The sequence below is a fragment of the Wolffia australiana genome, chromosome 14 (assembly GCF_029677425.1).
Source record: "Wolffia australiana isolate 7733 chromosome 14, ASM2967742v1".
Classification (NCBI taxonomy): Eukaryota; Viridiplantae; Streptophyta; class Magnoliopsida; order Alismatales; family Araceae; genus Wolffia; species Wolffia australiana.
Genome location: NC_135848.1, coordinates 13612376 through 13684464, shown reverse-complemented (window position 1 = coordinate 13684464; position 72089 = coordinate 13612376). Strand labels below are relative to the sequence as shown.

The window sequence follows — 72089 nt, the reverse complement described above, 5'->3', positions numbered from 1 at the left end:
ATTATCTCAAGCATTTCCCAATTTTGTAGAGAGTTCCTATGCAAATATTCCCATGACTCCGTACGAACTTCCAGATGGGCAGTAAGTCCCTTGCTCTTATCTCCTTTTTCCTTTTATGAACAATTTATGGGTCTCATTCATTTTGCGAAATTTGTTTTTTCAAACTCTCTATTACTCTGAAATCAATGCTATCTGTCAGACTACAGTGATGGATCACTGTGTTAGTTTACCATTATTAACCTCCCCGTCTCTAACTCCTATGTAGCCTGTTATATATGGCCCATAGGGGCTTCTTCTTGAATCTGTAACAGAGCCCAACTGTCAGGCCCGCTAGACCTCTGTATAAAGTTGGGATTCCCACTGCCGTATTGATTACCAAAGTTGCGTTCTACATAAACCAGTATCTCCTGCAGGTCAAGACGACTTATGGCAGCCAACGACCTCCTCAACATTGACATTTTCAAGTAGAATCGGTACTAAATGTGAGATAATACTCGTCATAGACCTTGATATTGAAGATGTAGGCCAGTCAACAGCATAAGAAAGCCCCTTGACAATAGTTCTATCATGCTGATGTGTGAAATATGATGGCGATATCAGGCACAGATTTTTGGAATTTGTAGAATGTGTCCAATTCAGTTACAGATTACGATACTTCATTCTAAAGGCTTTTGCAGAATTCGGACATCAGTGAATCAACATCTGTTGAAAGTAATCCAAAAAGGTTTCGGATTGTAATACTAAATCATTGACAAAAAATAATGATTGGGCTTAATATTTATATTATTGAACCACTGTCTGCAAAAACGTGTCAATCTATACTCTCTCTTGCTTCTAACAATCAAATTTTTAATCCCTTCCCCTATCAGGCTCTATCCAATCCGATCCAGCTTACGTTTGTTTGGCTGAAAATATTTTAGTTTTTCAGTGATAAATCGATATAAGCTTCATTTTCTTGCAGGACAATAGAGGTTGGCGCGGACAGATTCAAGATTCCTGATATTCTCTTCAACCCATCCATAGTTCAGGTACTCATTTGGTTCGTGCAATCTTCATTTTTTTTTATCTTTTTATTTGTCCAGTCAAACGGACTTTTCCTTTATCTTTTGATTCTTGGTTGTTTCAATGAATATATTGAAATATATCATATGGGGTGCAACCTACATTGTGTGCACTCAACTTTCATCTCCTGTTCTATCAGCCTCCATCTTCCCAATTACCTTTGAAGAAAATCGCGAAAATACATCTTTGGAGGAAAATCTGTTTGAGGTCCGTTTTAATGTATTTTATTTGTCATAATTCAACAGACGATCCCCGGCATGGAGAAGTATGCAAAAGTGCCTCTTTCTACTCGTGGACTTCCACAAATGGTAAACGAATTTGAACTTTTTTTGTATCTATCTGAAAGATTCCTTGATTGATTAATTCTTGCTACTTATGATTCTTTGATTAATTTTTTTTTGGAAAATGATTCTTTGATTAATAGGTGATCGAGTCCATAAATAAGTGCGACGTGGATATCAGAAGGGAGCTGTTCAGTAGTATTCTTGTACGATAATCTATGCCATCTTATATCTCAAATGTACCACATGATTTCATAATGTGTCAAGTTTTCAGGAATATTTCCTCAGATTGATTTTCTAAGTCGACGTTTTGTTTTCATCAAAATTTTTTTTTTTGAAAAGTGATTTAAGGCATTCCGCCGACGTTTCCGTTTGAAAAGTGTTTTCATCAAATTCTAATTGATTGGAATCGGGATAAACTTTTTTATCTCTGTGAACAAGGACTATCACTTAGTTAAAAAATCGTTGATGAAACTACGATTCATACCTGTAAGTATCCTATTTTTACAGTATTGGTTGATTTTTTTCAACAGTTGGCTGGTGGGACAGCATCAATGCAGCAGCTGAAAGAACGTCTAGAGAAGGACTTGATAGAGGTGCGATTTTCTGGTGAAATATGTGTGGCATTTTTTTTATTACATTCAGTAGTTCTATTTTCTCTTTATGTTTCAACTTGTTATATTTAACCTCTACTCTGGTAGCCTCTACTCTTTGGGGTATCCTAATTTTTATTTTTCTAATTAATCCAACTTTTCTCAGTATTTTCTTCTGTTGAATGTATGTGGAATCCAACAGAACATGTTTCTGGTGTGTTATTCCTGCTTTGGCTAAAATATTTTACTTTTAGGAAGCGCCACAAGCTGCTCGTGTTAAGGTCTTGGCAAGTGGGAATTCAACAGAACGGCGGTTTAGGTACATCATGCTTGACTCAACTTTTTGTCAGTTTTATGATCATCCCACTTGTGGCATCTTATGTGAATGTTTCATCTCGAGACCAAGCCCATGGGGTACACCATACTAACTAAAACTTTTTTTGACAACTGTATTTCGAAGAAGGTTCCCCACAATTGCCAGATTATTCTCACAAGAAATTGATACGATCCTCAACCTATCTAGGGCTAGTCATGTCATGTTAGCCCATGAGGGCATTTTTAGTCATTTGATCATTACATATTTCCTTTAAATAGGGATGCCCTCTGTTACACTCTCTTGTAACAATGGTAAAATACGATTGAATTGTAGATCAAGAATATCCAAAAATAGTAATGTGATTGGAATATAGTAGAATATTGCTCAGATCGGACGGCTCCTCCCTCCAGGCAGAAGCTCCTTCTCGATCACCAGGGCAGTCTTCCCTCCAGGTCGGACTCCCTCCCGCGGCAGGCGAGCTCCCTCCGCAGCTCTCAGAACCCCAGCGTAACTGCCAAGAATCTTGTCAAGAATAGATCTAGTCCCTTTACCTGAGTGGGTCGCTTCTTATTTATAGGGTCCCTGGCGACGCCCTCTTCCCTTTCTTTATTCAGTCGGTTTGGTCAACAACCCGTTGACCAGATCTGGGCCCTTTTCTCTGGTATTTCTTATGATAGCGTCTATCATAAGAGAGCAGCCAAGAAGAATGAAGGAAGTCACTTGTCTCTCCTCTCTATGTCTAAGTCCCCTCTCTCCAAGAAGAATGAATGAAGTCACTTGTCTCTCCTCTCTATGTCTAAGTCCCCTCTCTCCCTCTGTGATCCCCGTCCCCCGTGATCGTCTCTACCTCACCAGGTCTATAGGCAGCTCGTCCCGGGTCGATCCCTGTCTCATCTGTTCGACCTCTCCTCAGATTTTCCCGTTTCTCCTTTCTACCCTAGAAACCTCTCCTCATATAGGCCGCTCCCTCAATATGAGCCTACATCAAGGTTCATATCAAGGCTGTGGATAACGATTGGCAGTGGGTTGCAAGGCTGCCAGGTCAATGCGTTCAAAGCAGGGCTTTTCCTTTTGGTTTTACATTTGTACAGGATTCTGACGATGATGAATCGTTGTCATATTTGTCAAATGTAATAATGATTTCCTCATCTTGTCAAAGTTTTATTTTCGTGTCAGCATCTTGGCATCATGATCTCATCATCTCATCATCGTCTTCATCTAGTTGTGAAAACAAAGTTGGGGATAACGATGATATATTTGTCATCATCGGGCAACTCTAGTTCCTATCCCTAATAAATAGGTTGAGGAGATGATCAAGCAACTATAGTTCTTATCCTCATCATCCATCTGTTTCCAAGCTGAGTGTTTAATCATGTTGTTATCATCATCATTATCCTAGTCATCCAGCCGTTGATGATGAATTCATCATCATCATTCGTCCAAGCCTCTTCTATAAGCCAACCCTTTAATTCAAAATGCTCTCATGCAGTGTATGGATAGGAGGTAGCATTCTGGCATCTCTCGGATCCTTCCAACAAATGTGGTTCTCCAAGATGGAGTAAGTTTATGCTGAACCCTTTTACGTAAAAAAATTGGCTTACAGTGTAGTTTTATCATGCAATTTATCTTTTGCTTTCTTTTTTCGACACAGGTATGAGGAACATGGGGTCTCATATATCCAGAGAAAGTGCCCCTGAATATGCTGGTCTTCGAAAAGAATTAGCAAAATGACAGAGCGCAGGGTACTCCCTTACTCAAGTCCATTGTTTTACTATTTCAATGCTCTACTTGTGCGAATCTACGTATGAATGAAAGATATTTGGATTTTGACCTCAATTCTGTTTTTCTGGCACCTTAGGCTTGAGTTTTTAAGCATTTGATACATGTTCCCTGCTTTACTGCTGCACGGGTTAGATTTTGCTTGGGCTTTTTATTCGAGTATAATCATTAGAACGATTCCAAGTTCAGATAGTCCAGGTTCATGAGTACACTATTAATCCTTCCTTTTCTCCTTTTATACCCCGGCTCTTGATATAAAGCTATTGTGTCAGTCAAATATGAGAACATAATTATAGGGTGGATACAAGCCAGGCTGATCACAGGCAGGAGTTTCTAATATTTCGTAGAAAGTATAAGTGTGACTAAGAAATATCATTTTCCCATCATTTCAGTGTCTCAATCCTTGAGAAACTTAGTTGAGTATATCATGTCTTCATATATGTACATAGTTGAGCAGAAACTCTCTCTTGTCTTATTTCTACGTTTGAAAGAACAATTATTTTGTATAGCCATGCAATATTTATTCTAAGCATATATACTTAGATTGGATAACAACTATCTTGGGTGATTCCAGGTCAATCCATTGGGAATGATTGTTAGATTTGATGAAGTTTATTTAGTCTATTGAAAGAGTAGATGAAATTGGGAACAGGAAGTAGGGATGTAATGAAATGTGCACTTGAAATGTGAAACTCATACAATAAGAGTGAGAGGAGAGATCAACTTTAGGTTGAGTTGTTACTTGTACCATTATAATTTCAATTTGGGTTTATCTTTTATTAGATAATGGTAGTTCAGTATAAATGTCATTAGAATTTCAATTTGACAGAATTATTAAATAAAACCTTTGGCCTTAATATGCCGCCAATAGTACGTGATTCCCAGTTTCACAAATGCATTTACAATAATTAGAAGACTCGAACTCCTATATTAGCATGAGTTATCAGGGAGTAAATGAATAACTTAAATGCATGTTAAGTTTGCAGACAGAAAATTGGGCCTTTCGACATGAGATCAGTCTCTTGTTTAGTCTGATAATGTCTTCTTTATCTCACGGAGCTTTAACCTGGTTGAAGTTATATTAAAAATATAAAAAATATTAAAGATTAAAATTTTAAAGCATCTCATGTAGATAATGATTTTTGAAATGTGATGAGAAATTCAGAAGCTTTTTCAACTCACACTTTGACAAAAAGATTTTGTATGTATTTGATTTACTCACACTTGGATTACGGCTTGCCTGTAAGTGACTGACTACTTTTTATTCAGAATATCTGAATTTGCGTAGATTTTGATAAAGTTTAACATTTCAATAAACATGTTTAACAAAACAGTTAGTTAAAACAAAGCTACAATCTTGGGCATCAAAATCAGATCTGAAAGCAAGCCCTATTTTACCCCCTCTAAAACTTATTGTTCCCCAACTTCCCAAACCATGCCACACCTTTTTTTTCCTTTGTTATCATTTAATTTCTTAACATTAAGACAATTCATCAATAAACATATTTTTCACAATTTCCAAAATTTTCCATTAAAACCAACCTAGTAGACGTACATGAAAGGGCTTAAAGAATATATATGTAATTTTTAGTCCCTTCTTTAGTACGAATATTCAATTCATTTCCAGAATTTTATAACACGTGGTTTAAGAGGGGAAAGACACAAGTAAAGAAGGGGATTATAGCTTATAAGGAAGTGGTTAAACTTAATGGGATCCCCTGCGAAGCCAAGTGGGCCAGCTGCGCCTAGATACGTCTAGGCCACATACTCAGCACTTGGCCTGGCTCAGGAAAGTCTATTTAAACCTCATGCTCATGCTGTCTGCTATGTTTGACTTTTGACGCATGCACGTTGGCCCATTTAGGCTCAGGCAAGCATACATCACACAAGTAGACCAGTCCAACTAGATGTTTAATTTTACCCAACCTTATCTATGCACATTTGTTTAAATTGAAGCTTTACTTTTCAAGGTGGAACAAATGCTCTTCTTTCCCCATTTCAGGTTGGTCTGGACCAAGATGAGGATAGTAGGCTGGTTCATTGGACGAAGTCAGGTTGATCAAAGTGGATTGAATGAACATCAACCCATTCTTTGGGGATCATGGAACATCAGACCATCACTTACACCACGCAAGTGGCCATGCATCGGGCCCGAAAAGACAATAAGTTATTTATGGTTCAGTGATAAGTAAACATATTAATAGGTGGGGATAGAATTTCATATTGTTCAAATAAAAAGCTACAGAACAAGAAAACTTTCTGAAGCAAGAATCATAAACTTATTCAAGAAAAGAGGGAAAAATCAATGCTTGAACTTGGGTGTTCTCCATGATTTTTTAAATCAAAAAATCTATGATTTGGGAATATTGAGTGTTTTCTTGATCCTTCAAAATAGATGTCCAGTAGTCATATCAAATAAATAACATATAGTCATAGATATAGTTCTTAAATCACTTTCTGGTGTTCTGGTTTCATACATTTAAGAAAGTGAATCCCTTTGATATCCTATTCGTATCCTATTCGTCAGATAGAAAACCATTGAAACCAATAAAAGACCATTATAATATCAATCCTCATTTGGTTATTCCAAACTCTCAGAGTTTTATAGTTAATTAGGTATAAAAATTCTAGCGAATGATTTGTTTTTAAATTCAATACAATCCTACAATCACATAATGAAAATGAGAGGTAATGAAAATTGAACGTATAAATTTATATTGCCTCATGAAATATCCCAATAAATCCTTAAGGAGACTGATCCCTTCCTGAGTTGTTACAATGCAAATAAAAGTACAAGTGAGTAATATTTTACATATCAAATCCCTTCCCTTAGTTGCAACCCACCGTATCCCTTGTTTTTTTTTAAATCTAACGCAACATTTAATGAAATGTGCATGTAATATTAACTATCTTTTTATGATTCTCGAATTATGATCAAGTGCTAATAGTATTATGATTGAAATGTATGTCTTAGACAATCCTATCTCACATTCAACATCTAGTTTTAGTATATTCATATAATGGATGTGTGATGCTTATAATGAAATTGATGAATATAAAATAAGTGAATTATGACAAGACCATTATACGGAGATCACTTGTCTTTAAGCCTCTACTATAAGTAATATTTAAAGGATATTTGAGAAGGACATTGAAGTATCTAGATGAAACAACATTATCAAGTCCTACTCATATGATGACTATGACTGATCTCATAGCCATTAGTGTGGAGATGTTAAGGACATATATTGGATGATCTTTAGTCAGAGATTTCTCTAAATTGATCAATATGAATCCCTGAATGAAATTATACCCAAGTATCAACCATGTTGATTTATATCACAAATGTGTAAGTGATACTTTGACCCTGAGATACCAAAGACATTATGGGTTAATGTTTGTGTGTTGTCTATAATCTGCAAGTTACTAATTACTAGATTATAAACTGTCTTAGCTTGGATCTGTCAAGAAGTTCAGGAAAGTAATTGGACTTGGATGATATATTAGGGTTTGACAGTTGACCATACCCTACGGTATCTTAAAAGCATCATGTAATAGCTTGACATTCAACAGGCTGAAACCCAAGCTATCAACTGGGTTAAACATATGCTTAATCAGTTAATTAATATGTTGATCTAGTTAATTAATACGGTTGGTATAGAAAGGTTATTGGCCACTAAAGTAATTAACTAGACAGATTCATGGGCTTAGAGTTTCACACACAAATGGTCTATTAGATTCCAAAGTTATACTTAAGTTTAATTATTTTTATAAATGATTCCATTAAGCATAAATAGGGAAAAGCACTGAAAGGAATTTTCCCATATAATAATTCTTCATGTGCCCATCTTTCTTGTCCGTTCTCTCCATGCATGACATCCCCTCTTGATGTGATCCAAACGATAAGACAATGATGATGGATGAATAACTAGACTCATGGAGATGAAGATGAAAAAAATGCTGTGATGAGAATCATGTGGATACTATTGAGTTTCATGGCTTAGATCAAGAATGTGAAATTGATTGTGTAATGAGATATTAAAGAAAAACATTGGTCTTAAAACCAAAAACATAAACGATCACATGAACTGATGAAGAAAACTTATGTAATCACTTATTTCTTTTGATGATTTTATTTGAGCTATTATAATGCCCCGAGAATGGATATATCCACATGATCTATAGAGTGCTCAATCTACTCTTCATTCTTTCAAACTGTGTTGCTAAAAAATTGGGAGGATTTGCACTCCATCAAATTTTACTAGCTTGGAAAGAAGAAAAATAGAAGAAAGAGGGGCACTCTACAAAACCCATGTGGGCATCAAATGAGGGTGCCCCTCTGTTTATATTCTATTTCATTTTTTTGAAAATACCTGATCAGTCAGTTCCCTCAGGGACATTTCATAAATACCTCAAACTCAGACTATATCCACCAATGTTCACGAATCTTATGCTAGTGACCCTCGAGGTCTATGTATCAGCCTATTTAATAATTTTAATGGTAAAAAATTATCTATGAAACCTTATTAATCAAATATATCAACATATATTTTAATTAGCCTTATTCATTTAACCCAGTTGATTGGTTAAAAGTTGCCAACTAGGGTTACGAGCTACACCTCATGTCCTAGAATATACAAAGCAGTATGATAACTCTTTCATAGAACCTTAATTTCATCATTTATCTCACATATAGTATCTATGCTTGATGCATATAAGATAACTTAGGGTATGGTTGATTTCAAACCCTAATCAATCATCTCAATTAGTACTAATACATTTTGGAATTCATCATAGAACTACTTTTCTGATATTTAATCACTCAAGGACTTCATTGTGTTGTCTTCCTTGAATTGTTTAATATTATACCAAGGATGAATGATTGGTCTTGACTGCACAATCACTTTCATGAACTTGTGGCTTCATATAGTATAAGACAGTTAGAAAATCCATGATTAGGAATATATGCACAAGATTTCTTTGGTGTATCAGGTCTATGGACCGCTTAAACTACCATGACATGAACCAAACCAGTTTGCAGTTCGATAAAATACCAACCAAAGATTCATACATGTCCAATCTGTCAACTATTTTCACTACAGAACACCCATTATCTATCCTAAGTTTATGCACACCAATGGCTACTTGATCATCAATAATCATCATATGAGTGAAATTATACAATGATATTCTATCAGCATATTTTGATTTTCATCTTGAGTATCCTTTGAATAATAATATTACAAACACATTTAAAAATGAGTGATCTCCACATTACGATCATTTCACCAATTCCCTCGGTTATTGCATGTATTGATGACTTCATTATAAACTTCACACGAGAATAATAATTAATTATAATAAATAATAATAAATGAACACAAATGAGACATGGTAGTATGATTGGCTTTCAGGTCACATAATATTGATTAGATATACCTAGAGGCTGGACACTTTAATGACTTAACACAACTCACTTGAGGAACCCAAAATTATTTTGAATGTGACTTGATAATTGGGTTTCCAATTATTTTTAAGGCTTTGATAAATTTTGGTTTTATCTTCCAATGTACTAATTGTCTGTGGATCATTAATTATGGCCTCTGAACCCAACCTATTTGAGACTTATACAGCCATTGATGGAGTTGATCTTGGCCACCTTGGCAATCATTAAATAGATTTGAGTGAAGGTCTCTCATGTGTTGTGGTATAGGTTTGGATTCCATTTTCTTGTGAATATATTGTGGCATAGTAGCATATCATTATATCTTATCTTCATCAATCTCTAAGGATTCCATTTTCTTGGGGTTGGTTTTAGTCCACTTAATTTAGGCATAACCATTAGATGTGAGCATCCTTTAGAAGAAATTGATAACTATGCATAAGGAACGTTTAAGAACACGGATAAAATGCTAAGAAAGAGAGAAAAAATCCCTAAAGATCTCACTCAACGAAACTGAGATTATCTCATATGAACATATAACTTTTGGGAGATGACATTTTTAATTACCCAAAACAAATAAGTAAAGAATTTTCAAGAGGCTGCTATGAGATTAAGTTTGACTTGTTGAAGTTTTGGGAAAATACATTTTTATATAACTTCTACAAGTATTAGAGATGTAATCTATAACTTTACTAAATATTCATTTAATAATTATGGAGGTTTACACTCCCTATTTTTTACTTAATTCTTAAAGCTAACCTGATTTTACTATCTGATTCAAACATCAGTATAGGAGTCATGATATCTATTTTTACACTGTCATATCGTCAAGATATAAGTTTGGTTAAAAGTTTTCCACTTCTATCAAGTATTATAGTACTTCATAAAATAGCTGATTTCCTTATCTTATGCAAGAAATAAGCATTGAATATTGAGTTTTGATGCGCTGAAGTAAAAGTTTTCAAACCCAAATAGAATATATTCAGACTATATCCTCCTCTTCACTTAAGGTTTTATTTTGTTTTAATATTTATTTAATTCTCATAAATTCGTCTATTGTGTACCCTTCTTGTTGATTTTGAATATGTGTAATTATTTTATTTATTATTTGATGGCATATATCAAAAACATGAATTAGGAGCAACAACTATCATTCATATCTTCAAGGGATGAATACCTTCCAACAATATATACAAAAGATATAACACTTTTACAGATAAATATATTGTGTACCCTATTCTTCGTTTGAATTTGTGTTACTACTTTAATTCTTATTTTTTTAGGAGAGACAACCCTATCATTCCTATCCATAAAAGATAATTACCTTAAAATAATGTATAAAAAGATACAAGGCTTTTCCAGTTTCCCATGGATGGTATTTCCAATATTTTAGCTACTAAAATTCTAAAAAAATCCCCTAAATGATTGAATATTTCCCAATTTCAAAGACTAGTACTGAATTTTAAAATTGCTTGCCTCTGATGCAGATGATAAATAAAAATACAATCATAATAATATAAAATAATCTTGAACATCATGAAGATTTATATATTTTTTTTCTATAAATTCAGTAACTTAATTCTATTTTTTCCAGCTATTGGTTTTACATTTTATGGATTATGAAGTGAATGAAAAAATTGTCATTATACAAACTCAAATTTGAACTAGATCTTATGTCTTAATGTTCTCTCTCAAATTCAGTACATTTCAGCATTGGCGTTGTGAAAATTAAAGACTTTACCCTTTCACTTTGGAAACCCCTATAGTCAGATTTAGCCTTAATTTCAAATCATCTCATCCCTATCTTGGCAAAAATTGACACTACAAAAGAGCAAGCACTAGAGCTGGTCTTCTGTAGCAATTTACGGTATGCTTTCGAGATAATTTTCAACCCCAATTTTGTTTCTAACATTATCACATATACATATGACTTATAATTGTGTTTTTTAGTTCATATTTACAAAATATATAAGGAGAAAAAGACTGTGCCCTAACATTCAAGCCATTAGCGACCTTGGTCTTAAGATCATCCTTTGGAGATTTCTGCTAATATTTTTTGGATTTATATTGAAAATAAGTATTATATATAACATCTATAAAACTCCATAGGCTCTATAATGGTACCATTTTATACAGGATTGAATAATTTAAATGATAATAAAACTGTGCCCTAGAATTTGTGACTTGATGAACCTTGGTCTAAATATTATCATTTGAAGATTTCTGCTAATAGTTTTCAAGATTATATTGAATGTTAAGGTTCTTGTTCAAATATATTAATATTCCATTGGATCTAAAATAGTACCATTTGATGCAAGATTGAAAAATTTACAAGGAGGACAATAATATGATTCCATATTCACATCATTAATAACCTAATCCTGAAGATCATCCTTTGGATATTTTTGCTATTTTTTGATTTTTTTTAAATACCAGCTATGTATAATATTCATAAAAGCATATATCATCTGTAATCTTCCCATGTGATCTAGGATTTAAGAAGTTACTGTTGGGTTTTGTGGTTTGGTTCATCCATGAAGAATACGTTCCATGGATGCGGAAGCGTGGTCGATCGATTCTCAATCGATCTATCAAACAAAACATTTGTAGTACCTTTTGGGGAACTCATTCCAACCTTGACTTTGTCGCTCCGAGATCATTCTGAAGCTGTTCACGCGTCCGGCCTCTAGAAGTGTCCACGTGATCACTCGGCGCTTGGATCTCCACGTCTTCTTCTTCACTTCTTCTTGAGAATCTTGAAGATCTCCTCACCATAAAGACACTCTTCCTTGGATGAGTGTAGAAGAGAGTGGAGAGGGGAGGGGCTCTCAAATGAGGCTTGCATGGGTGCTTAAAATGAGACCCCTTTCCCTATTTATATTTCACTTAAGGTTTTTCTCAAAAACCCTACGAAGAAAAATATATCAACCAATGCCCTTATGACCTTGTGCGTGTGACCCTCTAGGCCCATGCATCGTTCTAGTTAATAACTTTAATGGCCCAATAATATTTATTGACCAACCTTATTAATTAACTATATCAATATATAGATTAATTAAATAAGGATCGATTTAACCCAATCGACAGGTTAAGTTTCCAGCCCGTGGGATGCCAAGCTACACCTCGTGCTCTAGTAGATACCGAGTAGTCTCAAACTCTCTCATGGAACCTTTACCGTCATCGGTTACCGTATATGTATAATCCAGCATCTGCGCGAGACTCTCGAATGACTTAGATCATGGTTTATCGTCAAACCCTAATCCATCATTCGATCAGTATTGATGCGTAACGGGGATCATTGGAGAACGCCTTTTTCCAATATCCTCAGCACCCTGGCCAGGGATTTTCCTGCATTGTCTTCCTCGAGTCAATCTCCTCTTATACCGAGGCCGGATGATCCCATCTTGACCACTCAATCATCTCCGTAAGCTTCTTACTACATCCAATCTATAACTTATTTGAATCCCATGATTAGAGGCTCGTAAGTCATAGTCAAAATGTAGTCGTCCACTCACGAGATGTCCTTGGTGTCTCAGGTCAGTGGATGACTTATACAACCGTGACTTGAATCAACCTGATTGACGTTTAGGTATAATACCATTCAAGGATTCATACGGATCAATTCAGTGAACTCTTTCTCCAAATAGCACCCACTATCTGTCCTTATTGTCGTCACACTAATAGCCACAATATCAGCTATACTTATCGAATAAGTAGGATCAGCTTGTGCTATTCTATACGGATAATTCGATGTCCGTCTCGACTATCCTCGAATAGGAATATTTAGAATACATGTTTAAAAACTAGTGATCACTGTATTATGATCTCATCATAATTCACCAAGTCATTGCACGTATTCATGGACTTCATTATAAACATCACACGGAATAATAATGAACATAAATATTTTATTCAATGGACTTAAATAAACATGGTAATATGATTGGCTTGATGGCCACATATATCCATCAGTTACAAGGGACCAAAGGAGAGAAATGTCAAATCACAAAGAAAAGGAAATAGTCAAATTTCAGGATTATTTACAAGAGATTCTTTGAAAGAATCATTATGAAATTAACCAATGCTTATTTTTCCCATTATCTTGATTCTGTGTATAGTTTATGCATAGTTGAAAAGATAAGGAAAAAACATAAGAAAGCTCTCTGACAAGTTTTGAAACGACTCATATTGATTTCCACATTTCTTCAATTGTTGTGAATTTTATTATGAGAAAGATTACATATACATCAACATACATGAGGGGATATATATAACAAGAAGCGAAGAAGATAATCAAGAGACATTAAAATCAAGGTATGCTAAACTCTTTGCAATCATTGATTGAATATTCAAAATATTTTTTATTAAAATATGTTTAGTGATTATTTCTTATTGACTATCCTCAAAAATATTTGGTTGAATTTATCTAAAAATATATGAGTATTTTTATTACCTAAAAATATTCAAACTTTAAGTAGATTCTAGTAGATTTTAGGGGACAACTAGGAGAAGGCTTTGGGAACTGAAGAAACTGAGTCTTTGGGGGCAAGTTAAAGAGTGTCAAGAATCGACCCTCTATGGAAGACATTGGACTTGATGAAGGCATAGCTTCACCATGAAATATTTTCTTTATTCTTTTTACACCCTTATTTCTAAGTTTTTTCCTTTGGGGGGGGATTTTCACAGACTTGGTTATGCTCATCATCACCTCAGGCCGGAACCCAAATAACATCGAGTACTAGCCTAAAATATATTAGAAACTGAGACTACCCTATCCTCTATCTCATCTTCTAGATGGGTTGACCATATTTCATATAATTAACTATATTAGAGTGAAAAAGTTGGTCCTCATGCATCCCTCTTAGGTCATACCTTAGCCACTTAAACTAAGATTAGGCATTGAGTCAATATGTCTCTTAGTGAGTCTACTAGTGTGCTCACTAGAGCACCCTACCCCTCACGCCTATGAACCTCCACTTTTACCATTATAGGATATCACTTTTATCTTCTCAAAGGAAAAGGAACTACCACTCTTACACTATCCTAATCCCTCCATGAGATCATTTACATCATTGACTTTCCAGTCAACCTCCTATCAAATAGAAAAATTACTCGCACCTTTAATGGTTTGGTTACCTTTTTTCCTGTTAACTTTGTCTTTAAAGATCTATGAAACCGAAAGCAGATTGGTTGGAAAAATACAATATTAATAAGATTTAGTTAGAATTCCCCTCAGGTATTATTTCCCTTTTTTCCACCTCAAACACTTCCTTTCTTTTTAGGACATAAAAAACTTGGTCCCTAGTAGCTTTATAAAAAAAACTCATCAAACTTTATCTTTAAATCTGATTTTGAGTTTTAGTGCAAGTCATGACAACTGGGAAAGCATTACCTTCACCCCATCCATGCATTGGCGATAGCCCTTTTGGGTTCTAGGGCCTTGAGCTGGACAAAAAAATGGATTCCTTCACTAGAAGTCTTGGAATGGGATCAAAACAACAACTAGAAAACAAGTTATCAAATCACTTGGGCACAAATCCTATCCATAATTTTTTGGATCTTGGAGTAAGACATGTTGAGCTACTCAAGTGTGCGACCTCTTGATGTATCCACGCGATCCCTGGAATGTTGATCTCCTCCTTCAGCTTTACAAGGCCCCTTCACACACCATTGTTGTCATTACACCACCCTGATCACATTGGGAATGGAAATAAGGCAAGGGAGTGAGAAGAATAAGGGCCCTGAAAAATTTTGGCCTGGGTGAATTTCATTCAAGGCCTTTTGTTATTTATACTAAATCTAAAGTTTTCATAAAACCCCAACCTTTAATTATATCTTTTGACATCCAAAAGACCATTTTCTTGTCACCCTCTAGTCCCGTGTATCAGTCTAGTTAACAATTCTAATGGCTAAGTAACTTTCATTGGCCTTAAAAATTAATAAACTACATCATCATATAGAGACATTAATGCTGGATCTATTTAACCCAATCGAATAGCCGAGTCTCCAGTCCATGGGGGGCCAAGCTACATCGCGTGCTTTAGAAGATACAATGAGTGTATTGACTCTCTTATGGAAACTTTCTGTCATCGATTACCATGTATGTATTGTCCTTCATCCGCTTAATAGTCTAAGGATTACTTAGGGTACGGTCAACTATCAAACCCTATTCAGTCATTTGAGTTAATTCTAATGCATTAAAAAAATATCAGATAACTCTTCGCGTATATTCTAGTACATTACCAATGACTTGATCACATTGTCTTCCTCGAGTTGTATCCTCTTGTACCGAGAGGGTGGACAATCCCATCTTGATCGTCAGATCATCTTGGTGAATTTCTTATTGGACTCTAAGTAAGATTGTTTAGAATTCCATGATTAGGAACTTATAGGTCATCATCAAAGTATAATTAGCCATCCGTAAGACATTTTTGGTGTCTCAAGTCTAAGGAACACTTGCACAATTGGATTAATTAAGTGACCTCTTTCCACTCAGTAGTGATGCTCTCTTGTATGTAACAAATAACTGAGATGAATGCCTCGAGGGTTGAGGCCCTTATACTTGACTTCATGGTCTTCCTAGGTGGCTATTAAAAAGTATAGGGGGATGTTTGTAATCCTGAATTAGGCAGACTAAATATCTGAGAAAAAACTTGGATTTAATTCAAGTGCAAGGGTATATTTCTAAGCACATGAAATTTCATTTCCATTATCATTTTGCTCATTTCCATCCTCTATAATAAAGCCATTATTTATCCTTAGTGTCTCCACACTATTGGCTACAAGACTGTCCATACTTATCATATTCATGAAACTAGATAGTGATATTCTATCTGAATACTTAGATGTCCTTCTCATGTATCCATTGAATAGAAATATTTAGAAGCCATGGTTGAACACTATAGATCTCACCATTATTCACCAAGTTAGATCATGTATTCATGGACTTCATCATAAGCATCATACGTGCATCATAATTAATATATTGTATTAATGAAAATGAAAAAGATGTGGAATGTGTGATTGACTTACTGTCCATATATATTTTCATCATGGAGCACACTTTGGGTGGGGAGGGGCCATTATAAGTCTGGTTTGGATTTTGACAAAGCTCAAAATGTCAATATCAATTGTTTATTCATTAAATTCATCAACAATCATCAATATGCCTTCTACAACTTAATTTTATATTTATATTTTTCATAATATAAGATCATTTTATTTAAATTATATATGGCAGATATCAAATAACCCAATATCCATCACCATATCCAATATTATCATCCAAACCCTGAGACGAAGACAATTGCCAATATTGAGACGGATAATGATACCATATATCGATATTGCAACAACCAATCTGATGTTGTCATTTAGTATCCGAATATCATTAAGAGGGATATAAGATTTCCCATTTCCATTATACCATACAGCATTCATTCCGATATCATCACCTGATATTGGGCTCAAAATGGCTGAGCAATATTAGGGAGAGATGGCTTTATCTCAAAGGAACTCTAATTGTTTTAACAATATTTGACCAAGTAATTATCAACTCAATTAGTTTGCCCAACACTGACTGATGTATGTTAGCATTCTCCAATATCAGTGACATGTCCTATCATATTCAATAATACCATCATATTCAATAGCAGGGCCCTTACAAATACTGACATATATCAATTAAGCTCTTAACACAAGATTCGACCACATGAATCCTGGTCATCTTCCCATGTAAGTGTAGTCTAACTTCAAACATAATGGGGAAGAGAGAGTGAGAGAGAGACAGAGACTGATAGACATGGTTGTTCTGCTCTGTCTATTTGAAACGAACAAAAAATTTGCACAAAAGAACCACACAGGGCCTTGTTCTTTGTTTTGTTCTTTTTTTTTTAATGAACAAAATTCGCACGTTCGCACAAAACTAGAACAAAATTCGCACAAAGCGAACAAAAAAAACGGCACATGAGCATGTGTGATGTTCTGTTTGAATTTGTTTTTGTTCTGTTCGGAAAACCGAACAGAACAAACAATTCACACAAATTTGCAGAAAAAGAACAGAATGACCACGTCTAGAGACTCTGAGAGAGAGAGTGTGTGAGAGAGAGAGAGAGAGAGAGAGAGAGAGAGAGAGAGAGAGAGAGAGAGAGAGAGAGAGAGAGAGAGAGAGAGAGAGAGAGAGAGAGAGAGAGAGAGAGAGAGAGAGAGAGAGAGAGAGAGAGAGAGAGAGAGAGAGAGAGAGAGAGAGAGAGAGAGAGAGAGAGAGAGAGAGAGAGAGAGAGAGAGAGAGAGAGAGAGAGAGAGAGAGAGAGAGAGAGAGAGAGAGAGAGAGAGAGAGAGAGAGAGAGAGAGAGAGAGAGAGAGAGAGAGAGAGAGAGAGAGAGAGAGAGAGAGAGAGAGAGAGAGAGAGAGAGAGAGAGAGGGACTTTATAAAAACCCTTGTACGAGTTCTAAACAAGTTAAGAGCGATTGAGCCAATTCGAGCCCCGCTAAACCCGGAACAACCGGGAAGATCGAAGAGCCCCGCGCATCATCCCGCCTCTGCCGCCATCGCAGATCCTTGCCATCTCATTTTCGCCATCTCATCTCTGCAAATCGGTGATATTTTTCTGATCTTCCATTCCTTGTCTTCGTTGTATAAATTTGAATCCATGGTCGTCGGCGAAGCGGCGGGAAGACTGCTGTAAACTGCTGCAAGAGAGGGGAAGTCGCGAAGTACTGTTGCAGAGATCTTCATGGCAGAAAGCCCGATGAATGCGCCCTCTATCTCGCCTGATGACCGATGCAATAAGAACGATGGAAAGGTCTGGCGCTGTAAGGAACGGAAGCTACCTGGTACCACACTCTGTCGTCGGCACTATGAACAGAGAAGGCCGCGGGCGGCGGCTGGGGCTTGGAATTCGAAGAAGAAGGCAATGGCGGGGAATGCGAGGGGACGACTCTCTTTAGCCATGAAGATGAAGAACAACGAGTTGGAGGAGCAAATGGATTCGAATGAACCACTTTTCCATGATTATCATTCCCACAAGGTTAGATTCCCTGATGAAATTTATACTCTTATGTCCTTTAATTCAGTCTGATTTATGAGCCACTTATCCGTGATCATGATCCCAAATTCCCAACAAGGTAATATTCCCGGATGAAATGTGTACTCCTGTGCTCTTAAATTCAATCCAATTTTTGGGTCGCCTTTCCATGATCATGATCTCAACAAGGAAAGATTCCCTGATGAAATGTGTACTCGTGTGTACTTTAATTCAATCTGACTTATGAGCCGTTTCTCCATGATCTTGGTCCCTACAAGGTACGATTCCTCGGATGAAATGAATATATTCCTGTTATTTTCTTGGCAGGCCATTATAGAATCTGCTTCAGGACCTGATGAACAAATTTCATTAATGGGGATGAAGAGGGAGAGGAATGGCTACAACGGGGAAGTGCGACAAGTGAAGAGGGAAAAGTTAGAAAGCTCAGAGATGGAGAAGACAAATTCCTGGGAGGAGATGAACTCTGGAGCTGAGATGAACGGGTCAGTAAAAAAGGTTCGTTTTTATGGACTGATCTTCTAATTTCTCTTCAGTTGAAATATTTGAATAATAAATGGCTGCTTTTGTTTGCCGGGATTGAAGAAGTTACCTGCAAGCTGTTTCAATTGCCATCAGTGCCGGAGAAATGACAAGGGCAGGGTTGTTTGCTGCTCAAAATGTAGGAAAAAGCGATACTGTATTCCTTGCATTCAACGATGGTTAGGAGCTCTGATATTTTCTTTTAAATAATTAGTCTTCGATTATCGGCTCACTTCTTATTTCCTAGGATAACTGCTCGTGGATAATGGATGACTAAGTTCAACTTTTTTGCTGAGTTATTGCATTCTCTCTGTAGAAGTGTTGAATTAGGAAAATTTTACTGGGATTTTTAGTTGAAATTTGAATAAATATGTCTCGAATATTTGATTTGTTGCGCATTTTATTAAAGGTATCCTAAGTTGACTGAAGGAGAAATTGCAAAAGAATGCCCGTTTTGCCAAAATAAATGCAACTGTAAGCACTGCCTTCGAACCAATGGAAAAATACAGGTGATTTCATTGCAAAGGATCATTTTTTAGCATCAACAACTAACGTTCACCGATCTCATCATAATCATGACTTCTATTGACAGCCATCAAAGAAGAAGCTGAACAGGGATGAAAAAGTACGGCTTGAATCTTACTTGTTAAGTCTGGTGCTTCCTGCTCTCAAGAAAATGGTGGACGAACAGAGGAGAGAGATAGAAGTCGAAGCAAGCATTCGAGGTAAGCATTGAAGAATCTTTCCACCGGTGGAACTTTACTAGATGGCATGATTCATTACCATGCTTGAACAGGATTAGATCCATCGAGTGTCATATTGCAGAAGGTTGAATGTGATCCAGATGAGCGTATGTTTTGGTAAGTTTCCTTGCTTGAAACATCATTTCATTTTCGCCTGTTAAATTTATAAATTAAGAAATACCGTGAAGATTAGACCGAAGATATTTGTTATTGTGATTTTGCCAATAGTGATGGTGTTGATCATGATTCAACCCTTTTAGACATTCATAATCTTCGTGATGATGATATGATGGATAAGGAGTAAGAAGGAAGTTGTTTTATAAATACTTTTTTAGGACCTAAGATTACTTTTCGTGTAATCATAAAGTCCTCATTTTTCTTTAGAGCAAGCAAATGTTATAATTAGTGTCTTACGGTTGTATCGAATTTTTTGCAGCGACAATTGCAGAACATCGATAGTTGACTTACATAGAAACTGCCCCAGCTGTTCCTACGATCTATGTCTGAAATGTTGTGAAGAGTTCCGCACAGGTAAAAACTCTCTTAATGGCCCCAGACATCAACACCTTGCTGATGAGTCCATTGGGCCCAAGTCGGATATCACCGGGAGTATTAGCTGCCCCCCAAAGGAATTTGGCGGGTGTGGGAACTCCATCCTCGAACTCAAGAGATTATTAAATTCTGATTGGCTCTCTGACATACTGGAGAAGGCTGAAGCAATGTCCAGCGAATTCAAATGCATCAATATGTCTGCAACATGTTCTTGCTCGAGCATTAATGAAAAAAACTCTTCATTGAGGAAATGTGCGAGAAGAACTGACTCAGATGACAACTATTTGTACTGCCCGTTGGCAAGCGAGATTAACGAAGAAGGCGTGGAGCACTTTCAGAAACATTGGGCAAGAGGCGAGCCGGTGATTGTTCGAGATGTTCTTGAGTCTACCTCTGGATTGAGCTGGGAGCCGATGGTTATGTGGCGGGCTTTACGCGAGAAGAACAGGTGCAAGGCCACGAGCGAACACTTTGACGTCAAAGCCATTGATTGCTTGGATTGGTGTGAGGTCAGAGCTCTGCTCCCCCCTCTCTTGCTACATCTTGAGCATGAAATATAATTTTTTTATTATTATATAAAACATGTTTTTTTTCATAAATTACCCTCCCTGTCGAACATTCACCAACTTTCTTAGTGGATGGTATCAGTGTGAAAGATAAATATTTTGTCATTACATTAAACGTATTTTTTGTTTAGTAATTATAATTGCAAGTGGAGATTAGCATCTACCAAAATGAAATTTAGTTTGTATAAAAGTAGGTATCTTATTGTGGTATATTTTGGGCAAACATAAAATACAATTTTTAGAATTACACAAATTCTCTCGTTCTGTAACGTGTAGACTATAAAATCCATTTTATCTTATTCTTGAAAAAATTTGGCGGAAAAGCTGGTGGAGATTTACCTTCACCAATTTTTCTTAGTTGAGGATTATTGGTTTGAAAGAGAAATATTTTATCTTTATTGTAAACGTGTGTTTTTGAAACTAATGGTCCTCGCAAGTGGATATTAACTTTTACCAAAATGAAATCTAGTCTATATAAAATTAGGCTTCTTATTCTGGAAAACTTTTAATATAAATTATATACTGTTTTCCATCTCACTTTCTCTCGTTCTGTAGCGTGTGGACCAAAAATTCTAGTTCATCTATAAAATATGTTTAATTTTGTTCTTCTTGAAGCATTTTGACTGAAAATATTTTGAAGGATCCGAGCGAATAAAATATTTCTGGAATCTGCATCATTATATATTTACAAGCTGGATGAGTATTGATTTGAAAAATACATGTTTTATCATTATAATAAACCAGCTTTTTCCTCATTAGTGTTCATCGCAGGTAGAGATCCTGATTCACTTATTTTTCATCTTTGATGGTTATCGATTTGAACGATAAAAATTTAAATATGACATTAAACATGTATTTTTCAAATCAATACTAATAAACCTGCTTTTTCTCATTAGTGATCATCGCAGATAGAGATTATGATTCACTTTTCGATTATTAATGATCCTCGGAGGTGAAGATCTATAAAAACCACCACTTTTTTCGTTGTTGATTATTACTGATTTAAAGGACAAAATCCTTTGTCATTACATTAAACACGTTTTTTGTTTATTAATGATCTTCGCAGGTGGAGATTAACATTCACCAATTTTTCAGAGGGTACACTGAGGGCCGTGCCCACTTCAATCACTGGCCTGAGATGCTCAAACTCAAAGATTGGCCGCCGGCCAACGCTTTCGAGGAGCGGCTGCCGCGCCACGGGGCCGAGTTCATCACTGCTCTTCCTTTCCAAGAGTACACAGACCCCCGGCACGGCATCCTCAACCTTGCTGCCAGATTGCCAGAGAACATTATAAAGCCTGACGTGGGCCCAAAAACATACATTGCTTATGGGCTGGCCCAAGAACTCGAAAGGGGCGATTCCGTCACAAAACTCCACTGTGATATGTCTGATGCGGTATATTACACCCCCTTCCCCCACCCTGTTCTTGAGATTTTCCAAAAAAAAAATGTATTTTTGACCTTTATCTTGGGATTTTTTTCAGGTGAATGTGTTGACCCACATATCGGAAGTGGTGCTGTCGAATTTTCAGCTTTCCAAGGTCAAAAAACTGAAGGAGAAACATCGAGCAGAGGATGAAACCTGTCTGGGAAATTTGGCTTCTGCCCATCAATCTTTCTTCTCTCGCTGTAGCAACCGTCCACGCCCTTCAGTCTCAAACCTGCCAGAAGAAACCGCTGATTCTGAGAGAGAAGAGGATTCCCCTTGTGTGACTGATTCCCCTCCACCCTTGAAGACTTTCCAGAGAAGAAAGAAGATGAGCTCTCAGCTTGCATCAGATCTTCAAGGAAAGGAGGGTTCTTTGGGACCTTCTGTTTCTGGGTTTGGAGCTGAATCGTTTGCAGTGGAGGATGGCGCCTTGTGGGATATCTTCCGAAGAGAAGACATTGAGAAGCTCAAAGCTTATCTTACTGGGCATAGCCGAGAATTTAGACACCTCCATTGCCGTCCAATTGAGAAGGTGGTGCACCCAATCCATGACCAGATCTTCTACTTGACGCTGGATCATAAAAGAAAACTAAAGGAAGAATTCGGTAAGTCCTTGGATTTCAATTTCCGCTAGAATTCTTGAGTTTGGGTAAAATTAATCAAGTGTTTTTCCGGCGCAGGGATTGAACCGTGGACCTTTGTTCAGAAGCTGGGAGAGGCCGTGTTCATTCCCGTCGGCTGCGCGCATCAAGTTCGGAATCTTAAGGTGAAAAAAAAATAATAATTTAACTTTGCGGGCTTTTTGGGGAGACTAGATTTGAACTGACCCTCGTTTGCAGTCTTGTATAAAAGTCGCCTTGGACTTCGTCTCCCCAGAAAACGTCAACGAATGCATCAACCTGACCGAGGAGTTCAGGCGGCTTCCCCAGGATCACCGCGCCAATGAAGACAAACTTGAGGTGCGGATTTCGCATGGGTTTCTTTTGGGGCAGCTCTAAATTCAACTGGGTCGACATAATTTCTTCATAATTTCAGCCAGGTCAACATAATTTCTTCCCACCCTAAATCCAATTTCTTTCCAAACTTATTTCCTCATGGGCCTCCTCCACTTCTCACTAAACTTCTTATTTCCTCATGGGTCAAGGCAATGTCCTCTCGAAACAACTTATTTCCTCGGGGTTCACCGAAATTCCCTCTCCAAACTTCTTCTTTCCTCATGGGTCAAGGCAATGTCCTCTCAAAACAACTTCTTTCCTCGTGGGTCACCGTAATTTCCTCTGCAAACAACACCTTTCCTCATGGGTCTACGCTTAATTCAGCTTGGCAATCTCCAATCTTCTTCTCTGCGACTGAATTCAAATGGGTTCTATGTTCAGGTGAAGAAGATGATGATTCATGCCACCTGCAAAGCCGTGGAGGAGTTGCAGAAGCTCAAACCTCGGTAATTCCATGGCGACAGCCTTCATCTTCCTCCTGCGACGAACTTCCCCCTCTCTTGCCGAGAAGAACGAGGTGGAGGAGCTTCCTTCTAGCCTCATACGTCGGATTAGGGTTTACCAATCGCCCACGGCTGTACCCTTCTCTGAGAAAAACTGTGTGCCGTCTCCCCTTTGCAGAGATGTAGAAGATCCCCGGATGATCCAGAAAGAGATCTCTGATGTTCAAATCAATGCAAAACCACTTTCGAAATTGGCTAATCTTCTCCACCTCCACCATCTTCTCCACTGTCAGATTCAAAAACTCATGCGCAATTCCCACCGCCCGCTTCTCCATCTGCTTTACCCCCAATTTCTTCCCCCAATTCTCGTACGGGCCGGGGTAGGGCAGCCGCTGCCATTCCTTCACTTTGATTCTGAAGTTCTTCTTCAGCTTCATCCCCGGAGGATACTCCTGCTTGAACGCGGACCTGATCTCGGATTCGGATTCAGATTCAGATCCATTCGATCGATTCTTCTCCTTCCGCCATAGATCGACGGCAGGGACGAGTGATGGAGTCTCCCCGACGAGCCGGATCAGATGCGTGTTCGCCTCCCGCGGATTGTTCTCCACGGAGAAGAAATTAGGGTTCTTGGAGATGACGCAGTCCTCGAAATCGTCCGGAAGCCCTAATTCCCGCCAGATCTTGAACACGGCCCGCAGAGGGACTGTTCTTGAAGGAGACATGCAGAGAAGCTTGATCAGCCTGTCCCTGGCCAGATCGCCGGTGTTAGAGAGCGATTCCTGGCGGGAGATCTCGGCGGCGGCCTCCGTGAGGCGAACTCCGCCGCCGGAGAGGGAGAAGATGCCTGGGAACCGTCGGATGAAGTGCGGAGCGCCGCGATTGAGGCGGAGCTTCTGAGACGCGGAGGCGAGGAAGGAGGCGGCTAGGGTTTGGTCGGGGGAGGCGAGGATGAGGTCCTGGACGGCGGTGACCTTGAGGAGGTTCTTGTAGCCGTCCATGAGTTTCTCGAAGGCGGCGTCTCTCGGCCGCGCTGCCATGTACTGGGCAGAGGTCGTCTTCCATCTCCGCCGGATTTGGAGGTGGCCGCCATGGCCGCGAGCTCCGCCTCTGATCATGGCTGACGACGATGACTGACCAAACAGCTCTAAATTTGAATTTAGGGACTGGCACTTAAAGTTCCGGATCGTCCTACGTCCCAATTTTTAGAGTTTCGTCTAAATCGTCCCGTCCTGGGTTCGTCCCGTCCCTTTTTTTTTTCGTCCATATCTTGTCCCGTCCAAGAAATTCTCATCCCGTCCCACGTCCCTGGCCAAAACAGGGCGTGTGTCAGCATTAGACCACTCAGAAATTGACACGTGGTGCAGCACGTGCGTTGGGCATGTCGACCTGTCAAGCCCCAGACATGACGGTTATTCGTCCATGGACGAAGCAATCATCCTGTCTAGGGATGGGCTGACGATTCATCATCCCGTCAGTCGTCCGAAGTCCTGAATGGGATGATTTTTTCGTCCAAGGATGAAATTACCATCCCGTCCGCGTCCGTACTTGAAGATTGTGTTGGACATTTAGGACCGAGGACCAATCAGAAGGGATAGAACCAGGGCCGTTAAGGGTCCTTCATTTGAGGGTGGACCGGTTGTTCGAACATGTTTAGGTCCAATGGTAAAACAGCTTCAGAACCGTAAGTAGATGATTACATATTTATTTAATACATTGACTAGTCAACATGACCAAAGCGGGATTGGACCCAACAGGACTAGTCCGGGCCAAAGTTTTAGGTATTTGCTAAAAATCCAGGCTGAACTGGGGACCGTCAAACCCTACTTGAAGAAGGGTTTTGGTCTGATGTCGTGAATGGTTGGACGGACTGATGATGGTTGAAAGACTAGGGTACATCATTGGCACTTGGAATGTAATGGGTTGGAACAGAAGGCTGATGATGGATGACTGATGAGTGAGGGGGGATGGAATTTGGAATGTAATGGGCTGATGGAAAACAGTTTGGGATTGATAGAACAGGACTGAATGGGCCTCTTGTCTAGTCATCTGTCACAAGGCTTGGGATTTTGATGGAGCAGGAGAGTCCCCTCCATCAAGGATGATGTCGAAGCCATGCCGTTGCCGGCGACAACTGCCGGCTCAAGCCCCACCAGACCGGCCCGCCAAGGTGAAGACGATGGTACTTTTGGGATTTCAATTTTTGGGTCATATCCATCGCACAACTCCTTTTCTATTCTAACCTCTGTTTTCATCTTGTTTTATTTGTTTTTCTTTAAGGGGAGCCCCTATGTCTAATGGGTCTCTCTTGTGGACCTCTATTAAGGGGCCTATTACCATCCCCACATAAGGGATGGAGTGGGCCCCCTAGCAACTGGGTCAAAAGTCAAGTTTAGTTTTAAAAGGGACCCACCACTTCACATTCGTGTGAGAAGAAGAAGGGGATAATAAAAAGGAGGACGAGAAGAGAGCCGCCGGTCCGCCGTTGTTTGCTGCTGCCACGCTACCCACGCCGCTCACGTTGTCACCGAGCACTGCCCGTGTCACCCGCGCCATCGACACCATGACCATCGTGATCATCGTTGGCCGCGCTGCCATGCCGCTCGCGGCAGTGGTGACTGTTGGGTTCTAGAGGCCTTGATAGGGACAAACAAATCAAAACGATTCGCAGCGGAAGAATTGAACGACATCATTAAAACCATTAAAACGAAGTATCTTTGCACGGATCGCATCCGTGATTTCTTAGATCTCAGAGTGAGATGAGTCGAGCTGCTCACGTGTGCAGCCTCTAGACGTATCCACACAATCCTCGACACGTCGAACATCCTCCTTCTCCTTGACGAGCCCCGTTTTACCTCCAGCGTCGTCGTTACGCCGTTCTGGTCGCATCAGGCATGGAGAGGGATGTGGGAGAGTGGAGAAGAAGGCGAAGGCCCCTTGAATTATTCTGGATTGGGTGAATTTCGTTTGGGGCCTTCTCCTATTTATACTAAGTGGGTATTTTTAAAAAAAAACCCCCAAAACTTAATTATATCTTCTGATGTCCAAAAGACCATTTGTGTATGACCCTCTAGGCCCATGTATCAGTCTAGCTAATGATTCCAGCGGCTCAATAAACTTTATTGGCCTTCCAAATTATTAACTATATCAACATATACATTATTTATTGTCGTATCGATTTAACCCAATCGATAGATTGAGTCTCCAACACGTGGGGTGCCAAGCTACACCTTGTGCTCTAGAAGATACAAAGGAGTGTATATCGACTCACTCATGGAATCTGTTCGGTTACCGTGTATGTATACCTAATCGGTCATCCGAGTTAGTACTGATGTATTTGGAAATCATCGTGAGAACTGTTCTCCGATATTTCACTACCTTGGCCAAGGACTTCATCGCATCGTCTTCCTTGAGCTGTCACGTCTTATACTGAAGGCAGACGATCCCATCTTGACCACTCAATCGTCTTTGTGAGCTTCTTGATGTACCCAAACTAAGACCATTTAGAATCCCATGATCTGAGACTCGTTGGCCGTATTCAAAGTGCAACCGTCCATCCATAAGACGTCTTTAGTGTCTCAGGTCTAAGGACCACTTACACAACCGCGACGTGAATTGACTTGATTGAAAGTTCCGTATAATACTATTCAGTGATTTGTACGGATCAATTTAGTGAAATATTTCCACTAAAGAGCAGCCACTATCTATCCGTAGTATCTCCACACTAATGGCTATGGAACGACCATACTCATCATATGCGTGAGGCTAGATAGCGCTATTTTATCCATATACTGCGATGTCCTTCTCGTGTATCCTTCAAAAGGAATGTTTAGAACACATGCTTAAAGACTAGTGATCTCCATATTACGATCTCATCATAATTCACTAAGTTCGATCATATATTCATGGACTTCATTATAAGCATCACACATGCACTATAATGAATATATTCTATTAATGAACATGGAACGAGATTTGGCATGTGTGATTGGCTTGCCGGCCACATATATTTCCATTAGTGACCACCGCCGGCCTCGCTCTCGCATTGCACGCAGTTGATGTGGCCACCACCAGCCGTGCTTCTGTGCCGCCTGCATCCACCGTTCTGCCGCCGGCCACGATCCCGTGCTGCCCGCGGGCGCCGTGATCGCTGTCGCGGTTGCGCACCCACACTGCTCGCGGTTGCTGTTTCTGCCACCGACCGCGCTCCTACACCGCCCGCGATAGCCGTCACTCTCGACACCATTGCTGCCACCGTGTGTCGCCCGCACCACCACCTGCGGTACCGCCGCCACCTGTGGCCTCGTCGCCACCACGGATGCTGCTGTCACGCTGCTTCTCGCGTCGCCATTGCGCTGACTCGCCGCCCTCACCGTCGTCGTGCCACCACTGTGCATCGCCTGCGTTGTCGCCACCACTGGACGCCGCCGCTATGCCGCAGCCCGCACCGCTTCTTGTGCCACTGCCGCACCAACTCATCGCCTGCGTCACCGCCGTGCCCCGTCCGTGCCGCCGCCTGTGGCGCGATGGCCACAGTCGGACATCGCCGCCACGCCAGCGCCATTTTTGCCGTTGCCACCGCTGCACCGGCCGCAACGTCACTGCATCGCCTCTGCGAGCCGCCTGCACCTCTGCCCGCGCTGCCATCGCCGCTAGCGTCGCCGCTGCCGCTGCGTTCGCACCACACTGCCTCCTGCACCGCCCTCTGCGTCACCGTTGTCATAGACTATCGGGCCGCCTGTGCTGTCGGACGTGACACCGTTGCCGTTGGCCGCGTCGCCAGTTGCATTTTGTGCTGCCACTCGTGACGCCGTCACTGCTGCCTGCGCTGTGTATTGAAGCTCGCTCTACCTCCCGCGCCGCCACACTAGAAGTCGTCGACGGCGCTCGCACCATCACTACCAGTCGCACTGCCACCCACGCCCCCCTTTGTAGTTATATGCGTTGCCACCAAGTCACCGTTGTTGCCTGCCGCAACTACAGCCACGCCTTTGCCTCACCTCCCTGCTCCAACGTCACGACTCCTGAGCCACTTCACTCCACCAGTCGAGCAACGCTGTGCCTGTTTGTGGCACAACTCCATCAACTCCGCCCACTGGTTCCTGCATCGACAAGTACCACGACTCCAGGACGACGTCACCCCAGAGGTACCTCGCTTCCCTTGCCCTCTAGTTAATTTATCTTTTGTCTCCACCGTGCTCGGATTAGAGTAGGTGAGAGGATAAACATACACGAGAGAATCTACCCAGTGTCTTCCTTAGGTATGGGCTGATCTCGTATATTATGTGAGAGCACCCACGAACTCACTTCGTTCGGCACCGTAGACACCGTCGTCGCTTCAACGAGGGTCAGGATGTCACCATTACCGTCCTTCGCCTGCCCTGGAGCCCGGAGCTTGGTGAACCACACAAGTCGGGGCATGCACATACATCTGCTTAAGAGTCTTCACATCACATAGTCGCATCTCTGTAGATCCATACCGGACGATGTCTTCAACGACGTTTGCTATCACCCCGGTATCCAAGCATGAACTCTGTACCCTTGGGATGACGTCAGCGACTTTGTCCTGCATCATCTTGGTATGAGAGCAGGCTGTGGTCACTCACAACACGTCTCTGTACCCACATCATCATCATATGCACTCCATCCAATCGAAAACCCATCTACGTACCCCGAGGAACTAGCCATGGCCGTTGAGACGCGATCTAGCAGACATATGCAACCTGGAGGTTTGACCTCCTCGCGGCGAGTCGACTCGCCGCCAACTGAGAGAGGCAGTCCAATGCACCTCTCGAAACACCGTCCTCCAACGTTCGAAGGTGGTGCGTCTCCACCTCCTTCGAAACCGGGATGGACCGCACCCATCGATAGAGGTGCCCTCGAATTGTTTGGTCCCTGCGGACACACCCATGCCCGTTAGGGATGAGCAAAATCCTAGCATAGCTCCTCATAGTCACTAGGGACCTCATCTCCCAGTGACGTCGAGGAAAGGGCGATAACAAGTCATTGCCCGCACAAAAACGATCCCGTGAATGAACCTGCACATCTGGCTCCTGTCACACAAGGCCGAGGAACATGACGCAGACAAGGAAGACTGCAGCAGCATCTTTGACCCCGCGAGGACCCGACCAATGACCGGGACATCTACCTCCACACCATGAACGCCTTCGCCGAGCAAGTGGAGCAATTGTTGGCCCGACCGGTGGTATCGTTGGCACCCACCGCTGCACCTGCGTTCATAGCGCCTGATTGAGCTCGTGACACCCCACGGATCGCGCTGCCTTGGGAGAGCCCTCGGAGCCTGTACGTAAACAATGAAGTGGGCAAAGATAAGTGGTGGGACGAGGCTCGGAGAGACCCCTTCCTGATCGTTATCCCGCATACGTCCCCCAAGACGTCTGTGCCCGAGATCGCCTGGATCCACGAGTCGACTACGACCATGGATTCGAGGCCGATCCTTCGGCCCGCTGAGACGACTACGTCCGGCCCCAAGGTTACCGGTACAACAAACCCGTCGAGGTTCCTCGATACCCAATGCCCCACATGATGGTCAACCCCAATGATGGGTTGATCACGAGTGCTACCCGACCCCGCCTCGACGACCCGTCGGTCGCCGTCTCGAAGAACACCCAGTGCATGGTCAGCACCCAGACGACTACAAGCACCCGGAAGATATGGAAGAAGAAGAGTATGAGTTGTATCCTAACTTCGTTACTCGTGATGAAGTAGAAGACCTCCATTTATTGCATCCGCTATACCATCAAGTGCATATTGTTGACCTGGTATGTACCTCTATATTAAGCACTTATGTCTACATAGGAGATCAACATTACATGGTTATTATCGACAACAGAAGCAGTGTTCACGCCATCTCCCAGGAAGCTGTCCAGAAAATGCAATTTCCTCTATAGAGGCATCCGTCTCCGTACCAAGTGGCATGGGTAAATTCTCAATCCATACTCGTGACTCACTGATGTTTATTCAACTTACAAATTCAATCATACAAACATGATGTGTGGATGGATGTCCTACCCACGAAACTCAGCAACATGCTCCACAGCTGTTCCTGGCTATATGACATAGCCGCTACCTTGCATGGAAGAAGTAACAAATGCACATTCATACATGGAAGCAAAAGAGTGGTAATTAAGTCTTTCTGACCTTGACCCAAGGCTTATGCTACGACCCCCGTCGTAGGCATACAACTGCAAGCTATGCCTCTACAAATTATACTCCGAGAAGTTCATACCAAGGCGGTTCCTTTGTTTTTAGTATATCCATCACTGACTACGATTGAAGAAAATCCAACCCTTTACGGACTACAGTAACAACAACTTCGGGGTGAGTTCCCTGACATTTTTACAGAATCAAACTCTTCAACTCTCTTGCCTGTGAGGGATGTGAAACATGTCATTGATTTTCACCCAAGAGTTACGTAATATGCCCCATTACCGCTTAGCACCGGCTGAACATCAAGAGTTACGTAAGCAAGTACAAGACCTTTTTGATCGGGGTTTCATTTGAGAATGGCTCAATCCATGTGCAGTACCAGCCTTATTGGTCCTAAAGAAGGATGGGTCCTGGCGGATGTGTATGACTGTCGAAAAGTTAATAAAATTACAATAAAATATCGGTTCCCCATCCCTCGTTTAGATGACATGATTGATATGATGACAAGGGCTCAAGTTTTTTCAAAAATTGACTTGCGTAGTGGATATCATCAAGTATGCATTCACCCTAGAGATGAGTGAAAGACTGCATTCAAGACCAAAGATGGGCTCTATGAATGGCTAGTGATGCCCTTTGGACTCTCAAATGCACCCATCACTTTCATGAGGATTATGACACATTATTTCCAGGAGGAGTTGGGAAATTTTTTGGTTGTTTATTTTGACGATATCCTCGTCTATAGTCCAACCATCAACAAGCATCTTGAGCATCCTCGGATTGTCTGCAATATCCTATGTTCAACGATAGTATCCTCTGACAGTATCCTACAATATCCTCTGATAATGAGGACTTGAAATAACTCAACACTCAACAACATCCCACCCGAAGCATGCTAAATGGGTGGAATACCTTCAGTCCTTTCAGTTGTGCCTAAAACATAAGTCGACGCTAGACAACCAAGTTGCAAATGCCGTTGGCATTTATTATTTCCTGTCTCCACTCAGCTTACGGGATTCGATGGTACCCCTATTCTCTATCGCGAATGTCCAGATTTTTCAAACATTTATGCAGGCCTCACCTCGACACCGATACAAACTGTTGACCCGTTCTGCGTTACTAATAATTTCCTATTCAAGAATCACCATTTATGCATCGTGCGTATGTCAATTTGGAAATTTATCATTTGTGAGGTACACCAAAGGGGCCTCTCGGGACATGCTGGGAGGAAAAAAATATACAAGGCCATTTGGGAGAGGTTCTATTGGCCTGGAATGGATTGCCACGTCTACAAAACCCTCGAGAGGTGTTGTACTTTTGTTGAAGGCAAATCCATCAGAACTAATCAAGGTTTATACCAACCCTTTCCAGTTCCCGCGTGTCCGTGGGAGGGCTTAAGCTTGGACTGTGTCCTGGGGCTTCCTCCAACAACCAACAAAGTGAATTCTATTTGCGTGATAGTAGGCCGATTTTCAAAAATGGCTTATTTTCTGGCTTATCGTAAAACTTTCGATGCTTCTCATATAGCTAGGCTATTCTTTGTTGAAATTGTCAGGCTCCATGGGGTCCCTAAGACAATCATCTCTGATCGGGACCCAAAATTCATGAGTTACTGTTGGAAAACTTTATGGCATCATATGGGCGCTAAATAACTGTTTTCATCAGCCTTCCTTCCCCAGACTAATGGACAAATCAAGGTTGTTAATCAATGTCTCAAAAATTTATCATGTTGACTCGTGATTGATGCTTTTGTTCCTTGGGATTAATTGTTACCTCATGCAAGATTTACACCAAAGCCCATTCATGATCGTATATGGTCATCAGCCTCATAAGTCTATTGGCTTACCTCCTCTTGAAAGACTTGGTAGGTCGCCATTTATTGCTGAAGCATTAGGTGCAAGCATCCGCTCCCTACATAACGAGGTTGCCCACAAAATTTGCTCTAGCCAATCAAATGTACAAGAACCTTGCTGACACTCATCGTCGTCTCATGGAATTCCAAGAAGGGGATCAAGTTATGATCCATACAAATCTAGTCAGACTTACCTCAGCTCACAACAAATTACAGAAAAGGAGCATGAGACCATTCAGAGTTATCAAAAAACTGGGTCCTAACGCTTATATTCTAGATAAACCCTCATATTGGAATGCTTATTTTCTCAGACATTACTCGTTATCATGGTGATCCAACGATTCCTCTAGGCCCTATGGATTGGGGCCCTTTCTTACACCCCGCACGGGTGATTGTTGATCCATTGAAGACTCTAGTAGCAACAACTCATCAAGCAAAGAAGATTTTGGCTATAGACCACAATCGGAGGAATGATCGTCCAATTGACATGCTGGTTCAATGGCACGGTCTAATCGGCACGAAAGCCACCTTGATTTCCCATATAGATGGTTTAACGATCGCTCCACACTTGTGGGATGAGTATTTTGCAGGTACCCTAGGACAATCAACCTCAACCATGGACATGACTCCTCAATAACTGGCACCACATAGTCACCTCAATTAAGGAGATGAGCAACCTCGATGTAACCAATGCCTTCTGCTTTGTAGTGTCCATTTGCTCATTCAACGACTAGCATACCATCACCTGACTGATGATGTTCTTCTCATCAGTTCCGATTCGGACTCTCACAGCACGACTTATCAACAAACTCATCAACCAGCCATGCCTCTTCCCCAATCGGCCATACGCCTCCTATGTAGATGACTAGTCAACTAGCACTTATTGATGAAAGCGTAAGCCGCATACTCACTCACCTACAACCATTCCTACCCGGGGTTTCCGACACTTCTCACAAGGTACCAAAGGAATGTTTCTAGGATCTGCTCTTTTGGGCCATCAATGAGTTTTCGCAGGAGATGATCCTCGAGGTATGCGCTATCATTGCTCAACCGTTCCATGATGAACATGTCATCTACACGGCTCTAGGGATGCCCCCACTCTCCGCCGCGAGTGGCGGTAACAGTTGGTTCATGGAGTAATTTTGCTATAGGGGTAGGTGGACCAACTGCGTTGAAGGTCCCACTCCCTTCAATGGAGTCAATCTTCTGAACCCCATGGGAGTTGACATATCACACGTTCGTCCGCCAGCAGGAGTTAAGTCTCCACATCGGCCTTCTCGGTAGATAAGAGCCCATCCATATTATCCCAGACCATAGTTTTTCTTTAAATAAGGTAAAAACTTATGGAGGAGGTAGCTAGAATATATTTGGAATGTTATGTTCTTCCTCCTCTTCGTCTCTCTTGCGATTTTTGTTCTCCTCTGTGACCCAACAACTCCGCCTCTTTCTGTCCTCTCTAACAGCTACATCCGCCTGTCTGCTGGACTCTCTCTCTCTCTTCTCTCTTTTAACGTCCCTCCCTCTCCCTCTCGGACTCCCTCCATCTTCCCTCTGTCTCTCTCTGTCTTCCTCTCCCTCTCAGACTCCCTCCATCTTCCCTCTGTCTCTCTCTGTCTCCCTCTCCCTCTCGGACTCCCTCCATCTTCCCTCTATCTCTCTCTGTCTCCCTCTCCCTCTCGGACTTCCTATCTCTCTCTCTCTCTCTCTCACTCTCCCTCTCCCTCTCAGATCCCCTCGTTCTCCCTCCTGGTCTTCCTCTCTCTCTCTCTCTCCATCTCCCTCTCAGATCCCCTCGTTCTTCCTCCTGGTCTTCCTCTCTCTCTCTCCATCTCCCTCTCACATCCCCTCGCTCTCCCTCCTGGTCTCCCTCTCTCTCTCTCCCTCTCCCTCTCAGATCCCCTCGTTCTCCCTCTTGGTCTTCCTCTCTCTCTCTCTCTCTCCATCTCCCTCTCAGATCCCCTCGTTCTCCCTCTTGGTCTTCCTCTCTCTCTCTCTCTCCCTCTCCCTCTCAGATCCCCTCGTTCTCCCTCTTGGTCTTCCTCTCTCTCTCTCCATCTCTCTCTCTGTTTCCCTCTTTCTCCCTCTCTCTCTCCCTCTCTCTCTCTCCCTCTCCCTCTCAGATCCCCTCGTTCTCCCTCTTGGTCTTCCTCTCTCTCTCTCTCTCTCTCTCTCTCGACTCCCCCTCTCTGAGTCAGGAAATATATGCATATTATATTATAATGTATTTATAAATATTTGAATAATTTTTAAAATTTTAATTTCAACCACCATATCTCTTCTTTTATTCTGAACATATAACAATTTTATCTACCATTTTTTCCTCATTTTAAATTTCATCACCATTGTCATCCGTGATGGCCTCCTAGTCACGTCACCCATCTGAGACGATGCGTCAGCGTCATATTACTTGTCACCGATATTTTATCATGTCTTATGTTGCTGTCATGGGGCTAAAAGTATCATCCATCTCTGACACATCATCTATCCAAGATCCGTCACCATGACAGATGATGTTTGTCATTGCCTGCCTCTAGGGAAGTAGGCAATCTCAATCCATAGAAATGAAGTAACAATCAAAGGGACTTGATTTTATTGGCTTGAGCACGTATATGGCCCAACATAGCTATATATTCCTCATCATGGCAGCTAACAACAATATTATCTCTATGTAAGTAGGGCAGCCCCTTTTAGATTGACATTTGTCTTTACAAACTAGTTATGTTCCCCATTTCTTGGTCTATATCCCATACATTTCCTGGCCTGAGAAAACTTCCCAAACCATCCATTGGTGGTTATTTCAATCCATACAGTACCTTCTTCAACTTGGAAACTTGAACTCGGTGTCTTGATTGATAATATCCAAGAGGAAGCTTCATATAGATTTCCTCATATAGATCACCACACATGAATTCATTTTTTTATGTCATACTGATAACTCCCAATGAAAGTTAGCTGCCCCTGCAATCGGGATATGTTAAATATGACCACCAGCACCAAGGTCTCACCATAAGTTCTGCGCTTAGTTCTGCGCTTATGATTGAGTATACCCCTTCACTACCAATCAAACCTTGTTCCTTTCTGAAGTATCGTCTGACTTACACTTGATGGTATATAACCACCTGCATCCCTCTACAATTTTTGCAGGTGGTAATGTATAAACCTCTTAGGTGTCATTCTTGATAATTACATCTATCTCCAAATCCATAACCTCCGTCTCATATGGATTGCTCACAGCTTCTTCGTTTATCCTTTGTGTTGATATTGCATCAATTCTAGAAATAAATGCTTGATAAGAGGAGAGATGTGAATATCATAAAATATGTGACATTGTGTACAATGGAAACCAGGTACATGCTCTCTTCCCTTTCCTCAAGATGATTGGCCAGCCCCCATCATCTTCAGGTATCATCACTTTCCTCTATGTTGCACATTTATCTGTCTCCTATTGTGTGCATGGCAATACAGTGGCATTATCTTGTCTCCAAATGAAAACATCACTCACATACTTTTGTGTTAACTTTTGGTTTCCTTCCACAATTATCAGTGCTTGACTGCCAGGTGTTTCAATATCGGCTTCCCCTTCATTAGGAATTTACATCATGAGTGTTAAAGGCACAAAGGGAGATTCATCTCACACCTCAACTTGGACTTTATTCTTGGTGGTACTGCTAGATATTGCAAAGTATTTTTATGACTCATGGAATATAATATTGCGGGAGATAATTATTTTATTAGGTGGAGGATAGTGGGACTTATAACCCTTTTAAGTTGATGTGTATCCTACAAACACTCAGTAAAGAGCCTTTCGGATGAGTTTGCTAGTAGGTTGTGAACGTAAAATTACTGTGCATTAAAAATGATAGGTTTCAGCCCTATTCTCATTTTGACAGAAGGAAAGAAATCAGTCATAAGATATAGTGGGCTCTTATTACCTATAAGTTTCGTTGGCAGACGATTCGTAAGATGCAGACGATTAATAATAAGTGCTTCTCCTCAAAGAAATTTGTCACTTCACAAGAAATAAGCTTGATTTTAGCCATCTAAACAATGTTTCCCATTATTATTTTTTCTAAAAAGTTCTACTGTAGCATATGTAACACTTGACTACTCATGGATAATTCCATGACATAACAAAAACACTAGTATGCATTTAATACTATGTCAAAATAATATCTGGCATTATATGTCCAGGTGTTGACATAGCAAAAACACTTGTACAGCTTGTTGTGTTTGCACCTGAATAATGAATTGTTTAAGAATATCACTTATTTCAGAAATTTGTTTAAATGAAATATACCCGTGTTATTCAAGTAAATTCATCAATAATAATTGGAAATCACACAGAGCCCCATGAAAGGATGGTATCATACATAGTCCCCATACATCACTATGCATCATATTAAAAGGCTTATCACTCCTCTCATTATTCCCTTTAAACGAGGATTTATTATGCTTAGCAAACTGAAATGTATAATTTATGTGCTTAGATAAGTCCACATTATGAGGAAAATAGGGGGCATTATCCCCAAAAATTCAAATGAAAGATTTCCAAAACTAGAATGAAACAATTCAATTTTTTCTGTTTGGGAGGATTGTCCTCTTAAATAAGGTGTCCGCCAGCATCAGCATCGTAGCTGCACCATCTTACAAACTCATAAATACATTCTTATCTTCAATATGTCCACTCCTTCAGTTCAGCTTCTTGTCATATACAAAAAAACCATCAGAGTCTATATTTAAGAGCAAGAAAGGAGTCTTAAACCAATTTTTGAATGGAAATTGTCTGAGCTTTGAGCCTAGGAACATTTAAAACAAGTTTTGAAAGTACTAGGTTTTTTATTCTGAAAGTTACAATACCTAAAATACACGACCACCAAAAGTACAGGTTGAATACTCCAAAAATTGTGGAAGGAAGGTTATCATATGATCAATGTCCCAGGAATGTGATCATATGATCAATTTCCCCATAATCCAAATTTCATTCTGCAATGAGATATGTACAACAAGGAAAGTAGAATACTCACCAGTTAGAATGAATGAAGTGGTTGTTAGGCATACAATACTTTTAAATTCCTCCAGTTCCTCCTTAAAGACATAGATCACATGACGTTTGGATGAGGAACATCATCCCCACTATTAGATGACTCCACACCTGGAGGTGTTTCCTGAACATTTGCTGCCTGAACTTGAGCCTTCTATGGTCTTTTACCATGGAAATCCCAACAGTTATCCTTCTTATGTTCTTTCCCTTGCAATATGAACATACAATTGGCTCCCATGCTTACCATGTAGGCCTTCACTTTTGTTATTTTTGACTCTTCATATCACATGAGTAATACTTGGTGGACTGGCTCACAGTAGTGTCCGCAAGCCCAGAACCAATCTCACTTGCATAGATATTGAGTGGATGCTGTAAACAATATTCTTCTTCAAGAGTGCGAAGTATGGTTTTCTTCAAGATTGAAACCTTCTCTGTATCAAGAATCTGAGACATGAACAAGTCATAGTGTGTATTAAGACCCATTAGGAACCTATACATCCAATTTCTCACAGTGTAGTGTTGACATAAACAACCCTGTTTAGTAAACAGGCCTACAAAGGTCCATCTCATCCCATAGAGTCTAAGTACACAAATATACTCCTGAACTTTTCTATCACCTTGTTGAATTATTTTTGCTTTAGTGACCAGCTCATGGATAAGCCAATCATTATTTTATGCAACCAAATTTCATGTATCTTATCAGTTTTTTTGTAGTGGGAGGCATAAGATAATTACTATAGTGTAGGACCATTTCAAAAACTTACTCCAGTGTAGAAGATTATGCCTTGTACACAACATAGACAAGGGTATACAAGGTTAATTACAATACTTGGCCCTTTTTCTGTTGAAAAATTTCAGGATCATTAGCACATGTTTCTTCGCACCATTTGTAATTGAAGATTAAGGCTTATGCATTTTAGCATAATTTGATGAATGTTCAAAGTAGATGATGCAAAGTCAACCCTTAGTCAATGGGCTTACAGTTGTTCGGTCTTGTTTAATCAAATCAAGAATTATGCACATGAAGATTATCCCCTTTATATGGTTCAAATTATGTAACTTGCTCATGAATTCGATAACTATCGTTGTTGTATATTTAGATAAGTGATGTTTGGAGTTAGGCCTTAAGATGTTTATGGCATATTGATAACCAGGTATTATGTCACAGGTCAAATATTCAAATAAGACGCTATTTGGATAGTGAAAGATGGTGGCCAACACGAGCATCTCTACATACCTTAGATATTTAGACATAAATTAATAGATTATTTTAAAAGAGCTTAAATATAAATGAACAAAATTATATATATATATCGTATTTTTATATCATCATTTCAGATACAAAAATAATTTTTTAGGATTTTTTTATGTTAAGTTTGTTGTGGAAATGGAGTTATTGGATTTACATTTTACGGCTCATGGGCTAAATGGAAAAGTTGTAATTCCGCCCATTTAAAATTGTCATACTAATTGTGCCTTATTTTCGCTTTCATATAAAATGCAGTTGAATGATGGATTTATGAAAAATAAAAAATTTATCCTTTAACTTTTGATAACCGCATTGAGTCTAAATTTATGATGTGTTATCTCTGTGTGATTAGGAATTCCTTGATTAGAATCCTATAACTATATAATAGGAAATGAAAGGCATGATAAAACTCGTGGAAAAAATTCTAGTAAATTTATTTCCATTTAAAGGATCTATTCTTCTACAACTTGTGATGACTATGATTATCTTATGTTATATAAAACCAACATATAGTGATTTTCTCCCAAAGTTTAGCTTACTTAGGGAGTGAATAGGTCCAATTTTTAGCTAGAGAGATAATAGGAGATAAGATATATCCTTCAAACCCATATATGTTAGTATTTTTTACAAATAAAACCTCAACTATTTTCCAAACGGGAATTATTCAACATACAGGGATTGATAGTCTTGAAAAGACTTGATCTTTTGTAAAATTTTATCTTAGCTTTAAAATGCATAATATTCTTTTTTCCATTCCATTTTAAACATTGTGATAAATAGTAAATAACCTTGATTTCTTCTCAAGTTGGAATCCAAAAAATTCAAGAATGAACTAGACATGATGGTGATTACTCTCCAACCATTGAAGTTATTTTATTAAATAACTTTGATTCTGAAAAATATTTAAGTAATTCATTTAATGTGGAATAAAAACACATATAAGCAATGTGTATATCAAATCAAGAAAATAATACAAATTCTAATAAATGATTGACGTCTTTTAAATTTCTGTAACTTGAAATTTTCAAGGTCCTATCTTGAAGGTACAATTTTTCACCCTATGCTGAAAGTTATCTCTCTTATTAGGAATTGAGAATATATTTGAATTTATTTATTTAGTGGTTAACCATTTACTCAACAAATTCAACCATTCACTCAACAAATTCAACCATTTACTCAACACTAACTCCACAAAACTTAATCCAACTTTATTTTTTATTTTTGGACTTTCCAAGATATCTTCGAATTCTTCCAATGATTTATTAAGAGTTGGCCATTTCAGCATATATTTACTAAGAATTAATTTACCATTTAGGACTTTAGATATTTTGAAAAATCATCAAACTACTATCCTATATCTTTAATTAAAATCCATGGCCTTCAATGTCATATAGGGTTAAATGCCATTATAACATTTAAATGAAAACATATACCTGAGAAGGAAAAAAATTTGGAAATGATATCATAATTATAATTTATTGCTATTTCACCTTCCAAATGACTACATAATGTATAAAAACAAAAACCTTGTTTTGTGAGATGAAGTTTTGTGATGAGATTTTATGGTCGTAAAGTGGATTCCACATCCATATATCATTTGAATTGATGCAAAGTATATACTCATTATTATAAATGTGTAACATTTATAATGAATTTCAAAGATATGTGCAATAATCAATGAACTATGATGATATCATACTACACTGATTAATTAGGTTCCAACCTATATCCTAAAATTCATATCCCTAAGATGTTTGAGAAAGACATCAAAACACCTAATAAGATTAACAGTAGCCACCCTTCCTCATTTCATTAAAATGCATGATCTCATAGCCACTTTGTGTGGGAACACTAAGCACATATTGAATGAATGCCTGGATGACTTTATACCTAACTATAATCTAGGTAGATTCATATCACAATTGTGTTAGTGGTCCTTACACAAGAGACATTAATGGCACCCGGTGGATGGACACTTGTGTTTTGAATATGACCTACCAGTCCCAAAAAGATTTCGAAGAGTATAACATCATATGTAGTAACAAGTCAATGAAGGTTATTGTGTTGTCCAGATATGATCATCCAACCTTGGTATTATAGGGGACAACTCAAAGGAAATAGTTAAATGAAGTTCTTGGCGAAGGTGCTGGAAATATTGTAAAAAGCATTGTTTGATGATTTAGAAATGTATAAGTTCTAACTAGGATTACCAATTAGGGTTGGACACGTGAGCATGCCCTTAGTCCATGAGAGAGGAGATGAAATCCTTTGTACCTTCTGAAACATTTGGTGTAGCTTAGATCCACTTGTGTTGGTGGCTCAACACAACTGTAATTAATTGGGTTGGTATAAAGATTAATTATGCATAGTACATGGGCCTAGATGTAGGAACATATACTGAGTGAAAGGATTTTTATGGAAAACTATGTGAACCATAAAATGACCACAATTTTGATGTGAGAAATTCCCATGAAAGTTTCCCTTTTTTTACCTTCTTCTATATCCGCCTCTCTTGTTGTGATGATAATGGTTAGAAAAAAAATCCTTCCCTCATCTGTGGTGATACTAATATACATCTATGGAGAAAAAATCAGAATGTTGATACATCGATAGTCTCGTGGATACATGTAGAGGCTGCACGCTGGTGCAGCTTTATTAGAGGAACCAAATGGTATCTATTTATACTTCCCCCAAGGTGAGCCATTCACCAACATATTTAAATTTCCATTTCAAAATATTCAACCAATTAATAAATTTTTTATGCAAATTTCATTTAAGATCATTGATTGAGATATAATGCAACAATTTCTTGTTTTTTTCATTCATTATAGAAACTAGTGCCTTGAGGTAGTGACATAAATTGGCATCATCATCCAAAATACAACACCATATTTATCATCCTCCCTAACTTGAATCTCAATGATTATAATCATGACATGTCTTCGTTTGAGTGATATCAATATAGAGTGGTATGAGAGATGCCAAAATGTAATTATTATCATCATTTTATGGAACAACAATTTAATCAGATGAATCAAAAGATCGATCAGATTGATGAGTTTGAATTCAGTCCATGTCTTAATGACAAGGTGCTGTTAGAATGCCCCTATGGTATGTCCACATAGGCCTATTCATGTATGGATCTACCTCATTAACACTAATCCGTATGTTGAACAACCACATGGCCTTGGGCGCCTATGTGGGTGTATAATTTTCTGTACATTCCTACAATGCGGCATAGCTCCATAATTTTAGCACTACTGTATGGCCCTAGAATCTGCCTATTAGAACTTGAACAGACCATCTGACCCCATTTTGTCATAGGTGGTGTTTGACAAACTTGAACATGCCTCACCATATGTGGATCAAGTCAAACCCAATCCATGCCAAGTGGCACTGATTACATTATTGGTCAACCCAACAGTTGGGTAGATAAATGAAACTAGATCTGAAAAATGTGGGCCCCCCTAAGGTGAGGGCACTATGTCTTTATTATAAGGCACCACTATTAAGACCATTGATCCTGTTATGAGATATAAATGGTCAATATTTTCAATAACATATGTGATACACAAGCCAATCATACAATCCACATCTCAATCGTTGTTCATTAATATAGTTTGTTCATTCCACATCTTCAAAGGAAGTCTATGAATGCATTATCTGTCCTTGTGATGTATGATCAGATCATAATAGAGAGATAAATAGTCTTTAAGTATGTGTTAACTAAATATGAAGGATAATCGAGAAGGACATCCAAATGTCCAGATATAATACTACTATCTAGTCTCATTCACATGGCGAGTATGGTCGTTCCCATATCCCTTAATTTGGAGACACTAAGGACATATAAAGGGTGCTCTTTAGCAAAAAGGGTTCACCCAATTGATCTATATGATTGCCTGAATGGTATTATATAAGGCTGTCAATCGTATTAATTCACTTCATGGTTGTGCAAGTGTTCCTTAATTGTGAGACAGCAAAGATGTCTGTAGATGGACGGTCGTACTTTGACTATGAACTACTAGTTCATAACCATAGAATTCTCAATAGTCTAAGTATAGGTAAAGCAAGACGTTCACAAAGGCAATAGAGTAGTTAAGATGGGACTGCATACCCTTGGTATAAGAGAGAAACACTTTATGAAGATGATGCAATGAAAGCGTTGGCCAAGGTAGTGTAATACTAGAGAAGAGTGCTTAAATGATTTATGAACACATTAGTAATAAGTGGATGGCCAATTACGAATTTAATGTTGACCTTACTCTAAGTCATCTGAAGAGTGTGAAGCAGATCAGGGACTATATGTACATAGTAATCGACGACACAAAGGTTCCATGAGTGAGGCAATACACTCTTTTTTTGTCTTCTAGAGTATAAGGTGTGGCTTGCCATCTAGAGACTCGACCTATGGATTCTTTTAAATCAATCTGTCACTAATTAATCAATATGCTGATATAGTTAAGTATTATAGAAGGCCTATAAAGCATTTTAGCCCACTAGAGTCTTTAACTAGTCTAATACATGAGCCTAGAGGGTCGAAGGTAAAGGGCCTTTTGGACATCAAAAGATAATACTTAAAAGTTTAGGGCATACTGACTCAATATAAATAGGGGATGACCTTGAACAAAATTCATCTATGCCAAAAAATTTCAATGCTCTTCCCATATTTTACCTTCTCCCCTTGGCTCCTCTCGATTCCCCATGCGATCAGGATGACATAATGATGACAATGGAACATGCACGGGGCTCGTGTTGGTGAAAGAGGAGATTTGACATGCCATGTTTCATGTGGATATGTTCAATAGGCTACACACTTGAGCAGTTCAACATGTATCATTTGAGGATCTGTGCCTAGTGATTAGATTAATATCATTTTGAATCCCATTTTGATTCAGTTCAAAGTCTTTTGATGCAGGAATCCATTTAATTTCATCCAAACCAAGGTAATAAAACCCCAAAAAATAGAATCTTAGAGTGGCATTTCACCTAATGGTAATGGGATTCCAAAATAGTAGCAAATACTTTTTTGCACCTTGCTGGAAAATCCTGAAGTTTTTTTTATGTCAGTCATGGTAAAACCTAGCTTTTGGTCTCACTTTTGCGTTTTGAGTACATGATCCACTTGATCAATTTTTCATTATGCAATAGAAGATAAAAAATTATCGTAACAAACTTTTAAAAATTAAGTAAAAACTGATAATTGAATCACCTTTGAATAAAAAAAATGTAATTTATTTATTCCTCAAGTGAGTCACACTGAGCTGTTCAAGTGTCTAGCTTGTCGAATTATCCACTCAATATTTAACACATGATCTCCTCTTCGTCTCAATGAGCTCCATTATAAAGCCACCATGATTTTCTTGATATTTTGATCGTGTCAAGAGGGGAGAGCACCAAAGGAGAGAAGGGAGAAGAAGGATGGACACCCGAAAACTCTTGCTATGGTGAATTTTGTTGATGGATTTATCTTATTTATAATAAATAGCATTTATTTATAACACCCCATAAACTTTAAGCATATCTTCTTAATTTAATAAATCAATTTCATATAACCCCCTTGGTGAATCTATCAGTTTATTTAATAACTCTAAGGGCCTAATAACATTGATTGGTAAATCCTATTAATCAACAATATAAAAATGTGGATAATTAATCAATAATCAGTTTAAAGTAATTGATACGCTGAGTTATGAGCCTCAAGGGGGGCACACTACACCCAATGCTGTAGAAGATATAAAGGTATATCAACTCTCTCGTAGAACCTTATTGTCATCAATTGTTAAGTATGTAGAACCCCTAATCTACTTGACCCTACTATACTTAGGGTATGGTCAACTATCGAAATCTACTCATACATCCCAGCTACTATAGCTATGCCTCCATATCATCATAGAAATCTTCTCTAACATCCCAAAAACTTTGTTAAAGACATCCTCACATTATCTTCCTTGAGTTGTCTCCAACTATCTAGAGGACAAATAATCCCATCTTGACCACTAAATCACCTTCAAATCTCGTGCTACAGTTGATGCGGATTCCTCCCCCCATCACATCATATTTTCATTGTATACCTATTTTTAAACTTTTTGGTAAATTGGACGCGAACAATCAATGACAGGCCGTACAGTCTACTATCTATTGGCATCCGAGCGAAAGACGACGATCACTCATCATCGCCATCGGCGATGGGGGAGGACTAGCAGCACCATTTTATACTTATCTTTAAACCTTTAGACAAATTCAACGCAAAGATTCGATGACAGGCCATACTATCTATTGGCATCCGAGCGAAAGACGATGATTACTCGTCATCGTTGTCGGCGACGGGGGAGGACTAGCAGCTCCATTTTATACTTAATTTTAAACCTTTAGCAAAACTCGTCGTAAACAATCAATGACAGGCCATACTATCTATTGGCATCCGAGCGAAAGGCGACGATCATTCATTATCATCATCGACGAGGGGGGAGGACTAGCAGCATCATTTTTAAACCTTTAGGTAAATTCGACGTGAACAATCAATGACAGGCCATACTATCTATTGGCATCCGAGCGAAAGACGACGATCACTCGTCATCGTCATCGTCGACGGGGGAGGAGTAGCATCACCATGAGGTGGGCTTGGGCTGGAAAGAGCTATGGCCATGGAGGGCATCTTGGCATCTGCATGGCTGACTGACTGGCAGGGCTGGATCCACGATGGGGTTGAAGAGGGTCAACAGGGGACCCATCATCAGAAATGCGGCTATGGCCTCCCGCGCATCCTCCACCGTCGGATCAACTCCCGATGGGGGGAAGAACGAGAGGAAGCGCCAAGCCGTGGAAGAGTAGTAGTTGTAGTAGTTGGCCTGAAGATAAGGGAAGAGCGATTACGGGCTGAGCTGAAGCAGGAGAAGCGGAAATGGCGAGTCTTTGGATGATGGATTCGACCACAGTTCTTCTCCGGCCTTCTCACGCGTCGCCTTCTCTCCACCCAAGATCGAGGCGGGCTACCCGTTGCGCCCCATCTCGCGTCTTGCCAAGATCGTCGCTTGATGAGAAATCAAAGAGCCGTCGACAGTTTCTTGGGGAGGCCGCCGCTGCCGCCATTCCCCTCTCTCTTGGGGCGCTGGTCGCTCTTCCTGAGGCGGCTAGAGCGGATGAACCGCCGCTGTCCGACTGGGAGCGGATCTATCTTCCGGTTGATCCGGGTGTTGTTCTTCTTGACATTTCATTCGTGCCCGGCGATACCAGCCACGGTTTGTCTTCCAATCTCTCTCTTTTTATCTGTTTAGCCATCAATCGAATCACATTGTTCATGGGTTTGTAACTTGCTCTCTTTCCGGGGATGTTTGATTTGCTCACCGAATTAGAATTGTATGACAATGAGCTTTAATGGGTTTATCAAGGCTCATCTCTATCTTGCGGTCCGCTTTCATTTCGGTAATGGGTGTTTGAATTGCTTCCAATTGTGTTTGTGGGTGGACGGAATTGAAAGAAAGACAATGCCGGTTGATCCTATGATCAATTGACTGGGTTCTTGTTTGTATTATCCGTGTTCTTGATCTTGCATTTGGTGGCCAGAATCGAAGGTTTTACATTGAGGTTTATGTTTTCGTTTGTTGAATTAGGGTTCCTCCTGGGGACGAGACAGACTCTTTTGGAGACGAAAGATGGTGGAAACACTTGGTTCCCAAGATCTATTGCTGCGGCAGAAGATGAAGACTTCAACTACAGATTCAATTCAATTAGCTTCAAAGATAAGGAGGGTTGGATCATCGGAAAGCCTGCTATCCTATTGTACACTGCAGATGCCGGCGAGAACTGGCAGAGAATTCCATTGAGTTCCCAGCTTCCAGGGGATATGGTATATCTTAAACTCGAGCTCTGTTTTTTCCCCATTTCAAAACGAAAAACTCGCTATTGATCTTGATCGAAATATCTGAAAATACTTTTTTACCATTCTTATTATTTTTAAGCTTCTGGGGATATGGTTAAACATTATTTCAAGCTCTGGAATGTTTTTTTTTGTTTGAGAACGAATAAATGTCTCTTGTCTGATGAAATTATTCGAAAAAGTTTGTCTGTTTTTAATTTTTCATCTTCCTGGGGATTTGGTTAAGAATTTCTCTGGGATGTTTTTGTTTTCATTTAAAACGAAAAACTCGTCCTTGATCTTGACGGAAATAGTGAAAATAATGTTGAAACATTCGAATAATTTTCAGCTTCCTGGGGGTATGGTAAAGCACGAATTCAAGTTCTGTTTTGTTTTTTCTAATTATCTGGAAATGAACAACTCGGTTTTGAACTTGATGAAAATGTTCAAAAAGAGTTTTCGGTATTCTCATAAATTTTGAGCTTTGAATTTTTGGTTGCTTGTGGCCTGCTCAGGTTTATATCAAAGCAACTGGGGAACAAAGTGCTGAAATGGTCACTGATGAAGGAGCTATTTATGTCACATCAAACAAGGGCTACAACTGGAAGGCTGCTATTCAGGAAACTGTCTCTGCTACTCTTAATAGGTATCCTGCATGAACCGAACGATTTTATTTAATAAGCTTTACTAGAGTTCGACACAATCCTGAACGATCAAAGGATTGATTGTCCGTTGGTACCACCATAACAATCTGCCAGATCGATTCATCATCCTTTTGATCAATCCGGTTAAGCAAGATCATGATCAACCATGTCGATCAATTGATTTGAGCAATAACCACCCAAAAGATAATAAAAAGAACAGTATACATAAAATGGTTCCCACTCTTTCTGGCAATCTCTCTTTTTCGTCTCTCTCTCACTCTCAATCTAGATCTGTTATAATCGGATCTATTAAATCAATCCGATCAATCAGAATCAAGCTGAACAGAAGTCTCTTTCTCCCTCTGTCTCTGTCTCCTCCCTCTCTTTCGCAGTCTAGAGCTATCAAAGTCAGCTCGACCAATATATCTGATCAATCCATTCGGTTGATTAGGATCATACCATCCATCCAATTCATCCAATTGCACTGAACTATACTTTAGATAAGTCAATCAACCATTCGATAAATCTGGATCCAGTTGGACATTCAATCAATTTGGATTACACTGAATATTTAATGAATTTATTTGAGGTTACCTAAGGTCTGATCATACTGAATCAGTTAACTTAAATCAATCATTGATTGACCCTCTTGATCCTGTTACCAATCAATCAGGTTCCACTCGTTCCATTCGATCAATCAGATCAAGTTGATCAATTAAGATTTATTTTAAGTCACTTTGTGGACGGATCAGATTGAGTCAACCTAATGATTGATCATTGATTATCCCTATCGATCAGACTGAATGAATGGGTTTGATCTCAATGCGGCCAAATTGACTGGTTGACTCAGTCAATCTGGTTATTGATCTAGGGTGTTTTATTGATCAATTCTGTTGATTCGATCTCAAAGTGATTTATTCGATGGGATGACAAACACCTTAGCGTTATGCAGTCACTATTTCTGAAGCTCCTATCAAAGCTTGCAAGAACTTGGTACCTCTTGTGGAAGATTTTCTCTGGGCCCCCGATGGCACATCCTTGTCAGTTTTAACTAACTTGGAGTCTTTTTCTTTTGCAGAACAGTTTCAAGTGGCATAAGTGGAGCAAGTTATTATACGGGTACATTCAATACAGTGAATCGCTCTCCTGATGGTAACTACGTGGCAGTTTCTAGCCGGGGTAATTTCTACCTTACCTGGCAACCCGGACAGGTAGTTCCTGGAATCTGTTTGCTGATTATTTATTTTTTAATTATTGACAGGTGTCTGGATTAGGGATTATACCTGAAAACTTGTTTTATCGATCAAATCGACAGATGATCAGATAGTGATCGATGATCAGATAGTGATCTAGGGGCATATGATTGACTGAAAATTTGGATAGGGGCATATGATTGACTGAAAATTTGGATCCGATCACAAGCTAGCATTCTTGATTGATCGAATATTTTCAATTGATCGATGAACAATCCAAACAACGACCAATCATGATTGGTTGTGCTTGGACGAATAAAATGTAATGAGAAAGGCAAACTCTCTCTCTCTCTCTCTCTTTATCTTTCTATTTCTATTCAGCTCTCTCTCTCTCTCTCTGTGCTATACATTGTAGTATGATATGGCTGTCTTTTGGAGGGAGCAGGGTGGCACTGCTCTGGAGCAGTTATGCAGCCACTACATGAAGCAGCGGGCATGAGAGAGATTACTTATGCTTCTCTGATTGCAGCACTCAGTTTGACCCATCGGCCCATTGCACTCACTGATCAATCAGATAGGGCCAAACAGATAATTATCTGTGCTCCCCTATCATCCACTTTTTTTTTCAGTCCCGACCTGATTCGATCCATCCCCCTAACCCTAGTCCCAATCGTCAAAGTACTCTGGATAGAAGTCTCCTTGTAGATTCAAAGTAAACCAATAATTCAACAGTGCTAAGTTTCAAGACTTATTATATTTTTTGGTCTTAATAAAAGGATACTTGAATTCAATGTTTGTTCTCAATGAGATTGACTTTTTTGTGATGCAATCATATTTAACCTAAGGTTTGGTCTCCGTCCTTTTATTACAGCCATACTGGCAGCCACATAATAGGGGAATTGCACGCCGAATTCAGAACATGGGCTGGAGAGCTGATGGCGGCCTTTGGCTTCTGGCCCGTGGGGGTGGACTCTACCTCAGCAAAGGCACAGGGGTAAGTGAAGTTACAACAAAGAGAGCTGAATATCCTTTATTTTTCAACAAATACATCCTTGTAAAAGTGAAGTTTATTCCAGTAAATAGGATGTCCCATTCATTGATTTTCTTATATTGCCTATCTAGTATCTATTTCAGCTGTAATAACCTCTATTTTCTCCTTACTGAATTGGAAGTCAATGCCTGTCGTAAGAGTCTTATGGCTTTAGCATCCTGTCATATTTTTATTTATCGAACCTTCTATCTGTCCCTTTCTCTCTCTCTCTCTCTCTCTCTCTCTCTCTCTCTCTCTTTTTCTTACATTCAGCCTTTGTGACAGATCAATGAGGATTTTGAGGAAGTTCAGGTCCAAAGCCGTGGCTTCGGTATTCTCGATGTTGGGTACCGTTCAAAGGTGAATGTTGATCAGTGGACATATAAGTACTATCCTGTTTCCAAACCAATATGCTGAATTGTGTACTCATTCAATTTACTTTCCAGAACGAAGCATGGGCTGCTGGAGGTAGTGGCGTTTTGTTAAGAACCAATGACGGAGGGAGGACATGGAGCCGTGACAAAGCTGCAGACAGTATCGCTGCAAATCTTTACTCTGTAAAGTATGTGACCATTCTTACTGCAGAATATTTACCTTCATCATTTATACAAGTGATTACCAAGCTGAGGTTTTTCATTTGCATGGCATCCGAAATTCTACAATGTCCTTCAGACTAACACACTCTCTTGCCTTTCTATCCGCCTACCGTTCTAGGATGACAAGGACGACAACAGTGACGACTTAGTCATTGTCATTGTCCACTTGTCATTGTCTTCAATTATGTGCAAGTGCTACTCTGAAAATATATGAGTGGATCATGAATTTGTAACCGTCATCATCAGTCAAAATTTTTATCATCGTCATCATCGTCCATGTTTGCCTTGAGCAAATGAAGAGGATGAATTCATCATCAAAAGATGCATGACAATTTATCATCATCATTTTCCTCTTGCCGTCATTATTATTTTCCACTCATCATCTCCATTGATGCTGTTCAAATTTTCCTCGTTATGGTGGGCGTTGTCCACTCCGCACATATGGGAGGAGCCTTGTCGAAATTGCAAATAAGCATCACAGATGGATACTTCTGCTCTTTTATCACTTGTCTCGGTTAGTGTTGGCTGAAAACGACTTATTCAGCATCATCATCCCCAAATTTCGTCATCCATTTTTGGTAGAAGATGAGTGTCATTGTGCATGATGATGATGACGAGATTATTCATACATATGACAATGAAGACGGTTCATGATGAATCATCCTCATTATCCTGAACAAATCCAAACTCTAATCTCTGTCCTAGATATGGTTTTTTTCTTCTTTCTGCTAGTAGTGGATACCATCACCATGGACTTGATTTCTTTCTCGGCCCTGTTGGCATGGTTTGGATTTTCGTCCTGTCTTCAGAAAGATGTGATGATGAATTATTTATGAATTGGAGGATTTTTTTCCCAATGCGCATTATTTTTGGAATTAATGGGAGATTAAAAACTTTCTTTGGCTGCAGGTTTGTCAATGACAACCAAGGATTTGTTCTTGGAAATGATGGTGTCTTACTTCGATATCTTGGATGACTTTGTAGATTGGTCTGGTCATCTGTGCAGAGTTTTTTTGTCTATTAAAGGTGTACGTATATCATTTCATTCACATTTGAGATTACCAAAATATTTCTATCCTAAGTGGGGGAATGCTGAATGACCCAACACATGAGCCCAGACCATTTTACAAGTTAATGTTATTTGGTGGGGGGAATCTTTTCTTGGGGATCGGAAGCATATCCCTCTCCCTCTCTGAGTATTGCCTTGGCTTCTTACATCATCTCTCTCTTGCTACCACAATGATGTAAGACATTTCTCATATAAAATTTATCTTGTGAAATTGTTATATATTTGTTTCTTGGCCAATAGAATGACCGGAGGTTGGAATTAAGTTCCATTGTTTTTCTCACTGAGATTGTTTCTCCTTTTTATATCTAAACATAAATCTTACCTAATTGTTTCCACTCTATCTATGATGATTCCTATTTCTCCTCAATATCTAGATGCATTCCTCAACAAAGTAGCTATTTAATTACGAACAAAGTACTAAGATACTAAGAACATAAATTCTTACAATGTAAATTTAATTTAGACGCTAAAGGTAAGTTAGAATTTATTAGAGGCCTTTTAACCTTGCTGCTAAATGAACTGAAATGTTATTCCTTTCTCTCTTCAATGTCCCATCAATATCTTCAGTATTTTCTAGGGAAAACTCTTCTATCTTTTTCTTTTTCTCATTTAGTCTTCTATCATTCCTCAAAATATCTTTTTAGATCCTTTAGAAAGTCAGTAAAAATAAGGATAATATAACTGATATATCTCTCGCTACATGATGAACATAAATTTACGGCATTAATTTGTTGTTGATAAACCTTTACTCATTAGATAATTTGACTAGTTAATGATGTGCAAGAGACGTCTCCACAATAAATGGATATTAGGGTTTAAATAGTCTTTAAATAATGATTCAAGAGGGATTGGAGGAGATATATAAAATAGGAGATTGTGATGTGATGGATACGAGGTGGTGGGAGGATGATAATAATTATTTAATAAGGCTGATATGAATAATAATGGGAGGAATAGGTAGGAGGACGTGGATAGATCAAACGAGAGTCCTGAAGTGATGATGTATGCAGAAGAATAAGAAGATAGGATGATGAAATGGGTGAATGGATGTAGATGGATGATGGTGAAATAGAATGATGGAAGACAAAATGATAGTGATATAACTAATGGATGTGATGGAAGAACGAATAGATGGTTGTGAGATAGAGAAGAGGATGATGCACTAGACGATTTTTGATTTTATATGAGACGAAGGTGATGAGATCGAGATCGATATCAGAGATGGTTGTGATATGGTGGGATGATGGCAGACAGTGATGAGAATCGGATGATGAAAATAAAGATGTAGAAATAATGAAAGGGATTTACAAGAGAGAAACCAATTTAAGGCAAGAGACTTACAGTAGATCCCTATGTTCCGTCGGGATCAAGGCATTATCCTGATGAAGGTCAGCCTCTCCACTTCTCTATCGATCTTTCCCAATCACTCAAGACACCAAGAATACCCTTGATGGACCTTCAAAACCTCACTCTCTTTCAATCTGTCCTCTAGGAGGAAGTAAGTTTAAAGATAGTTCTTAAAAAAATTCAAGGTTCTATTTACAGATACATCCATATTGATGGAAACAGGTGGGAAAAAGAAATCTATGCCCAAAATTTCAGCCTTGGATCCTGACTTTAGATATCGCAATTTGAATTCGGACCATTCTCATCCCTCTGATATTTGCTCTCTTCTGACTTTGAAGGATCAGAAAAAGTAAAAGAGCCATTAAATAATTTCAAAGATTAGATATTAATTCAAAAAAATGTTGGAAATATATATATTTAATTAAAAAATGATATCTCTTCCAATATAATGCCATGCAATTCAGATAAAGAATTCCTACTCCAAAAATTATGTTCTTGCCAAATATGAGGTAAAAAAACCATCAAAATACTGAAAAAAATCATAAATTCAAAATATTTTTAATTAATTATTTTAAGCTAAAAAACAGGCATATATAATCAAATTAATTTAAATAAACATATAAACATGGTCTTATTAACCTACGAAAAAATGTGTGTTATCACTACGTACTGTAGGTGGCATTTTCTCATGTAAATTTTATTTGACATCAGTTTTACTTTTAAAATTCTTTGCCTTTTGGCTCAGATTTTACTCATGAGTTACTTTGTATTTAAACTTTCTTACTGCAATTTCTTCAAGTTAGTCTATTGATAAGTTTATTAAAATAAAGTTTATTGGTTGTTGCCTTAAAGCTCTTCTTTAACATCCCGCATTTTTCTTTGGCAAATTTTCAGGAAATCACTCTGAAAAAGGTACTGGACATTGATTTACTGCTCCACATTTAAGGGATTTAGATTTATGATAAAAAATATAAAAGTATCTACAACCACCGTTGTTTTTTGAACACCTAGAGGATTTAAAAGAATTGGATGATGTCCCTAATCAACTATATAGATTATAGTTAAAGTGAATATTAGGATGTTATCTAAAAATTTTTCAGCAAGATGATACTTGAATCAATCAAAGTATCAGATCATTGAGAAACATCAAAGGTTACCTATAAACAAAAATTTAGATGATGATGATGCATAAGATTTGAAAAGTCCCAAGGGGTATGTTTTTAGTATTCTCCAATCTCGACATTACATGTAGTAAATTACTAATGATCATAGTGAGTTTTGATTATTTAAAATAATATGAAGACCTAAAATCATTTAAAACAACAAATTATCTGTTTCATTTTGATGTAAGCCATAAAATAATGAATGGCGATCTTAATTTTCAATGTCATGAGTTGAGGTGTAGGATACGTTTAACTTATTTACATTCTATCAATTATTTTTGAAAAAAATTGTTGAGAAATTATATTTCTTGATGAAACCTATTCATAAATTTATGGTGAATTTTTATTTTTAATAAACATCAAATACAGATGCATTTCATAACTTGAAGCTTATATGTTTTGAAACGTTCAAAAATTCTATGAATTATTTATTAAAAGGTGACATTGTGAGTTTTTCATGATGAATATATGATGGCTAAATTCATTAAGCCATTGATCAATTTGTCAGACCTACCCCACTGATATAAATATAGAAACTCACAAGCTCTTCTGATTTTTTATCTTGGATTATTTCATGAAATATAATTCTAAATATGATGCTTGTATTTATCAAGCATTCATCAAGCTAAAATGAATCATATATTTCAGCTAGATATTTAATATATTCGCAGTAGTAAATCCCATAATGATCAAGGTGTTTACTCATTACACAGTTGATATAATATCCAAAAGACATTGTGTTCACAGGGTAAATAAAAAATAGAATTGCAAAATAGATGTTTTTACTGGAAAAATGCATAAGTATTAGCTCCAATTTCAATGTAAAGCTTCTGTTAATAAAAAAAAGTGCTATAAAAAAAATTAATAGACCATATAATCTTAGTTTTATACAGATTCATAAACATTACTGGAATTTTATTTTCCAAAAATTCAACCCAATAAGCTCAATATATTGGCTTCATTACTAAGTGGATATATTAACTATACTCCATGTTAAAATTTTCCTAATTTCAGAAGATTTTTAAGATACTGATGTAGATTAAAATTAATTTTTTCAAGATATTAAATTTTAATCTCATTATTTTTATTAATACTAGAATTTATGAGACATATTTACAAAGTTATTTGGATATTAATTTTTTTTGTAAATAAACTAATCATAAATAAATGAAATTGATACTTTTATTATCTTCATTATATTAAAATAAAATATATATTTCAAATATTAAAAATTTTGAGTTTTATAGGTATATGGGTAGTCATGCTTTCCATAACTTGATTTAAAATATCCCCAACCAACAGAAAAACGTGAATTTATAATCTCTGCACAGTAAAATATCCAAAAAAATACTAAATGTATAATTAATATCCTTAAAAATGGCATAGTGAATTTATACCTCTTATGTGGTCAATCATAAGAGGTTTATTTTGCTATATTTTAATTAAAATTAAATATTTATATTTAGAAATATAATTTAATAATCTAAAGATAAATATAAAACTATTTTTAATACCAGGAAAATTATTGTGATTAGTAGAAATCAAATTTTAATCAATTATTTACATTCATCTAAAGGGATAACATAAAATATCTCTTGATTAGTAGAAATTGATTACATGACAAATTATATCTTGAAGTTAATGATACTATGGAAGGTTTGAAATTCGAATGACAAAAAATATGTAAGTGGGATGAATTAGGTATTTAAACTAAATACTTTCAGAAAAATATAGCAAGTAGAAATAGGCTAATGATATGTGTGGTAGTATCCAAAGAAGGAAGTAGGAGGTATGGAAATGCATATGTTCCGTAAGCCCTTTTATTCTTTTAAGTTATTTTATTTTCTGAGCCTCGTTCTCACTAGTATGTGGAAAACATCTTTGGAGGTAATGCCTTAGTCATAAGAATACATGAAAGATATATATCTTCAAGCTTTAAAAGCTTTTTCCTTTCAAAATTTTAACGTCTCTTCTTATACTCTTTCACCAGAGATAATTAAAAATGAAATAGAAGAACATTAATGAGGATCAGTTCATTGAGATATAATCGTATATTTTTCATTTATTCCACTATTTATAATATTTTTCGTGGCTATAAGTATACCTTTAATTATTTTTAGTGATATTAAAAATGCAACTGCTTCTTCAATCCCGTCCTAAAGTCATGGAATCTGTAATAAATAATTATTTAAATAAGATAACCATTAATTATGACTCAATGCAAGTATCCTAAATATGTTCTTTCAATTCACTTTAACTTATTATTAACACTAGATAATGTAACAAAAGTGAGGTAATCAATAAAATATAATTTATAACATAATGATTATATCCTTAATATCAATGATCTTACATGATTATTGGCTAAAAAATAATTGCATTTGTCATATATCATGCTTAAAATGTTTATTTATGGTTTTTTGTGCATAAATAGGGACATTTATGCACAAATATTTCATGTGTTTTACGAATAGTGTATTTCGTGTGTTTTCTGGAATTTATTTTGGGGATACAGTAATTTCTAAAATCAGAGTAAACTTTCTTTGATTTTTAATTGTATTTTATGAACTATAACTCTTTTAACATTCCAATCAAGCGTTCTAAAGTCTTGAAATTCAAATTATGCATTTTTTAGATATTGTTTTTACTTTCTTCAAAAGGTTGAGATGTCTACTGATCAGAAGCAGCATCTTTCTGTCTCACAGAGATAGTAGAAACAAGGGGAAATCTTTGTCATGTTTCATCTAATGGTGGAAGTTAATATTTGTCCTTACATGTAGAAACATGGCTTTGTTTTAAAAAATCTCACTGTGAAAGTCCATGAAATTTGGTTGATGAAGAGATACATCCAAAATCAAAAATTAAGTCCAAAGGAAAAATACATACTGATGACATGCACTTGCTGAGATGAGTCATAAGTTATTTTATTTTTGATGTATGCATGAGATTGATTGACAATAATAGAAAATATTTGTGCATAAGGTGATAGGAAAATATTTCGGCTGATCCAGCAGTGCTTATGAGGATCAGGGGAGAGATAGTGGCTCAAAATTCTTGAACTTCCAAACCTGATATCTTACAATATAAGTTTTAGTGTTTATCTGTCTATTTGTCCTAAATCCATATATTCCAACAGACCTAAGGTATATGCCTTGAGAAACTTATAAAATTGTATTGGCTTTCTCCAATCATTGTAGGCCAAGTGAAAGAAGTGACTTTGTGATCCATCAAGTTTCTTGGTGTATTGAATTGTGTGAAGGTTAGAGTCAATTCATAGATGGAAGAGATCAGCTCGAAGGAGAAAAATTTCTGATCCTGCCAGAAGGTTATGGAGTTATCAGTGCTTAAATAGATACATTATTCCCTTATCAATTTCTAAACACATTTTACATATAAGTTATCCATTCACCAATTATACTTCTCGACCACTGTCCATTTCACCATGGCCTAAGCCATAAGTCCAATTCATATGTATGTACAAATTTATTCATTCCCATTCTCATCCCTTTATCATTCATAAATTCACATTACTTGTATAAATCTACCCATTAATTACAGTATATTTCTTTCTCCATGATCCTCTATATCTCCATATTATATACACATACATTGTTATTCTATATAATTAGACATCATCATGATCCCCTACCTATTTATTTAAAGTCTTTTTTGACTTGACCTGAACTCAATAGGAAGGGGTTGATTAGATGAACCATGCTCTTCTCAACAAGGAACACTGAGCATAAAATTGATTTACATATATCTTTAACAAAAGACAAATCACCCCAAAATCATGTTTATCAAATCGTACCATTTTTATTGAACAGGGGATCATAAAATATCTTACTAGCTAGTGGATTTTATTTTCTTATACTTATATATTTTGAGATTTAATTCCATCATAGAAGACCTGGAAATCTTGAGAGACACATGTAAAGTTTATCCCGCCTTTGTTCGTTATTACTCTTAAAAATCTACATTCTATTTTAAATATTATGGAATGTAACCATATTTTGATCAACTAAATTATCACTAGAATCATCCTACATATATTGAAAATCATGATCCTGATTATGCATAATATGCTTCATATGCACCAAATATCTCTAGTTTTCAAACCACTGAAAGAATTTTTATGAATTTCTCCAAATATTCTTCTCAAAATCACAAAATATTATGATTGTCATTTCAATCATCATTCGATGCAAGAAATATTTGTTTCAACATTAATCTATGTTTTGAGATTATGTTTAAAGTGGACTAAAGAAGAATCAAATCAGAAATTTACCATAAATTTTAAAATGTCGGTGTTCAAGGCTCCTTACGCCGAGTCAAATTAAGTGCTGTTTTTTTGTTAAATCAGCATCTAAAGCAAAAAAAAATTATACCATCTATATGTATCTTGAAAGGCGTCAACATGTTAGATTTCCATGCCATCTTCTCAATGTGGCATACAAGATACCAAAAATAACATTGCCATCATTTGACTCACATCGTGAGGAAAGGACACAAAGGAAGAAGGTAGAAGAATGGAGTGCCCAAGGAGACAGTTACATGGGTGTTTTTCAAATAAAATTTCTGGTCATTTTATACTTATTAGAGTTTTTCAAAAAATTCTTCCACTTTGAATACATCTTTTCATGCCCAATAAACAATCTTCTTGTGAGCCTCTAGGTTCATGTACTAAACAAGTTAATGTCCCTATTAGCCCAATAAAGATTTATCAGAACAAATCAAGTAACTATATAAGTTATGATGGAAATATATGTAGCCGACAGGCCACTCACACATTCCATATCTCATTCAATGTTTATTATTAGAACATATTCATTATAAGCATGTGCGATGCTTATAATGAAGTCCATTAATACACTATTTGAGTTGGTGAATTATGATAACATCGTAATACAGAGATCGCTAGTCTTTAAGCATGAGTTCTAAATATTCCTCTTTGAAGGCTACTTGAGAATGTGATGGAGGACCATCTGGAAGATCAAGCCCAAGTTCGTCAACAGCCACATCGTGGAGCCCGAGCCTATGTGAAGAACCCGAATTTCAGATATTAGGCTTGACGACAGGTTCTTAGTGCTTGTTTATTTCCTGCATGTGCCATGTTATTTCATAGGCTTTATGGAGGCCCTCTCTTGTGTTACGGGCGTCCCATGTTCGTGTTATTTTTTTCAGACTATTAGGAGACAGTCCTTGTGTTGGACATCTCCCTTGAGGTGGCCCATTAGGGCAACCACCCTCCCCCCTACTATATAAGGGGACTATATAAGTGGGTGGCATGTCGCATGCTTCTTTGGATTTTCAGGTTGAAAGATTAAACTTCAATATTTTCTTCCGGTCAGTTTTTTTCCTTTTCCTCTCCAGCTATGGGGATGTTGCTGTTCTCCTTCTAGAATGACCTTGAGGAGAACGACGCCAAACACCTGCTGCCACCAAGCTCACCTCCATCGCCGTTACACGCCGTCGGAGGAGCCGCCGCTGCCCAAGCCACCTCCGTTTTCCCTTCGTCGATCGTAGTTGACTGGCGTGCATGATTTTATTCGGGCGATTGTTGCACCCAAATATTGACACCATCGTAGAAGACTCCTTCATTCAGTGTACCACGCATCCCGTGCCTCTGCACGATCCAGACAGCCACTAGGGTTCTCCCCGTTCGCTGTCCTCCATTCTGACTTGCAGCCTCGTCTTTTCAATCTCTAGCAGGTCAGTAAGGCGGACACCGCCAGTGGCCATTTACACCTCGCACAATCGCCCCAATGGCCTAGACCATCCACCCTGGGGTGAACGATTGCACCGACGATGACTTCCCGACCCTCTTAGTTCTCTGTGGAAGTCATTGGGACTACTTGACACCTTGCCCTTCGGCCGCATTCCAGTTCTGCCCTAGATTGTGACGCGCCTCCCTGTTCATTTGGATGTGGGATGTCGTTGCTATTCAGCCCAATCTTTGTCACCGCAGCCCCGCATCCACAACTGACCTTCATCTCTAACAAAAGTAACCTCATCCATGGGGATCTGTATGGCACCTCACGACCATCACTCACGCCTATCACTTAACATTGTGCGGTTTCCCTACCGCAGCTGCCCCCTTTTGCTGGTGACTTCCGTTTGTGGCCGCATTGCCCATAATGATCCTAGAGTCGTGCCTTGGCTACCTCAACAATAAACATCTCATCTCATCACGAACAATTGGCCATCCCTGGCTGCAGGTCATACCGTCTTCCCTTACTTCAGTATTATTTCTTTCTATGCCATTCTCTTATGCTCCGTTGCTGAGGTTCTTTTTGAAATGTAGGAATAGCCATCGAAACTCGTGTTAGGGCCTTTTGTTTTCGATGTCGGATCTACATCATGGACGCTCACAAACAGTGATTGTCCCCCAACCCATCGTCCTTCGAGCGATCATTCAGGTCATCAGGAGCTTGTCTGTTGCAAAGATCCCTCATGTCGACTATCTGGATTTCCATCCTAGATGAGTGTCTTTATCGTCGTACTTCTTGCTGAATTTTCAAACAAATGCATCATCCTTCCATCTTTGTGTCACTCATATTGCCCTCTCCTAGTGGCGTGACACGAGTCGTTTTATCCCGGCACTTCGTGTTACATCAGAATGATATTGAAGTATCCGAACAGAATATTACTATCTACCATCACTCATATGATGAGTATGCCGGGTCCCTTAATCATTAGTGTGGATACACTAAAGATAGAAAGTGGGTGATCTCTAGTGGAAACAGTTCACTGAATTAATTCGTACAAATCCCTAAATTGTATTATATCAAACTGTCAATCATATCGATTCACGCCATTGTTGTGTAAGAGGTCCTCAAACCTAAGACACCAAAGCCGTCATGTGGACAGACGATTGCACTTTAAGTATGATCTACGAGTCTTGGTTTTGGTGCATCAAGAAGTTAATGAAGATGATTCACTAGTAAAGATGGGATCGTCCACCCTCGATACGAGAGGAGACAACTCAAGTATGATGATGTGATGAAGTTCTTGGCCAAGGTAGTGAAATATCAAAGAAGATTTCATAAAGCATTAATACTAACTTGGATGACCGCTTAGGGTTTAAAAGTTAACAATACCCTAGTTTGTTCTAGGAGCATCAAGTGCATGAGGTATTATACCTACATGGTAATTGATTATTGATATGTTCCATGATTGAGTTGATACATACTCATTTGTATCTCCTAGAGCACTAGGTGTAGTTTGGCACCCCATGGGTTGGAGACTCAATTTATCGATTAGGTTAAATTTATCTTATATTAATTGATCTACATGATTATATAGTTAATTAATTTATAAGACCAACAAAGGTTATTCGGCCACTGGAGTCCTCAATAGATTGATAGATGGGCCTAGAGGGTCACACATAAATGGTCTTTTGGATGTCGGAAGATATGCTTAAAGTTTGGGAGTTTTTCTGAAATATATCCACCTAGTATAAGAAGGGGAAGTCCCTAAATGAAAGTCATCCAGGCCAGAATTTATCAGGGGCCTTTCCCTTCTCCCTACTTTTCCACATCTCCACTCCAACCCTAATGCAATCGAGACAGCGTAACAACGATGATGGAGGGTGAACGGAGCAGGTCAAGGCAAAAGAGGAGATTTGACATGACATGGACCACGTGCATACATCTGCAGGTTGCACACATGATCAGCTCAACTTGTGTCACTCAAGGATCCATGAAATTATGGATGTAATCCGTGCACAAGTTATTCATTTCAATGTTTTATTGATTCTATTGAGATTCTGCTAAAGTATTCTACTTTGAATCATTTTGAACTGTTCATTTAAATCACAGCCTCTAGAACCTAAATATTCATGTATTAGTTTAACCTATTTGAAAGGTCATGTCATACACAGATGAATTTTCAAAGTACACCATACATTCCATAATGTACAAGAGAGTTCATCAACTCTTTTATGGAAAAACTTTTCCATCAATTTCATGTATGTAAAATATCTCATCCATACAACACTTATAGAATACTTGAAGGAAATTCATCATATTTAGTACCAATACATTAGCAAATTAGCAAATTCATGAAAAACATGTTTTCCAGTATTTCCACTAACTTGTCGAAGGGCTTCATTGCATTTTCTTCCTTGCAATGTCTCCTCTTATACTGAGGGAAGATGATCCCGTCTTGACCAGACCATTAGTTTTTTAGATTATCTCTATATATTAGATAATATGTTTGAAATCTCATGATTAGGGAGTCATATGTAAAAATAAAAAAACACAACCATCCATCCATAAGACATGTTTGGTGTCTTTGGTGTAAAGATAACTTTCACAATCTTGACATGAATCAACCTAGAGGACATTTATGTCTAAGATTATTTAGAGATTCATATAGACAAATTTAGTAAGTTATTTTTTAAAACAAATTCCACTATCTGTTCTAAATATTTTTGGGAAATTTCAGTGCATCAATTAAAAATATCCGAACTTGATTTTTTGGTAAATATTGAACTAAAAAGGGATCTGCAAATCATGACATAGAAAATCCGAAAAATAACATTTCCATAGATTAAACAAATACTTTCTTAGTTCTTAAGTGAGCATCTTCTAATGGTTCAAATATCCAAACTCCAAATAAATCTAGATGATCTTTGAAGCCCTAGATCTCCTCTTGTTTCTACAAACTAGGGGATAATAAATTTGATTTTCTCTCAATCTAGTTCCCACTAGAAGGAGCACTCAATGAAGAAATAGTGTGGCATTGAAACTGACTCGCATGGGTATCAAATGAGGGTACACGCTTGTATTTATGTTGTACTGAGAAAATTGTATAAAATTTCCTTTCATCCAGAAGAATTAAGACCCTGAATTTGACTTTATCCACCAAGACCCAAAAACTTTCCGTATGTGACCCTCATGGCCTATGTATCAATATACTTGATAACTTGAATGACATGATTTTATAGGGCAGACCGCATTCATTAACTATATTGCATGCATATTAGTGAATCAATGATCAATTTAACCTAATTGATTGTTAAGTTTTTGGCTCGTGGTGTGCCAAGCTACACCTTGTGCCTTATAAAATACAGAGGAGTATGCCAATTCTCTCATAGAACCTGTGCCATTATTGGTTAACATGAATGTTTAAATCCTCATATGCACATGACCACTGAATGACTTATGATACAATGAATCGTCAAACTCTAGTTGGTCATTCGAGTGAGTACTAATGCTTGATGAAATCATCGGAGAACACCCTCTCTGATATTTCCAAACCTTGGGGGAGGATTTAAGTGCATCCTCTTATTGAGTCAATCTCCTCTAATACCAATGGTGGATGATCCCATCTTGACCCAGAAAATGCACTTGTGGGCTTGTTGTTGCATCTGAGCTACGATGGTTTAGAACCCCCTGATTAGATAATTGCAAGTTCGTAATCAAAACACAATTTTCCATCCACAAGTCATCTTTTGTGTCTCATGTTTAAAAACCACTTGCAAAACCGTGACATGAATAAACCTGATTGATGATATGCGTATTGTCATTAAGAGATTCATATGGATCAATTCAGTGAACTCTTACTTTACAGAGCCTCGACTATCTATCTGTAATGTCTCCACACCAATGGCTATGGGATTGATCAAACACATCATATGAATAGGATTCGTATGGATATTTTTGGGCCCTTCCTGATTATCCTTTGAATGTGAATGTTTAGAACACATGTTGAAAAATTAGTGATCTCTGATCTCCACATAATTTACTTACTAATTGCATGTATTCAGGATCTTTAATTATAAACATCACGCGTGCGATATAATGAATATATATTGTATCAACAAACATGGAAAGAGATGTGGAATTTGCCATCATCTTGTAGGCCATGCAACACCTAGAGGGTCACATGAATAAGAGTTTTTGGACATTATTCCATATAATAAAATGTCAAGGACCTTTATGAAAAGTTCCTAATAGATAAAAATAAGTGGGGCCTTCAATTTTTAGTGCCCATGCAAGCTGCACCCACCCCCCTTTCCTCTCTCTTTCTCTCTCAACGTCATATCTTATAAGATCCCATGCATGTTGCATAGTTTTATTTAAATTCATTTATTATTTCATGTAACATAAACATAAAATAATAAATTGATATTTATTTCATATTTTTTAATAAAATAATTTCATGACATACCATCATTCATTTTTCATTTTATCCAAATAATTTTCTTACAGTAATTACCACCATCAACTCAATCCTTCAAAATAATTTTGACCAACGGTCAAATTTATGAAAACATAAGTGGGGTATTATTTTTTACTGAATTATTCATATTTAATTTAATTAATTGGTTGATAATTATAAAAATGAATGACTTACCCGTTTCATTTGAGCTCATCTTTTCTTTCTCTCACTTTTGAGAAAGCACAATAAAAAGAGTGCCAAAAATATCATGACTTAGGAAAAAATCTGCAAGAAGCCTAGAGCATAAAATTATGAGCATTAAAATATAGACATCTTAGCCTAAAGATCATCACTTGTGATTCTTTTTCAAACAGTTTATGATTTTTTATCAAACAAAAAATTTATTTTAACGTCCATCAAAATCCATGAAGTGTATAAACGTGCCACTTGAATAAGTTACAGAGGCACAAAGAGAACACTAAAAATATCAGAGAAAGGAAAAAATACGTTAGGGCATAATCTATAGGAGACACAATGAATGATCATCAGAAAATTAGTTCTTGCCTATGCTTCATGCGTTCTTGAGTCTGTGAATAATTCCTTCATAAATTTTAGTGAAATATTTTGAAGGTTATAGGGAAGAGGAGTAAATGTTAAGAGGCATTTTGTAAGGATAAAAGAAAAGGACTCTTCATTTCCTCATATCATAACTATTAGTGTCTTGGATTATAAGAATAAGTAAATAAGTATGCTTCTCATTTAAGACGTTAACATATATCTGGATTATTCATAGGTATTTAGATCAGTGTTTGATTTATCTCAATATAAATACTTTAAGTGGAACTAGAAATATTTGGGGTCAGCTAGGTGAAGGCTTTGAAGGATAAACAAAAGAAGTTTTGGGGGCTAAGTCAAAGGAGGTCAAGTGCCATTGTTTTGTGGAATTCTTTTGGGATTGAGGAAAATATAGCTTTACAAAAGTTTATTTTCTTGGTACCCTTTTTATGAATTATTCCCGAGTTTTTTTTTCTTTGGGACATGCCTTAGCCACCTAAAATGATAAGTTCTATTAGAGCCATAGTAGAATTTGAACCATAACTCGTGTCCAGGACTATCTCCGATAACCAAGGAACGTAAATTTAGTCCTATTTTTATCACAATTTTTTTCATAGAATAAGAATAGGATTGAAATGTTTTTATGTGAGTGCTAGTGTCACAATGGAAAATAATCTGTAAACGATTGGGGGCTGAACATGATAAGATTGACGAAGAAGAGTTTTTCTTAACCCTAAGGTCATAAAAATTATCTTATGTTTCATTTACCATTTAGAGCATGATAGGATATCATCTCTGAGCATTCATAAAGGGATGTGGAATAAGTTACGACAAAGCAAAGAATACCAGTTTATCTATACTTATCACTATTTTTTAAATTTTCATTTGTAAAGAAGGAACGAAAATCAATGGTATCATTAAATGCTTATAAAAGGTCCTTAACACGATGATGTCAGTGGTATTAGCCATAATAATAGGTTAATAAAATATTCCAATGAATTGAATGATTTTGTGAGTACAATAAGAGGTTTGCTTTTGAAAAAATGAAGATGTGCTTCTATTTAAGGAATTAATATAGAAAAAATCCCCATAGTGGAGACTAAAAGGAATGTTTCACTAATGCTTCCATATATACATACAGTCATGGTTTAAAATGATTTCTTCCAAACCTTATACATTAAGTTGGGAATGATTATTTATTAAAAATATTAAGAGTCAAATAAAAAAATGATCTCACGATTTATCCAGGGTCTATTCCATCTAAACATTAATAAAATATAAATGAAAGTAAAAAATGCATCATAATTTTCACGGTCTACTTGATGTCTCTTTGTAGTTTGTTATCCAAGTTTTTGGAGTGTTCCACATTCCAAAAAGAATTCAAATCCACATCAATGCCAGAAATTTCATCTTGAAACAAAGTTCTAGCACCATGTAAAATGTGTATGAAATGAATACCACAGGGGATGATGGATGCTTGAAGGTGAATCCCCCTCTTAAACTGCTTTAAAAAATACCTTCCGATTCAAAAGTAGCACTATAAAATTCTACATGTTCTCCTAATAGGGCATGTCTAGAATTTTTTTTCCACAGTTTCTTGATCATTGTAATTAACTTCATTTTTTTCACTGATAACTCAGATTTTGGGGTGTATTATTGATAAATTAATCACAAATTATAGTCGTTTAGATAATCTGAATTAAAAAATATATATTTATAATCCTTACTAGCCTAGGGAGAGTACGGGTCAATACTTTAGAGAGCAAAGTAATAGTTTCAAATATTTGTTTGGTAGATTTGTATAAGTTTTTTTTATACTTATAATTTATTACCTATAAATAAAATTAACTAGATTTTCAAAAATTATAATTAAGAAATTTTATCTAAATTAAAATTAATCCTAAAAGTAAATATTAGATAAAGTATAATTTTTAAGAATTTTTTAGGATTTTTCCAGAATTATTTTATATTTAAAATAAAACAAATTTAACCGTTTGGATGTTGGCTAGATGCTCCAAAACTAACCTGCATACAAAGGTGAACAGATAATGATGAATGCAAGAAAAAGTGATCGAACTTATTTGTCACACCAGCCAAGGCCCAAGGTGATCAAGACTCTTCCACTTCGCCAGCAGCTCTTGCTCTGGAATGCCCTTGCTCTACCCGATTCTCACTAAAGGTAAGAGAACTCAAGAAAAATTGTACACAGGCAACTAAATCTTGGATTTATATTGAAACAAGAGTGAGTATTACATTGGAATGTGAGGGGTTTATAAAGGGAAGAGAGGGAAATGATGACCCTTGGATCTCTCCAGGTCTTGAATGGTCCAGATATTTTCTGCAGCCTCAATCCTGGTCAAGAGGTGTCCTCCGATCAGGTTTGAGTCCTCTGATTGCTCCTCATTATGATCGCTCACTTGGCTTGCTTTTTTTTTAAGATTTGGCTTTAATGAGATTAAAGGCTTATTAAAGTTATACAAGCTACAACTCTGGATCACTCCTGGAGCTCTGAACGTCACTGGGCCTTCTTGAACCTATTTATTTTAGCTCAATAACCCTCAAATGAGACCTAAGCCTGAAAATGTCAAAAAATCTAAAAGAGAAGTGAGATTCATTCTACTGGACTGTATGAGTCAAGTGGCATCAGTATAAAAAATACTTTATTTTAAATTAGTAATTTAGGCCATTTTCATAAATTAAGTGCTAAATGATGTTTAAATGATAAATTTAAATATTAATTTACATTAAAAATTTTATTCAAATATGTCATTTAGCACCTACTCTGTGATTTATCATTCACCTCCATAGAATCGAACATTTACAATGACTTTGTCAATATTGTACTTGGATTTTACCCTTGTGAAAGGAGAACTTGCTAGTATTATTCCGTCCCATATACTAAGACTACCATAAAATTTTCAAAAACATTTCGCATGTTGTGGTAAAAAAGCTGATGTCATTCTTTATATTTACAAACAGGTGGCTTAACCATCCCATGGCTATTACATAGCTTACTTACATTGAGCCAGCCCAAAAAGTTCTTCCTTTTTCACTATTATCATTAATGTCCAGAAAAGCTAATTTCTAAGGATTTTTTGGCTACACTGAAGATAAACTTATTTTTTTTGGTAATCCAGTTCTAACCCTTTAAAATATTTATTTCCTTAAATAACCATGATCCATGTAACAAACATTAGTCCAAATACTTAATTGTGTACATTTTCTGAACCATAATGCATAGCTCTGGAAACACAATATTGATATTAATGGAAATAACAGGCTCAATATTTCCCATACGTAAGCCCTTGTATGGAAAATGAAGTGGGAAACCCTAAGTCTGATCAGATCAGCTAATATGCCTTTGTCACTGGTGAAATATGATAGGAAGTGTTTCCTCCTAGAGCAAAATAATCAAAACCTTCTACCGCCATACTAGGTTTACAGGTTTGAAGTTTCATGTTAATTCATAAGGATCAGAGACCCATGTTCAGGGATCAAACTTTACATGAAACTCTCCAAAGCCAAGATAAGTCATACCCAAAAAGAATAAATGAATTCCAAATATATTTAGTAAATAGAAAGAATTTTCTTATGTATTTTTATCACATTATTGTTTCTAAATCCCAATACACCCAATTTTATATATCTGCCACAACTTGTCCACCTGTGAAACCTACATAACTCAAAATACCTGGATTAGTTATATTTTCTCCCGGCATACTCCACTTATCCCATTAACTGGTTGTTCCTAAGTGATTCATGAAAGGTATAATGAACATAACTGGTCTCTAAGTTGTATCAAGAATGGGGTCAGATCGATAAAAAATTGCTAATTCATATAGAGCCATTGAACTGGTGCAAGTAGAAATTAAAGTTAGATACATTATATGGTAACAGAAAAATTGACTCACACCTTTCAATACAACACCATGAAATTGAAACAAGGCAAACCCATGAAGTTACCCCTTTATCAAACATAATTTGATACCAAGTCACTTCATCACATTGGACGAATGAAAAAAAAAAGGCATATTTATTCTGTATCTAATAATTTATAGTATATTATCTATGAATAAGGATTAATATTTATTCCATTTCATGATTCAAACTAATAGAAATTTTCAGGTGGTCGGGAGAAGCTGATATATTATATACAAGATAAATAAAAACACATAATGGAGAACTGGTTTTGCATGTGAAGACTTATTATACATACACTTGTATAAATTATTTCAAGGATCCCTTTCTATGAAATATTGCATGGTGTGATCAGATGAGCGAGGGTGACAACAAGATAAGCAGATATGAAAATAATACGGCTCTTAAAGGGAAAAATGTTCAAGTGAGAAACAAGAATCTGTAAATTCATAAAGATGGAAAAATATGAAGCATATACAAGTGATGGAAGGCCATTTGGAAGACCAATCCCAAGTACATCAGCAGCCGAGCCGTGGAGCCCAAGCTGACGTGAAGAACCCGAGCTTCAAGTATCAAGTTTGATGATAGGTCTCCAGAGTTCATTTTATTTTCTGCATGTTGTCTTTGTGAATTTTATGGAGGACCACCATGTTTTGGGATCCCATGTCTCTTTTTTTTTGTTTTATTCAGGCCATTAGGGGAATGTCCTTAAATTTGGATGTTTCCCCTAATTTGGCCCATGAGGGAAACCCTCCCTACCCTAAATATGGGAAGGTGTGCCCAAAGAGCCTCTTTGGAATTCCTTTTCAGAAATTTGAAAATTCAAATGTTTCTTCTCTTTGGGGTTCTCGTTCATCTCCTTCCCAGGAGATTTACAGTTACAGTTCTCTAGCATAGATCCGAAGACGAATAAGATCGCCAGATTATCCCCCTCTGCCACATTCACCGCCACCGGACCATTGTCACCGCCGGAAGAACCATCGTCGCTGTTCACTGACGTCCTCTTCTTTTCTTTGCCAATAGAAATTCTTGGGGGTTCTTGCATCGAGCTGACAATCAATCCCCGCACCCAGTACTTGTACACGTTGCCAGTGGTTGCCAGGTCTCAATCGCGTGAGGCGATGCCCTAGACTTGGTCACGATCCATCGCCCTGGTCTACCACTGAGGTCCTCAACTACTGACCATCATATCTGATCGTTCGGCGGTCATCCCACTCGATCATTCTCCACTCGGCCATCCCACTTGGTCACTCTCTGCCATCCCACTATGCGCCCGACATTCGCCACCATCGATAGTTGTGCCCACCTCAGGAATCCCGGCTCTTGCTTGCATGCCACACAGCTCCACCCCTCTATTTCTAGTATCTGTCAGAGATCTTCGACTCATAGGAATAGCCACCATATTGAGAAATAGGATTCCTGTTCTAGGTGTTGGAATAGTGTCATTCCCGACGACGGTCATGGACGGCCGTGGACAGTATTTGTCCCCACCCCATTGACCTTCAAGCCGATTTATAAGGTCATTGGGAGTTTGACCGCTGCCCTAGAGTCTAGACCCCCTTTGTGTTGTTATTTTGTCTACTGAATAGGGTTCGCCCAACCGATATCCGTCCGTCATCCGGTATCAGACAACCAATATCCGATAATCGGGAAAAAATGGGACGGTGCCAAATATCGGATATCGGACAATATCCATCTCTGAGGGTTAGACGGAAATCGGTACCGGATACCGTAGCTATAGGGACGCAACGGATACTGGATGCCGGATGTCTGTTTTCAATGTCCGAATATCAAAACCGGTATCTGGATATTGGTACTGGTATTGACTGAAAAAAATTAAGCTATCTATCTCATTCATTGGATTATTTATATCTAAGGACATACGTTTTGATATGTTATCAACCTCGATTAATATATACAGTGTAATATTTTTATTTTCTTCCATATGGGTTAACAGGATTCACAGTTTACATTAAAATTTGAATCCTGTTATCCCATATGGAAGATATATAAAATTGTGCGCTGTATATATTAAATGAATTAATATTATATTGATAGATTTTCTTTATATTATAATCGGCTTATATATAATATATATTTATGATATTAATATAGATACAGGCCGAAATTTCTTTTATCTTCCATATGGGATAAAGTATTCAGAGTTTGTTAATCTCAGAATCCTGCTGTTATCCCATATGGAAGAAAAAAAAGGTTCGACTTGTATATATTACAGCGCCAGTAAACAAATTAAAAGCTCTAAATACCCTCTACCGCAAGTTGATTCACCTAATCGCTCTTTAATAATGAATGAAATATATTTTTATAAAATATATCGGTGTTGGATATCGAAAACCGATATCCACACCCGATATCCGTTATCGTCATCCTTCCCCCTGAGACGGAGACTGATCTCGACATCGAGATGGATATCGGTATCGGATATCGGCACTGTAGCAACCGATATCCGATACCGATATCCAATATCTGGATATCGAAATGAATGGATACCGGAAATTGCCTTTACGGTATCCAATACAGCATCCGTCCCGATACCGTCATCCGGTACCAGTATCGGGACGGGCGAACACTAGGTCTACACCCTAGTTCAGTGGTTTCTGACGAGTCTTCTCATTGAATTTAATACATCTGAGTCATTCATCCTCTTTGCATCTCCACTTTTATCTCTCTCTCCCTGTGGTCTAACTTGAGCCACTCGATTTTGGCCAGTCATGTTACATCAACAAGTAGAGAAGTATAATAGTAGACGATCTCAATCTTGACTACATGACAAAATCAACTTTTGATATCATTGGTGATAATGATCTTTAGTCATATATTGTTGACGTGTAAAATAAATATGCATATGCTGAGAAAAAAATATTATAAAGAAATTAAAATTAATATTATAAAGAAACAAGAAATTTTAGAAAAAGTAAACTGCAGGATGAAGGAAGAACATGACACATGTATATCCCCTATAGTAGTAAGAAGTAAAAAGTATTCAGGCCCAAAAATTAATCAACTAGAGCTGAAAACTCTACCATACTAAAAGAAAATAGAAAACAAGAATCACAAGTGGGTCCTTTTGGTGAGAAGATCATTTGGTTAATCAAAAACCAGAAGACCCATAGCACGGATAAATTGAGAAATATGATTATAAACCGGAAAGTAGGGTAACCAAAAAAATTACAATGTTTTCCATAATAAGTATAGAATTGAGTAAGATTCTAAATAAATAGAGCCAAAAATTAATGAAAGATAATTTTCAATTGGTTGTATATATTGAGTTTTTATAATTTTAAAAAAACAATCCAAGAGAAAATAGTTTTTTTTCTAAGCAATTGGAGTGAAGGAAAATCTAAATTATGACGAGTAGAATTTTGGGGATCTTTAGCAGAACTTTTAGAGAATTCTGATGCTGAGAAATCACGTAAAAATTACCTGAAACTGCAGACAATAGTTCTTTGCA

General features: G+C 38.0%; 4 protein-coding genes across 6 annotated transcripts in view; 3 read left to right on the top strand and 1 right to left on the bottom strand.

Moving 5' to 3' along the window:
• ARP4 (actin-related protein 4) overlaps window positions 1–4088 on the top strand; it is a 23217-nt gene extending 19129 nt beyond the window's left edge. The window contains exons 13-20 of the mRNA XM_078586217.1: window positions 30–81; window positions 962–1028; window positions 1308–1370; window positions 1487–1549; window positions 1877–1939; window positions 2191–2255; window positions 3742–3810; window positions 3904–4088. Of these exons, the coding sequence (XP_078442343.1) occupies window positions 30–81; window positions 962–1028; window positions 1308–1370; window positions 1487–1549; window positions 1877–1939; window positions 2191–2255; window positions 3742–3810; window positions 3904–3949 (488 nt within the window). The 3' untranslated portion in view covers window positions 3950–4088. The remainder of the gene's footprint in view (window positions 1–29; window positions 82–961; window positions 1029–1307; window positions 1371–1486; window positions 1550–1876; window positions 1940–2190; window positions 2256–3741; window positions 3811–3903) is intronic.
• Window positions 4089–17926: 13838 nt separating this feature from the next.
• On the top strand, window positions 17927–24027 carry LOC144711650 (lysine-specific demethylase JMJ27-like). Of its 3 annotated transcripts, none has more exons than XM_078585648.1 (12): window positions 17927–18503; window positions 18828–19016; window positions 19104–19219; window positions 19450–19549; window positions 19633–19765; window positions 19837–19900; window positions 20220–20844; window positions 21968–22297; window positions 22386–22935; window positions 23011–23096; window positions 23170–23369; window positions 23707–24027. In XM_078585648.1, the coding sequence occupies exons 1-11, from the start codon at window positions 18210–18212 to the stop codon at window positions 23326–23328; spliced, it is 2646 nt and encodes an 881-aa protein (XP_078441774.1). In that variant the 5' UTR covers window positions 17927–18209; the 3' UTR covers window positions 23329–23369; window positions 23707–24027. The 3 variants fall into 3 exon arrangements, with proteins under 3 accessions (XP_078441774.1, XP_078441773.1, XP_078441772.1); XM_078585647.1 differs by having other exon boundaries at window positions 17928–18503; window positions 19107–19219; window positions 23170–23289; XM_078585646.1 differs by having other exon boundaries at window positions 17928–18503; window positions 23170–23289.
• LOC144711651 (Ubiquitin carboxyl-terminal hydrolase family protein) lies at window positions 23359–24898 on the bottom strand. Its single transcript, XM_078585649.1, has 2 exons — window positions 23768–24898; window positions 23359–23679 (listed from the first exon to the last, which is right to left on the bottom strand). The coding sequence occupies exons 1-2, from the start codon at window positions 24884–24886 to the stop codon at window positions 23641–23643; spliced, it is 1158 nt and encodes a 385-aa protein (XP_078441775.1). The 5' UTR covers window positions 24887–24898; the 3' UTR covers window positions 23359–23640.
• A 21009-nt stretch (window positions 24899–45907) lies between these two features.
• HCF136 (photosystem II stability/assembly factor, chloroplast (HCF136)) lies at window positions 45908–51586 on the top strand. Its single transcript, XM_078585947.1, has 8 exons — window positions 45908–46318; window positions 46691–46926; window positions 47451–47581; window positions 48658–48790; window positions 49644–49766; window positions 50088–50162; window positions 50249–50364; window positions 51308–51586. The coding sequence occupies exons 1-8, from the start codon at window positions 45982–45984 to the stop codon at window positions 51372–51374; spliced, it is 1218 nt and encodes a 405-aa protein (XP_078442073.1). The 5' UTR covers window positions 45908–45981; the 3' UTR covers window positions 51375–51586.
• Window positions 51587–72089: the final 20503 nt, after the last annotated feature.

Bases quoted from the DNA above. Each gene is read 5' to 3' on its own strand.
- LOC144711650 (XM_078585646.1), top strand. From the start codon at position 18,210: ATGGCAGAAAGCCCGATGAATGCGCCCTCTATCTCGCCTGATGACCGA. The intron at 19,550-19,632 runs GTGATTTCATTG...TTCTATTGACAG, and splicing joins GAACCAATGGAAAAATACAG to CCATCAAAGAAGAAGCTGAA. The intron at 19,901-20,219 runs GTAAGTTTCCTT...AATTTTTTGCAG, and splicing joins CCAGATGAGCGTATGTTTTG to CGACAATTGCAGAACATCGA.
- LOC144711651 (XM_078585649.1), bottom strand. From the start codon at position 24,886: ATGATCAGAGGCGGAGCTCGCGGCCATGGCGGCCACCTCCAAATCCGG. The intron at 23,680-23,767 runs GTTTGAGCTTCT...ATTTGAATTCAG, and splicing joins GTCGCCATGGAATTACCGAG to TCGCAGAGAAGAAGATTGGA.
- HCF136 (XM_078585947.1), top strand. From the start codon at position 45,982: ATGGCGAGTCTTTGGATGATGGATTCGACCACAGTTCTTCTCCGGCCT. The intron at 46,319-46,690 runs GTTTGTCTTCCA...TTGTTGAATTAG, and splicing joins GCCCGGCGATACCAGCCACG to GGTTCCTCCTGGGGACGAGA. The intron at 50,365-51,307 runs GTATGTGACCAT...CTTTGGCTGCAG, and splicing joins GCAAATCTTTACTCTGTAAA to GTTTGTCAATGACAACCAAG.